Genomic DNA, 72,089 nt, shown 5'->3' with positions numbered 1-72,089 from the left:
AATAGACTCATTAGGGATTCTAAGCATATAAATTTTAACTCATAATAATTTTTTTACAATTTTTAATTATTTTTCAAAGTCAGAACAGGGGATTCCAAAATCAATCTGACCTTGCCTCACTAAAATTAAAATATCTCAAAATGTATAACTCTTTTGCTTTCTCTGTTTCTTTTATGTAAAAATAGACTTCTTAATATTTCATTTCATATCTTATTCACTCTCTAATTCAATTTCCACCATTTTTGGTTATTTTTCAAAGTCACACTATTGTTACTGTCCAAAACTGTTTTGTTGTTAATTCTAGTTTTTCATAATTTCACTTTTTCACTTTTAATCACTATTCAATTCAAAATTCACTTTTCCATTTTCAAGTCAATATTCAATTCAATTCCACACATATATTTCATTATTTAATTACACTTAATCGTTACATGATCTCATGTATTTTCACTTAGTCAATTTCCCGTTGAACACTCGGAATATACACGGATACGTAGAGAATTAGCACATAAGTGCCACACTGATATGTAACCGAAGCTACCACTGAAATGTAGCCGAAGCTACCACTGATATGTAGCCGAAGCAACCACTGAAATGTAGCCGAAGCTACCACTGATCAATAACACTGGAAATGTCCACGGGCCTGCTCACACAAGCTGTCAGGTGTCTGCAACACATGCTAGATCACCCAGCACCCGGGACTCACTGTAACACTGTAACACTGATCTCTAGTGACATGTCACTTGTATCCACTTCTATTCCTAAGTTCAACTGGGAATTTACACTTAACACTTTATTTTCAGCACTTTATCACTTGAATAATTCATGACCAATTTTCCATCCACATTCAATATTGATTCACATATCAAATAAAATTCATAATTTATAAAAGTATATTACTATTATTTACACATAACTTACTTTGATGTAACAATATAAAAAATTAGCAATTTAGTCTTGAATCTTTTCTTTTCTCCGGTCAATGTCGTTTCCACTTCTTTCTTGATCTATAATAACACATTTGACTTATTTAGTACTCACATTTATCAAAACATTCCTTGACTCAAACTTTGGCAAAAACTACAATTTTGCCCCTAAACTTTTGCATATTTACACTTTTGCCCCAAAGCTCGTAAATTAAACTTCATCCCTTATTCTTATGTATTATGACATGCTGAACATTTTCCCCTTCTATGGCAACATCAAATTCTCACTCTAACACTTACTTATGAACATTTAGTATTTTTATCGATTATGTCGTTTTACTCGTTTTTACTCAAAATCGCTTAGCATTTTGAACATATGAACATAATTTCTAGCTTCATATTCTACCATAAAACATCAAAATAAACACATTTCACATATGGGTATTTTTCCAAATATAAACCCTAGATTAAATTATTGCTAGAATAAGCAAAATCAAGTTACCGGGACTCCAAAAACGTAAAGAACATTAAAAACGGGGCTTAGAATCACTTACTATGGAGCTTGGAAGCTTGAAAACCCTAACAATGGCTTCCCCCCTTGCTGATTTCGTCCAAATGAAGAAGATGAGCACAACTTGCCATCTTTTTCCCTTCTAATTCATTTTAATTACTAGATTACCAAATTGCCCCTAACTTAAAATTTTCCTATTTCACTTATCTCATGCCCATTTTTGTTTACCAACTTAACCAATGGTCTAATTACCATATAAGGACCTCCAATTTAAAGTTTCATTACAATTGAACACCTCTAACATGTAGAACTCAACTTTTGTACTTTTTACAATTTAGTCCTTTTGACTAAATTGAGTGCCCAAACGTCGAAATTTTCGAACGAAATTTTCACAAAATCATTCCGTGAAATCGTAGACAATAAAAATATAAGAAAAATAAATTTTTCCTTGTCGAATTTGTGATCCCGAAACTACTGTTCCGACTAGCCCAAAATCGGGCTGTTACAAAATGAGTTTTATATTATGAGATATTTGAATTTTAGTGAGACAGGGATAGAATGATTTTGGAATCCCCTATTCTGAATTTGGAAAATATTTAAAAATTGTACAAAAATAATTATGGGATAAAATTTTTATGTTTAGAATCCTGAATAAGTCTATTTTCAAAAGAAACAAACGAGAACATTATCTGAATTCTGTACTATAAAATAATTAATTTTTAGTGAAGAAAAGTCAGAACTATTGAGCAGTGAAATAGGGGAAATTTTAAAGAATAAACTGTATTTATTGGCTAAGCTAAAAATTCTTAAAATTTTATGGTAATAAGATATGTCAGTCTAGTTTCGGGGAAAATTAACGGATCTTAATTTGGATCTTGGTAGCTCGATATATAAATAAATTAGTGACTCTGACTCAGACAGACAATTTGAATTTTCATACAGGAAAATAGTGAAAGTATGGATAATGTTGTTTAAGTGTGTTATACACATTAAGGATGTGGAATGGAGAGGAGGAGGAGGAAAATTGGGAAATATATGAATGATTTGTGTATAATTGGTAATATGCTCGATTATAATTGATAAACGATAAAATAGAAATGATGCTTATATTTGCGCATTATTGGTCATGATTTAAGCTCATGTGGAAAAATAAAGTTTCATAGTATGTGTGTATGGTATATTTGGAATATGACTTGGCTTGAAGTAATGTATTGAATGGTTTATGAATTAACACATGTTGGTAAGTTTGATACATGAATAAATGTTGTGCTTATTCATGCTTATAATGCTTATGCTATATGTTTATTTGGTTAACATATTTGATGTACATGCGTAGGCTTTGGCCAAGTTGTGGCTGGATTATGCCACGTTAAACTTATAAGTTATGCATTGAAATGGTAAGTGTCTAAATGGAAATATGCTTGTGATCATGAGAGGGGTGGTGAGGTTTAAATTATGTAATCTCTAGTGAAATGGTTTATCATGTGGTTAGTGCCAAAAAGAATTATGTTTAAATGCACTAGCTTGAGACTATGGTTGAATGATATGTTTATGTCTTGTGTGATATGCATAGGAAACGGGTGTGGAAAGGTAATGAAATAATAAGTTCATATTTGAAGTGAAAAATGGCAAAAAAGGGGATGATGAGTTGAATTGATGTTGTTATTTAAGCTAAAGTGATATTTTCATTGAAAAATAGAGAATTTCATAAATGTGTTAATGAATGGTATAATCGATAAACGTTGAGTTATAAGGTAAATACGTATTAGTATTGAACTTACTAATATTTAATTGTACGTGAATTAAATGGAAATTGCTAGTGATATGATTTGAATTGTGAGCATGAGAAATTGTGAAGAATTACAAAAGCATGTTAAAATTTTGAAAGTTTTAATTTAGATGAAATTTTATAATACGATTAAATACGTTTACAAGCATATGTGTTCTAGTAATGCCTCGTACCCTATTTCGATGTCGAATACGGGTAAGGGGTGTTATAGGAATTATGGGTGGTTACCAAGGATTGGAACCCCTGGGAAACCCTCTTTGGATTAGCAACCTCCCTAATCCAGCCTAGACATTATGGCTAGATTGAGAATGCTACATTAGCCACCGAAATGGCTAACGTAACTTACGTTACTTTTGAAGACTTTAAACAAACTCATTTTAAAGAAAAACCGTATTTGCACTTTGAGTTAGTTTAAGAGAGTTCATTTATTAGATAGTCTATACTTAAGGCTCATTTTATTATTAATGATGTTTAAGAAAAAATTCGTTTGCTTGTTACTCTTCTTTGTAAAAACTCTATGTTAAACTAATGCAGTGGAAAAACCATTTTTCAAGTCATTTTGGAAACTTAGTTGCCTTATCGATTTGTTTTTCAAAAACGATTCATTTGCAATGCAGTGGAAATTAGGGAACAATGTCAAATTTTACTTAAGCCCGATATCATGCATTTTTTTGTTATTATACTTGAGTAATCCATGCAAAAATCCCCAAAAGAAAAGTTACCAAGACACAGACTAGAAATAATTAAAAATTACAAATCAAAACCAATAAATACTTAATAATACTTATTAAGAATAGTCCGAGGTCCAAGGTGATTCTCTGAATGCCGAGTCCAGTCCTAATTTTGATGTTTACCTGAAAAGTTAAACACTATTGGGGGTAAGCTTATGAGATCCGAATTGTGAGATCCGAATGGCCAATTGATCAAGAACGTTTTGACCTAATTAAAACATGTTTCAAGGCTGATTAAGAGGATTCAAGAACTCAAATTAATGCTAGAAATAGATGGGCAAGAATTAAGAAATTAAACAGCCCCCTTTCTTGCACATAGGCACACGCACCACAACCCGCAGTAGCCAAATTTGGGGCTAATTTAAAATCGATTTAAAGATCCATTAAAATTCTGGAAAATACCTTTAAAATATTTAAAATTCTCCTAAATCGACAATATTAATCAATAAATTGAAGCAAGAAGAGATCTTACATAAGCTAATTGAGAGAAACGACAATGACACTTTTTTGGCAATGTTTGAGATTGATCTTGGAGTTCAAGATTTCATATGTTGGGCTGATTTTAATGAGGAAAAATACCAACAAGATGGTGAAGAAAATGTTAAAAAATCTAGAGACAAAAAGAAAAAGAAAGATATGGTAAAACTAGGTGTAAGCGGCGACAACTATGGAGAAAGAAAGAAAGAAAAAAAATTGAAGATCAAGGAGGAGATGAGAGGAGAGGAGAGGGGAGGAACGGCTAGGGTGAGTGAAAATAGAATAAAGGTTGATTATTTTGTGTAAAATTAATATTTATACCTAGGGTTACAAGAGTATGGATGGCACATACATTAAAAAAAGGATTTTGAAAAAAAATATAATTATTTTGCATGGGAAAGGATTTGAACTTAATACCTCAATTTAATTTTCATACTTTTGCATTTATCAATTAACCAGTAGACTATTTTCTTATTTTTAAAATAATTTTTTAATATTTATTTTAAAAACAAGGCATGTCACATACGAGAGTTTGAAGCAAAATTAGCAAATAATAAAAAAGGTGAGAGATAAAGGATTTAAATTTGTGTTTCAAGGAACGTTTCACTAATACTTATCCAACAAACCAATACCTCATTTATTTCTAAAAACACATAGATAACCTCAAAAATTAGGACATGACCACTCTCTCTCGATTCCCAAACCCGATTCTAGTAACCCCAATTTTTGGGATGTTACAAGGTGCGCAGATGGATTGGCCAAAATACATCTTGTCAAGTTTGTTATCACAATACAAAAAATATTTTGCATGTCCTTAAAGACTGTCCGACAACTAAAGAAGTTTGGTTAAACCTGGTACCTACAAGCTGGCAGTCTTAGTTCTTTTTAAGCAACATCTTAGATTGGGTTGGAAAAACATAAGGAATTATGGGTGGGTACCAAGGACTAGGACTTCTGGGCAACCCTATTTAGATTTGTAGCATGGCGTCTATGGAAGAATAGGAACTTACTTATCTTCCAAGTTTTTGCATGGAGCTTAACAAAGACTATTAAGATATCAATTTGCTGGGCAAAACAGTTTCCTGCTACTCACGCATGGGATAAATCCAAAGAACCAATTGTAGAGTTTGAACGATCCTTAGGAAAAGCATTCGGCTAAGTTAGTAGGTACAGTATTATAGGTTTTTTTTAGTTTAGCTAGGCTTTTCACCAAAAAATTTAAAAGAAATTCAAAATAATCTTCAAAGTTTAGTTAGATTGTAATCAATGATTCAATTTTACTTCAAAATTTTAAATTCAACTCAAACAAATTTATTTAAATTCAATTGAATTAATTTTCATAGATCCACAAATATTTTGAATTGAGTTTAGTTGATAAATAGGATTTTCAAATTTTTTTACTAGTTTCGATTGAACGTTCACCCCCAAATATATGTTATTCAAAATGAGGTATCAACTACTGCTCCAAATTATATATTTATAGATTAGTTAAAATATATTAAGTCCTTGTATTATAATATGTTTGGAATTTAATCTCCTTATTTTTATGTTAAGTATGTATTTTTCTTTGTCTAGATTTATTTTTAAGTTAATTTTTTACTTTTTAGATTGTTAAATGTAATTTTAATTGATAATATCATTAAATATTTTTATTAAATTTTGGTTCATCATGTCATTATTCTTTCTGCCATATAGCACTAGGTGAGAATTCTTTCGATTTCAAATATGGCACCTAACAGAAAAATTTTAAAGATATTCTATCTTAATTTTGAAATTAAAAAAAATTAAATTCTTGAAAATAAATATAAAGTAACTAAAGGAATTAAATGTATTCAAAAACTTAGATAATATTTTAACTTTATAGATTTGATAAGTTGCTAACCTTGAATAATCTAAAATTTTAATAGAAATCGATATTTATAATAAAAACTCGTTAATACGTTAAATTATTGCAGAGATTATTTCAAGAAAGCAATAACTTCTGAATAATTTTCAACCATATATTCTAAAGCACTTTTATAGAAAAGGTAGGCAAACAAAATCAAAGGATTTGAGGAGTTTTGGACAGGACATGGCGAAGCTTTAGACTTTGGAGAGTAACAATGGTCTCTGGCCTTTTCATGTTTCCAAAAGATGAACAACTTCAAACACATGGCTTTTAAAGTCTCTAAACTCCATGGGAAAGGGATCATCTATGGTCCATTCTTTTGCAATTTGCAATGCTTTGGGCAGTTTTTGACTTTTAGTTCATTGCATTGGATGTTGCTAAATAATTCACGAGATGCTACAGTTTTGACTTCTTCAATATCCATGAGGGACAAGGATATATATAGGAAAGAATATTTAGATTCACAACACACGAGCCCAAATGAACATACCCTGAAACTTTCCTACGCCCTCATCATGTTATCCTTCAAAAACAAGCATGAAAGAATGTCAACTGTTCAACTAATAGATGCCTCTCTTCAGTCGAGTCACGGATGGATGTCATTTGATACTACACATACCAATCTATAACATGTATGCTCTTCTCACAAACGCTTGATCCAAAACTTACTAAATAGAAGATCACAATCAATGACTCCAAGTAAGATGAAGTGAATTTTACCTAACTATATTTTAATTTAAATGTTTTATGGTTTCTGTAAGGATGGCATAAGATTAAAAAAAAAAACATAATGGGGTTCTTATCTATTAGGTCACTTCCATTTTGGTAAATTATTTAGTTAGTCACTCAATTTTTAAGGCACTTTTATATGGTCATTTAAAATATTTTTTTGCAATTTCATCATTCAACTTTTAGAGTGCTTTCATTTTAGTCACTTAATCTTTAAATCTCTAACGGTGGTTGACTGCACATGTCACATCATGTTTACACTTTTATTTTTGTCACCAAAAAAAAAAATCGCTTTCTTAAGTACTGATTGGGGTAAAAAAATTAATGATTAAAGTGAAAAAAGCGGTAGAAACTGAAATAATGTATTAAGATAATATCATATTGTACTTGCTTATCACATTGTCAAAAATCCTAAATTTCTTTTTTTTTCTGTATTGAAATTTTAAATTTCAAAACATCAAAATCAATTAAATAAATTGTTCAAAAATTTTATCTCTTTATAATGTCAACCAATTTCTTATTGTAATATTGAAACTAATTAATTAAATTAAATTAATCTCCTAAAATTTAAAATTTTATTTTATGTTTCCAAATTATTCTTAAGGAAATCAACTCAAATAAATAATATTTAATACTTATCTACAAAATTCAAATTTCTTTTGATTATATAATCTTGAATTTTCCATGTTAAGCTAAAAGGAAATAAAAATAATTGCAATTAATTAAATTAATTGCTTGCTCTTCGATTGGATAAAGAAGTGATGAAAAAATTTTGGGTTTTGTTTGGCATGGAAGATAAAATTAATTAATTAAAATAATTTTAAGGATTTTTGTTTTCTTTTAGCTTAGCTTGGAACACTCAATATCGTATAATCAAAAGAAATTTGGGTTTTATAGACAATTATTAAAGATGAGTTATTTGAATTGATTTTAATTTGAAAATATAAAATAAAATTTTAAATTTAGGAGGTTAAATTAATTAATTAAATTAATTTCATTATTATAGATACAAATCAATTGTCTTGGTATACAAAATTTTCAATATTTTATTTAATTGGTTTTTATGTTTTGAAATTTCAAATTTCAAATATTCCAAAAGATTTAGAACTTTCAAAAGGGGTTAAACAAGTATAATTTGGCAATTTCTTTAATCATTATTTTAGTTTCTATTGCTTTTTCACTTTAATCCTTCATTTTTTTATACCCATAATACTTAAAAATTGTTTTTTTTTTTGGAGTGACCAAAATGAAAGAAACCAAGAAGTTGGATGATAAAAAATGAAAGTGTAAACATGATGTGGTGTGCAGGTAACTGGTGTTAGAAATTTTATGGTTGTGTGAAAAATAAAAGCGTCCTAAAAATTGAGTGACGAAATTAAAAGAATTTCAGTTTTGATGACCAAAATGAAAACACCCTAAAAGTCGGGTAACCAACTAGGCAGTTTACCCTAAAAGAATAAAACAAATCACAGCCAAGCAGCATGATGGACTATATTGTGATATAGACGGACAAACCTACCTTATCAACGAATCTATTCCAACCTATTTCGCACATTTTAAAGCCACCATTGCCAACAAATCCAAGCTAAAACTAAATCTTCACTTTTCAAATTGTACGTACGATTAGAAACGATGCAATGACAGAGACACTAGTGGCCGTTATAGGGTATAAATTAATAATTACAGTAACATGGTTTTAAAAATTTTAGTTTTTAGGTAAAAATAAATTTATGTCACAAATAAAAAAAATTGAGAATAAATTATATTAGAATATATTAAAATACTGTTTTTAAAGCTTTACTTTTCGGGATTAATAAAATAAAATCACATAACCTATTTTTAAACACATAAGAACATCAATATTTTAACATCCATATATAATCTATCTCTAACTTAATTAAACTTTAATTAAAAAAATGGGTATATCAACGAAAAAAGAACAAAGCTATAAATCAATACTCCAAACTAGAATTGCTCCTTTGTAGTACTGAAAGTTGGATGGTGATGATGTTTTCTAATAAACCCTAGAGAATTTTCAATAGTGTTTTCTTATTCAAAATTTTAATTATTATTTTATAAATAATTTAATAAAAGTTAAATTAAGTTGGAGAGAATATTATATATAGATGCGTGTATAATGAAATTTGAGTTTAAATTATATTAAGATGATCCTAAAAAATTATTTTTTAGGCATCCAATAAAAATGTGTTACTATATATATATATTTTTTAAAACTTCTAATTAATATCATATACTTTCTAACAATAGATCAATTCTCCTTAATAATATATTAACCTAATTAGTGTTAATTAATTAAATAAAATTAATGTAAAAAATTAAATAAAATTGATAAATAATAATAGTAATGCAAGGTTTGTAGGTTTTTTTTTGAATAAGATTTATGATTTATGGTATAGTGGGTTAGGATTTAGAATTTTAAGATATATAATTTTAGGGAAAGAGTTTTTTTTTTGAATAAATTCTAGGGAAAGAGTTATATTAAGATTTATGGTCTAAATGAGTCTAAGTTTAGGGTCTTACAATTTCATAAAAAAATAGATTGATTTTATTAATTTTAGAGTTAAAAATAGTAATGCGAGTTAATTTGTGGTCAAAGCAGAAGATATATAAATACCAAAAAATAAAGAAAAGATTAAAATGAATTAGATCTCACTAACTTAGAAGAATAAAAAATTTGAAATCCCTAGGACTAGGAAAATAGTTTAACAATCCATAAAATAAACCAAACACAAAAGCAAATTAATACTAAGAGTGGTTATATGTAGCTACATCAAGGTACTAACTTAATAATGTCTATTTATAGGGAAAAATTATATAATCAAGAAAATAAAAAATTAGTCTTAATTAAATAAAGCAGAAATGTTTAAATATCTTGACAATTTTCATGTCAAATTTTCAGACTATTTTTAGACACATTTCTAACGTTTTTTGGGCTTCAATCATGAAATAACTTTGATTATATCTTTCAATTCTCTTCGAATCAATATATTATGGGCCCAAATTGACACTAATGGAATTTGCTATTAAGTTGCTGATAATTTAGACTTAACCTATAAAAATCTCAACTATTCCAAAAAAAAATGTATCTTTGAACTATCATGTGATTGACACAATAGTTCAAAGATATATGAAAATTTTTAAGGATGACTGAATTTTTATGAGTTAAGGTAGGTCATAAATAAATTAATTAGATATGATATATTTTATTTAAATTATTAGCTAATTAACAAAAAAAATTTAATGGTACCACAATTTGAATAAAACTTTAATCTACAAAGATTAATACAAAACAGTTTTTAATAAAAAAAATTAAATGAATTTTACATCGTATAAAGACTCGGTAAATTTTGACGTTTGGTAACTTCCAAAAGAAGAACGGATTTTGCAAAGAAAAGTGTTTTTTGTCCTTCTAATTATGCTTCTTCTCCCTCATCCTGATTAATATTTGGATGTTTTATGATGGGTAAAATAGGTAGCTATTAATTAGTTGCTTCTATGTCAAGACAAGATTAAATAATTGATAAGAAAAATAATATTAATATATACAGTAACACATGCTTAGAAAACCACATGTTGAAGTACTTCCTTTTCCTCATCTGTTTTCCATTATCTAAGACAAGACCGGAAAATATAATATTTGTTTACTACGTTAATGCTCCTCCTTTTATTAGGAACCTCTCATATATAAGCATGCACATTAGCTTTGTCTTTGCTAATTTAAACAATGAAAGAGATTCCTTTTAATTTCTTAAATGATTTTCTCATCTTTTACAATGTACTACTATATCAATTATAGATCATTATAAGTACTAATTTAAATAACTAGCTCAACTCAAATTAACTTGTCTACACATTATTGCAAAAGTGAGACCATTGTTAGATTTTTTTTAAAAGATTAAACCATAAAAAACAGGTGGAAACAGTCGTCCATTCAATGAGGACACATAGGTTGATTACAAAGGTAAAAAAATGATTTAATCAGCCAGTAGGCAAGCTCAAACGATTAACAAAGGCCCTAACAAATATATGTTACCATAATTGATCGTGCCTCGATGTACATGCACTAAACAGAGAAAATTGCAAACAAAGACTAAATGTGTGGTGTACTTTAAGTGTAATAGATCAAGTTGTAATATTTATAAAGTATACAATACAACACCTTGTAGAGTATTCCAAGGATCGAATCCACAAAAGACAGGAAATGAGATTGAATTGAAAGTAACAAACATACAAATTAGAAATTGTAAATAGCTATTATCTAATAACTTATAGTACAAAAAATAATGAATTGAAGGTTTTATGCTAAAATTATACCTAAGGACTTAATTGTAAAACTTTAAAAATTTATAAAAGAAATAATCAAAGACAAAACTAATAGTTGGTTTATTTTCGTGTTGACAATTAACTTTTGGATTAGGGAATTTAATAGAATAACTTTATAATCAGATTAATTAATACATCTCAATCCATAATTTACTCAATTTTCAATTTAGTCCAATTAATCTTTTGATCTAACTTAAACTAAATGGGTACAATTGAATTTTTACCAGATAAGGTCTCCTTTCGATTTCACTTATCTATATTTTCATCTAGAGTTGTCAATAAGTTTCGATTTCTATTCAATTTAGTCCAGATTATTCCATTTAGTCCCTAATCCTTAAGATAATTATTCAACAATTCAATTAGTCAACTACCCAAGGAAATTAGTTCATTCTCATCTTAATCGATTAATACTCAATCATTCTCATGTTCATTTAAACAATTAAACAATATGAAAATTAAAGGGTTTAGAAATACTAAGAGGTTATTCGATGAAGTCTTTGATTTTGAAGATTACGATGGAGTGTAAACACGAGATCCCTTTGTTTTGATTATTAGATTAAAAATTTTGATTAAAAACTCAGAAATCTATTGAAATTGAAAGTAACAACTTAAAGTTACAATAAGGATCCTTCTACCATTGAGTTAGGTAAGAACAAAGTTGTAGGAAAAAATAAAGGAAAAAAGTTGCAGCAGGCAAAAGTTAAAGTTAACCTAATAATATAAAACTAAGAGCAACCCTAAAAAAATCTTATAAATTGTTATTAATAGTACTTATAAAGTTGACCCAAGATTACCCTTTTTCTTAACAACTAAAATAGCTTGTTTTGACTGAAGAAAGCCATTGCAGATTTTAGCCCGTCGAGCCTCGATTTCGCAACACTCAAATGTTGGTGTCATAACCTTTCCAACAACATCTTGTCATATCTTCCTAGCGCATTGGTGTTGCAACTCTAGTCTTGATGTCACGACTCTAGCTCCTTGAATAGCTAGGATTCTTTAGTAGTGGTGACCACCTTCGATGTCACGACTTCAACAACACAATGTTGTGACATTAACACTTGATGTCTCCACTCTATCTCTCAGCATCGCGACTTTGTCACTAATTGACCTACAGTGTATTAGTTCTTGTAATTCAACTCCCAATGTGATAAACAACTTCGTTGCCGCTACTCCCAAGGTTTGGTGTCGCGACCTCGAGAACAGCATCTAGGTTTCTTCACTTTTTTACCTTAGTCACCTCCGACACAAGCTAGAATTAACCATTAGACCTCAAAAAGCAATAATTTTCCATTTTTTTTTCATAAAACATACTAAAAATACACAAAACTAACTTCTAAGATAGAAATCTAACAAATGTTGAAAATAATAAAATAAGACCATAAAATGCTTAAATACAAGCTTTTCAAGTGTCAAAAAGGACTTAATTTACCATATCAAATTATGGCAGATCAAATTCCTTCTCCTCAAGCAAGCACACAAGATTTCCCTTTTTCTTAACAACTAAAATAGCATGTTTTGACTAAAGAAAGCCATTGCAGATTTTAGCCCGTTGAGCCTCGATTTTGTAACACTTAGACATTGGTGTGATGACCTTTCCAACAATATCTTGCCATATCTTCCTGGCCCATGGTGTTGCGACTCTGGTCTTGATGTCACGAATCTTGCTCCTTTTCAGTAGTAGTGACTGCCCTCAATGTTACAACTTCAACAACACAATGTTGTGACCTTAACGCTTGATGTAGCGACTCTAACTCTCAGCATCGCGACTCTATCATTGGTTCATCTACAGTGTGTTAGTTCTTGAAATTCAACTCCCAAGGTGATGGACAGCTTCGTTGTCGCTACTCCCAAGGTTTTGTGTCGCAACCTCAAGAACAACATCTAGGCTTCTTCACTTTTTAACCTTAATCACCTCCTACACAAGCTAGAATTAATCATTAGACCCCAAAAGGCAAGATTTTTCCATTTTTGTCATAAAACACACTAAAATACATAAAACTAACTACTAAGATAGAAATCTAGAAAATGTTGAAAATCATAAAATAAGACCATAAAATGCTTAAATACAAGCTTTTCAAGTGTAAAAAAGGATTTAATTTGCCGTATCAAATTATGGGATATGAAATTTCTCCACAATTAAGTGTTTGCTTGTCCTTAAGCAAGCACACAAAACACAATAAACATGCACAAAGACGGTACTTGAGCAATAATAATGATAGTGATCAATCAAGAGGTATATACAATATAGATGATTCTTCTAACATGCAACATAAGTATGATATCTAGAGAATTCACAACTTCTAAAGTAAATTAAGAAAGTTCATAAAATTATAAGATGGAAAAGCATAGAGGTAATCATACATAAGCACCGTTATTCATTCAAATCCATTAAAATAGTTATGATGTTTATACAAGAGGGAACTTTTATAACTCCCTATACTCGGCTCGATCGTTGGGTTTGGGTACCTAATGCAAAAAAAACCTGTTTGATTTCACTATACACCCATAATAAATTCAATTACATATAAGATTCGCTTTAACATGTTGGCCTAAATACCATCGACATCAAACACTAAAGAAATTTCATAATGTTTTCCTATGGTCTTGATTTCTATCTATAGTTTCACCGTTTACATATGATCCTGCATCTATTATGTTGCCTTAACCCCCAACACGAGGCCTCTACAAGTACCAATCTATATACACATACAACTTCTACTACGCTACACTGATCGGACGATGGCTGGCTTAGTCCCTCCACTCAAACTTGTTACTCGCTTTGTCCTACGATTAAGCAGTAAATTCTATAAGTTCTGATGAACTTAATACAAATTTGCTAAACAAAAAAATATAACTAACCTGGGAAACAAACGTTAAGAAATAAGTTTTGAGTAGAGATATCAACTCCCTATCTCCTCTTGATCTATCATAGATTTTACCAGAGTTGTAGTGGTCTCTTTATTTCTCTTACAACTTCTAAATTTTAATTCATTCTTCGGTATTCTTGGTGAACTATTTTTTGTTCAGTTTTCAACGGGCTTATTCTTGTAACATCCCATGATTGGGCCTGGAAGCTTTACCCTCACAAGTAAGGATTCGCTAGTGCTTTAGCAAACTGGGGGTTTGCAAAAAGAGTATCAGCAAGAAGCTCACTAGTAGTAATATAGGCCAAAAGACGTAGGAAGGGGTTCACCAAATTCATTGTAGAAGGATTTGCCAGTCTGGCTGGCGAGCTAAGGTTCTCAAGGTAAGTTGCGAACTGGAGTTCGCTATTCTATTTGGTGAACTATGTCCGACAGCTAAGTTACGAACTAGGTGATCGCCAAGACATTTAGGTATATAAATATGACATTTAATTCATGAAAATTCTCTCATTGAATATTCTATTGTTAAGTTTCTATTCTGAATCAAGTTCGTAGAAACCAAGGTAAGTCTCTGTCCTATTAGGTGATCGCCCCGAAAGCTAGGTTTGCTTGTAAGTATGAATTTTGTAAGTATGGTTTGTTTAAGTAATATATGTGTTTGTTTATATTGCGAACCAATAGGATCATCCACCAACAAGGATAAAAACAAAGCCAAGCTTGTTTAGTTTGTCATTTTTTCGATGAGTGATCTGGATTGTAATATGTATGTTTACTATCATTTTTTTAGTATACATGTTTAAGGTTCATATTTTGTATGCAAATTGTGATGGTTTTTAAACTAAAAAATAAGTTTTCGACAAAACCTTATTTTCAAGTCCTAAGACTCTGCTTTGAAAACTTGTTCTTAAGTTGTGTTTCATAAATATGCAAGCTCTTAAGTGAGCCGATGATTTGTAGTATGATTTATAGAAAGGTTTTATAAACTGTGTTTTTACGAGCTTTTGTGGAAGCTTTTTATAAGTGTTTTCAAGCAAGCTTCCAATGCCATCTCTTTATGATATGTCCTTGTACATGCTCTTTTGTGTGCCATGTTGGATATAGTGGTATACCAAAGGATTGTGAGTACTCACCTCTGTGTTTCTGTGATACTAGGTATTGAGGCCGTAAGATATATGAAGAGATAAGGGAATGTCGAGCTATGCTCTATTCACTGGCACAGGTTGATGTATAAGAGAGTGTATTGCCTCACTCTACACTTATTTGACATGTTATAAGGACTCTCTGAGTTATCCTGAGGCGTTATAAGGAGATCCACATATCCAACGAGAATAAATTCTGATAAATGTGTTAAGTACGAGAAAATATTTTATGTTTCTTAGCCATTCTAGAAAGATAAGTATGTGATCATATTTTCAAACTATATATATTCTATTTTCAAGAAAACAGAATGTAACATCCCTTACCCGAGATTGTTGCTGGAGTTGAGCATGAGGCGTTACCTAACTAACTTACTAGTTCAGAGCATAAAAATTTGCTTTTAAAATTAATTCACTCACGTTCAATCAATATGTCCCTAAAAAGGCCCTTGAGACCCTAAAACATGCAACGAAAATAGTTTGAAACATTAAAAATATTTCGAATACTGAAATAAATCAAAATAATTTATTTCACTATTCACAATAAAACTGTCCACTTGCGTGGCAGACACTAATTTAATTATAACTCGAGTTACAAAACTCAAACTTTAGATCTGTAAATTTTCCCTAAAACTAGACTCATATGTCTTCTTATCAAAAAATTTCCAGAATTTTTAGGTTAGCCGAATAATACAATTAATTCGTTAAATTCTCCTTTGTTTCAATGTCTGATGGTTCTGACCTCTATTCACTGGAAATCAATTATCTCATTTTACGGGCTTCATATAGTGCTTCTGCTTTTTTTTTCTATTGAAAATAAACTCACTAATAAATCTAGACATATAAATTATGACTCATAATTATTTTTGTACAATTTTTAATGATTTCCTAAAGTCAGAATAGGGGACTTCAAAAAGCATTCTGATCCTGTCTCACTAAAATTCAAATATTACAAAATATAAAATTCCTTTGCCTACACCGTTTCTTTCATGTGAAAATAGACTCGATAAGATTTAATTCTATATCTCATTCACTCTCTAATTCCATTACTACTATCCTTGTTGTGTTTTTTCAAAATCACGTCAATGCTGCTGTCCAAAAACTGTTCGATTGCAAATTTTTACTCTTTTATAATTTCTTTGTATTAACTATCATTTAGACATACATAACACCAAAACATGTTCTTAAAAATCTATTTCAATAGCTAATCATGATCGAGTATTTACATGCTATTCATTAGCCATATCATAAGGACACACACACAAAATGACTAAGTCCCTATACATGTCATAACTTAAAATGTTTCCAATCACAAAATACCGAGATGGTCTGGTGATAGTGTGAAACGATCTCCGATGTCCTTACGATCCCCGAATTGGCTTGGTGATCTATAAAAAGAAGAAAAATAAACGATGTAAGCATAAAGCTTAGTAAGTTTACAGGTAAATAAATAACAACATTTATCATAAATAATTATACTCATAAATTTTCATCAAGTATCATGATCTTTACTTTCTTCTTTACTTACTCTCTTACTTGTTTACTTACTTGCTTACTTAAATAACTCATGATTATAACTTACTCCTCCCTTACCGAAATTTTCTTTTCAACTGATAACTGAGATATTCTTAACCTTTATAACTCACCTGAATCTATTTATTATGCTTTTACCTGAACTTTCACGTAACATAGTCTATTTACTAGCCTGTTGAATCACTTGGAATACTAAGGATACTCGGGTCTCCTATCTGATAATAAAATGCCAAAGCAATGTCCCAGATATGGTCTTACATGAGAGTTCTCATATCGGTGCCTATGCCATGTCCCAGACATGGTCTTCGGGGGACCTCTCATCTCGGTACCAACTCCATATCCTAGACATGGTCTTATGTGGGACCTTTCATAACCTCAATAATGCCAATGCCATGTCCCAGACATGGTCTTACATGGGGTCTCATCCCCTTAATATCATGACATTTGTATCTGATAAATTCGTAATGTTTCAACGAGACTTTTTAACATTGATTCTCTATCATCTCATACTTGAGTCAACATTAAATAATTTCATTAAATAAGTACACAATTGCTGGAAAATAACAACATTAATAATAATTATTGAAATATTGCATTTATTTACTGTAAACTTACCTCGGTACAAAATACGATCAAATCTAGCAACTTAGTCCTCAACCTTTTTCTTTCCCAGGTCTAACCCCGAATTTCGTTCCTCTTGATCTATAACATCAAATTTAACTTATTTAATACTCACATTCATCAAAATAGTCCTTGACTCAAACTTTGGGAAAATTAAAATTTTTCCCCTAAACTTTTACATATTTACACTTTTGCCCCAAAGCACAGAAATTAAGATTCATCCCTTTATTCTTATGTTTTATGATATGATGAACATCTTTCCCTTCTATGGTAACATTAAATTCCCACTCTAATATTTACTTATGAACATTAGGTATTTTTACCAATTATGTCGTTTTACTCGCTTTCACTTAAAATAATATAACAAAAGTTGTTTAACATAATTTCAAACTTCATATTCTACCATAAAATATCAAAATAAACTCATTTTACTTATGGGTACTTTTCCAAATATGAACCCTGACATGAATTAATGGTAGAATAAGCTAAACTAAGCTACGAGGACTCTAAAAACGTAAAAAAAAACATTAAAAATGGGGCTTGGATGCATTTACTATGAGCTTGAGAAAGTGAATAAACCCTAGCTATGGAGTCCCTTAAAGTTTCGGCCCTTATGGAAGAAGATGAGCATATTTTTCCTTCTTTTTCCCTTTTAATTCTTTTTATTACCAAATGTATAAAATGCCCTTCATTAAAACTATACTTATTTTTATCTATGAATGCCCATTTTTGTCCATTAATCACAATAAAATTTTCTATCTCAGATTCGTGGTTTCACAACCACTATTCTGTTTAGGCCCTATTTCGGGATGTTACATTTCTCCCCTCTTTATAGATTTTCATCCCCGAAAATCTTACTTGTAAAGAGATTTGGGTACTATTTTAGCATAGCCTCTTCAGGCTCCCATGTAGCCTCGTCTACCCCATGCCTATGCCATAATACTTTACAAGTGCAAGACTTTTGTTCCTTAGTTGTTTGGCCTCTTAAGCTAGAATCTTTACCGATTCTTCACCATAAGTCATGGCTGGCTGAATCTCAACCTCTGTCTGAGAAATCACATGTGACAGATCTGAATGATAACAGCGTAACATAGACACATGGAATACATCATGAATCTTCTCTAACTCAGTCGGCCAAGTTAATCGATATGCTAAGGGCCAAACTCTTTTAGTCACCTCGAACGGTCCAATAAAATGTGGACTTAGTTTGCTTTCTTGCCAAATCTGAGAACTTTCTTCCACGGGGATACTTTCAAAAATACCCCGTCACCAACTTGAAAATCAATCTCTTTTCTTTTCAAATCTGCATAGGATTTCTGTCTATCTGAAGCTGCTTCCAAGAAATCTCTAATGAATTTTACTTTCTCTTTTGTTTCGTTGACTAGGTCAACCCCGTAAATCTAATTTTCCTTAAACTCTATCCAATACAAAGGCGTACGACACTCACGTCCATACAAAGCTTCATAAGCTGCCATCTTCAAACTCGATTGATAACTATTATTATTGGAAAACTCTACGAATGACAAACATTTCTCCCAACTACCTGTAAATTCTAAACACAACATCTAAGCATATCCTCAAGTATCTGAATAAATCTCTCTGACTGACCATCGGTCTGAGGATGGAAAGTTGTACTAAAACTGAACTTTGTGTCCAAAGCTTCCTGCAATTTCTTCCAAAATTGCGAAGTAAATCTCGGATCTCTATCTGAGATAATCGATAACGGTACTCATGTAGTCTGACTAACTCTGAAATATACAACTCAGCGAACTTGTCAAGGGAATAATCCATACGAACTGGGATAAAATGAGTCGACTTCGTTAGCTTATTAATCACAACCTATATTGCATCTTTCTTTCTCGGTGTCAATGGCAACCCTGTCACAAAATGCATGGTAACTCAGTTCCATTTCCACTTAGGAACTAACACAGGCTACAATAAACCTGAAGGTACCTGATTTTCGGCCTTTACCTGCTGACAAATCAAGCATCTAGAAACAAATTCTGAAATATCTCTTTTCATTTCTGCCCACCAGTACGTTTTCTTCAAATCAGTATACATCTTTGTACTACCTGGGTGAATAGACAAGAATTGCTATGTGCTTCCTGTAAGATCTTTTTAATAAGCTCATCATTCTTCGGTACACATATCTGATTTTTGAAATTCAACCGATCTAAAAATCAGACTCTACACTGAGTCGCATTGAGCTCTTTTAGCCTGCAACTCACTGTCATCTTTCTGAGCATTACAGATTTCTTCAAGAAACATCGGCTTAGCTCTCAACTAAGCTAAAATAGAACCGTCATTTTATAAAGCCAAACTAGTATTCAAAGAACTCAATGTAAATAAAGACTTTTTACTCAAGGCATTAGCAACAACGTTTGCCTTACCCGGGTGATAGTCGATCACTAGCTCATGATCTTCAATCAACTCTAGCCATCTTCTTTGCTTCAAGTTCAAATCTTTCTGGGTCATCAAGTATTTCAAACTTTTTATAGTCAGTGAATATTCGGCACTTCTCACTATACAAGTGACGTCTTCGGATCTTCAATGCAAATACAATGGCAGCTAGCTCTAAATTGTGCGTCGGGTAGTTTTTCTCAGGTGGCTTTAACTGTCTAGAAGCATATGTTATTACTTTACCTTCTTACATAAGTACACAACCCAATCCATTCAAGGATGCATCACTGTAAATCAAAAATTCTTTACTCGGTTCTGGCTATACTAAAATAAGAGCTTCAGTCAACAATGCCTTTAACTTGTCAAAACTCTACTGACACTTCTCAGTCCATTCAAACTTGACATATTTCTGCAATAACCTTGTCAATGGGGTAGCTATCATGGAAAATCTCTCTACAAATCGTCTGTAATAACTAGCTAATCCAAGAAAACTTCTAACCTCTGACACATTTCTGGGTGGTTTCCACTCAACAATTGCTAAAATTTTACTCGGATCAACTTTAACACCATCACTTGAGACAATGTGTCCACAGAATCTGACTTCTCGAAGCCATAACTCACTTTTGCTAAACTTGGCATACAACTGATTATCTCTCAAAATTTGTAAAACTGTTCTCAAATGTTTGGCATGTTCAATCTCATCAGGAGAATAAATCAAAATATCATCAATAAACACAAATACAAACTTGTCCAAGTACGGTCGAAAGAATCGGTTCATTAAATCCATAAATATGGCAGGACCATTAGTTAAGCCAAATGGCATCACAAGAAACTCATAGTTACCATACCTAGTTCGGAAAGCATTCTTCAGAACATCTGACTCTTTAACCTGCAATTGATAGTAACCGGATCTCAAATCTATCTTGGAGAACACAGTGGCTCCCTTCAATTGGTCAAATAGATCACCTATTCTAGGAAGTGAATATTTATTCTTTATTGTTTCTTTGTTAAGCTGCCAATAATCTATACACAAACTCATCGAACCGTCCTTCTTTTTCACAAAAAGCACTGGTGCGCCCCCATGGAGAAAAACTAGGCCTTACAAAATGTTTATCAGTTAATTCCTGCAACTGAGCTTTCAATTTTTTCAATTCCAATGGGTCCATTCTATAAGGAGCAATAGAAATGGGAGTGGTACCTAGAACCAACTCAATACCAAACTCAACTTCTCTAATAGGAGGCAAACCTAACAATTCTTCCGGAAACACATCGAAAAACTCAAAACTACTGGAACTAATTCAATTTTCAACTCTGGATCTTTAGTATTCAATACAAAAGCAAGATAAGCTTCATACCTTTTTCTCAAACATTTCTGAGTAGACATAACAGAAATCATGGCAAGAGAACTATCTGACTTATCTGAATTAACCCGGATAACATCACGATTTTTTCATTTCAACTCAATGTATTTCTTTCCACAATTCACTATCACATCATGGGCAGTCAACCAACCCATACCAAGAATCACATCAAACTCATCAAATGGCAATAGCATAAGATCGACCAAAAAAAAGTGACCTCTAATCATCAAAAGGCAATTTTTACATACTTTGTCTACTAACACGTACTGGCTAATGGATTTGATACTTTAATCACAAATTTGGTAGATTCTATGGGCATGTTCATATTAGGCATCAATCTCATGCAAACATAGGAATGGGTCAAACCTGGATCAATCAAAGCAATAACACTAGTACCATAGAGAGAAAATGTACCCGTAATCACATCGAGGGAGGATGCCTCTTCGCGAGCATGAATAGCATAAGTCCTTGCGGGTGCTCTAGCATCTGGTCTAGCTGCTAGTCTCTAGGCATATCCCTGTTACTTGCTCCAACTCCCAGATTCCTCTATGGTCTGCCTCCAGTGGGAGCATTTCCCGATCTTGCACTCGGTATTACTTCTCTTTTAACTATTTCAGCGTAATCCCGAATAAAATGATCTAGTGCACCACATCTAAAGCAAGCACTTTCATTTAGTCGGCACTCACTGAGATGATGTCTACCACATTGAGCACACTCTGGTCTAGGTGGTCGAGTACTACCCACACTTACGACTGTAGTAGTCTGAGCTCTTGAACCCACAAATATTCTACCTCTATTTCGGCTAGGATACCCGACTAAAAAAATTTGATCTAATAGAGAACTCTCTAGGCCTCTTGGATGTAGACTGAAATGATCTGCTCATCTACCATTTATTCGTGTCTTGAACCTCAATTTCAGCTTTGCCATTTTCTTTTTTCTTTTAACAACTCCTCTGCCTTACAGGCACTTTCAACTAGAACAACAAACTCTTTTATCTCTAGAACACCAACTAACAGTCGAATATCATCATTAAGCCCATCCTCAAATCTTTTGCACATGATAGCCTCTATAGACACACGCTCTCAAGCATAATTGCTGAGTCTAACAAATTCACGTTCATACTCAGTTACAATCTTCTTACTCTACTTTAACTCAATGAATTCTTTTCTTTTCTGGTCAATAAACCTCTAACTGATATACTTTTTACGGAACTCCTCCTGAAAGAAATCCCAAGTAACTCTCTCGCTCGGTAGAACTGACACAAGAGTCTTCCACCAGTGATTGGTCAAATCTCTAAGGAGTGAGACAACACACTTCATGCATTCCTCAGGTGTACAGGATAACTCATCAAAGACTCTAATAGTATTCTTGAGCCAAAATTCTGCTCTCTCTGCATCATCATCTTTAGTAGTCCGAAACTCTTCAGCCCCTTGTTTCTTGATCTTATCAACTGGTGGCCTTTCTCTTATAACTGTACCTGTGACTGGGGGAGCTACATGGAGGATCAAAGAATCATTAGGGGTTGGAGGTCAAACATCAAAATTTGTACGAGCGAACTCGGAAAACCATTCATTCATAGCTTGGAAGAAGGCTTCTCGAGCCCTTCCTCCCTAACTAACTGTAACGGGCATTTCACTACTATTTGGTGGCACCGTCCCTTCAACGGGAGCAAGCGTATTACTCTCTACATCATTTGCACCAGCTCGTTCGAGATCCATAATTATAAAAGAAAAAACATTTTAAACTCGTTAGGAGTCGTCACAGTATCAAAATACAAGTATGACATGTATAGCTAAACTCTTATTCATACTGAATATTTCAAGAACCGACTAAATTCTCGCTCTAATACTAATAAATGTAACACCCCTTACCCGAGACCGTTGCCGGAGTCGAGCACGAGGCGTTACCTGACTTAACTTACTAGTTTGGAGCATAAAAATTTTCTTTTAAAATTAATTCGCTCACGTTCAATCAATATGTCACTAAAAAGGGCCCTCGAGACCCTAAAACATGCAACAGAAATGGTTCGGGTCCAAACCGGGAAATTAAAAATTTTTCGAACACTGAAATAAATCAAAATAATTTATTTCACTATTTAAAATAAAATTCTCCACTTACGTGACAGTCACTAATTTATTTATAACTCGAGTTATGAAACTCAAAATTTAGATTTGTAATTTTTTTCCTAAAACTATACTCATATATCTTCTTATCAAAAAATTTCCAGAATTTTTGGGTTACCCAAATAGTACAGTTAATTCGTTAAAATCTCCCATGTTTCACTATCTGACGGTTGTGACCTCTATTCACTAGAAATCAATTATCTCATTGGATGGGCTTTATATGGTGCTTCTGCTTCTTTCTATTGAAAATAGGAGCACTGAGGAATCTATAAATATAAATTATGACTCATAATTCTTTCTGTAAAATTTTTAATGATTTCCTAAAGTCAGAACAAGAGACTTCAAAAACAATTCTGCCCTTGTCTCACTAAAATTCAAATATTATAGAATATAAAATTCCTTTGCCTACACCCTTTTCTTTCATGTGAAAATAGACTTGATAAGATTTAATTTTATATCTTATTCACTCTCTAAGTCCATTTCTACTATCCTTGGTGATTTTTCAAAACCAAGTCAATGCTGTTGTCCAAAAACTGTTCCATTGCAAATTTTTACTCTTTTATAATTTCTTTGTATTAACTATCATTTAGGCATACATAACACCAAAACATGTTCTTAAATAGCCATTTCAGTAGCTAATCATTATCAAGTATTTACATGTTATTCATTAGCCATATCATAAGGACACACACATAAAATGACTAAGTCCCTATACATGCCATAACTTAAAACGTTTCCAATCACAAAATACCGAGATGGTCTGTTGATAGTGTGAAATAATCTCTGACATCCTTACGATCCCCGAATTGGCTTGGCGATACTATAAAAAGAAGGAAAATAAAGCGAGTAATCATAAAGCTTAGTAAGTTTACAAGCAAATAAATAACAACATTTATCATAAATAATTATACTCATAAATTATCATCTAGCATCATGATCTTTACTTTCTTCTTTACTGATGCTCTTACTTGTTTACTTACTTGCTTACTTAAATAACTCATGATTATAACTTACTCCTCCCTTGCTGAATTTTTTTTTCAACTGATAACTGAGATATTCTTAACCTTTATAACTCACCTGAATCTATTTATTATGCTTTTACCTGAACTTTCACGTAACATAGTCTATTTACTAGCCCGTTGAATCACTTGGAATACTAAGGATACTCGGGTCTCCTATCTGATAATAACATGCCAAAGCCATGTCCCAGACATGGTCTTACATTGGATGTTTCCTGTACTGCAAATGTCATATCCCAGATACGGTCTTACATGAGAGTTCTCACATCGGTGCCCATGCCATGTCCCAGAGATGGTCTTACGGGGGACCTCTCATCTCGGTACCAATGCCATGTCCTAGACATGGTCTTACATGAGACCTTTCATAACCTCAATAATGCCAATGTCATGTCCCAGACATGGTCTTACATGTGGTCTCATCCCCGTAATGTCATGATATTTCTATCCAATACATTCCTAATGTTTTAGCAGGACTTTTTAACACTGATTCTCTATCATCTCATGCTTGAGTCAACAATAAATAATTTCATGAAATAAGTACACAATTGTTGGAAAATAACAACATTAGTAATAATTATTGAAATATTGCATTTATTTACTGTAAACTTACCTCGCTACAAAATACGATCAAATCTAGCAACTTAGTCCTCAACATTTTTCTTTCCTCGGTCTAACTTTAGATTTCGTTCCTCTTAATCTATAATAGCAAGTTTAGCTTATTTAATACTCACATTCATCAAAACAGTCCTTGACTCGAACTTTGGCAAAATTCTGATTTTGCCCCTAATCTTTTGCATATTTACACTTTTGCCCCAAAGCTCAGAAATTAAACTTTATCCCTTACTCTTATGTTTTATGATATGCTGAACATCTTTCTCTTCTATGGCAACATCAATTTCTCACTCTAACATTTACTTAAGAACATTAGGTATTTTTATCGATTACGTCGTTTTACTCGTTTTCACTTAAAATCGTCTAGCAAAAGTTGTTTCACATAATTTTAAAATTCATACCCTACCATAAAACATCAAAATAAACACATTTCACCTATGGGTATTTTTCCAAATATGAACCTTAACATCAATTAATGGTAGAATAAGCTAAATCAAGCTACGAGGACTCCAAAAACTTAGAAAAACATTAAAAACGAGGCTTGATTGCACTTACTATGAGCTTGAGAAAGTGAAGAAACCCTAGCGATGGAGTCCCTTGAAGTTTTGGCCCTTATGGAAGAAGATGAGCACATTTTGCCATCTTTTTCCCTTGTAGTTCTTTTTATTACCAAATGACTAAAATGCCCTTCATTAAAACTTTAGTTATTTTTATCTATGCATGCTCATTTTGTCCATGAAAATCTAATGGTATAATTACCATGTAAGGGCCTCTACTTTAATTATGCACTTCTATTAAATCCTTTATCATCTAAAGCTCATATTTGCCCACTATTGCAATTAAACCCTAATATGCAATTCAGACATGCAATCGCTGAAATTTGTTATCAGTATTCTAAAACATGCATCCAATCAATCGATAAATCACAAAAATTAATAACAATAAACTTTTCTATCTCAAATTCATGGTTTTGCAACCACTGTTCCGTTTAGACCCTATTTTGAGATGTTACACAGAAGCTAAGTATTATGTATGTTTGTTAGTAACACATGCGAAGCTATTTTACAAACTTATGTTTTCTGACAGGTTCAGCGAACTGGGTCTCATAACTTCTTTCGTGAATCCAACACGTGAAACGCTTTCAAGACTAAGTTATCTTTCTGTTTTAAAGCTTTGTTTTAAAACATACCCTATTGATTCCTATTTATTCACTGAACTCACCCACTCCTCTCTTACTTTACAGGTAAGTAGGTTGAGGATAGTAGGGGCGAGGTAGACGACTTGCAACACTCACTCATGACTAGATATTGTTGAACCTTGGCAAAATAGGCTATGGGGTTTATTTTTATGAGGGCTTTAAACTTATTATATTTTGATTATGTTATCCAAATAGTTACTTTAAAAATTTTGCTATTTTCTTTTACGAACCATGACTTAGAATATTTGATTATATTTTGAATAAAATTGATGTTTTTTGTGCATGAGTATTACATTGAGTTGCTATTAAAATATGCGAGTTAGAATATTACTAAGTATCATTTTCTACGATCCTTGTATGTTTGTGTTTTCAAAAATTACATGTGTACCCCAGATTTAGTGAACCTATGCATGCATACAAACCATATGGGAGTATGAAACCTTTTGCGTGTCAATTCTTTATTGCGAAGCCTGTTAGTATGCAAACCTTTGATGAATGTTTAGTTGTGAACTTTGTAAAAGTATGCGAACCGTTGTAGTATGGACTAAAGTTTTAAATGAATGAATGATCTAACTTATATTGTGAGCTTGGATGAGTGAACCTAATCTAAGTTGTTATTTGCAAATCTATACTAATTTGGGAACTTGTAATCTTATGCGAACTCATTTTCATTATACGAACTTATATTATATCTTATCACGTGTGTGAACCTTAATTTATTCTTAGATGGCATGTGAACCTACCTTTGTGGTTTTGTAAGCTCACATGTTTCCTGTTGTGCATGAATTACTTCCACTCCTATATGTTAACATATTATATGATATTATTAAGAGGTATGTTAGAGGTTAGGTTAGGAGCTAATGGAGAGTCACCTTGGTGGCTAATGTAGCTTGCCAAGTTCAGCTCGAACCTACTTAACTGAGTTAGGGTGTTATATTTGTTGGTATCGGAGCCAAGTTCTTTGGACTAACCATCCGGCATGTAAACTCGCCAAGATGTCAAGGTGTGTCCACCAGAAATGGCGAAGTAAGTTTTCCAAGTTCGATAAGGTAAGTTCGCCAAGTTGGTTAGTAAAATCTTGAAGTGCTATGTGTGTGCAATTGCATGTTTTGCAAATTTTTTCACAAATCTATTTGTTAAGTTGTGTATATGCAATTACGCGTGCTTTAAGTATTACCTAAGTCAGTATTTCATGTACATATAGAATAAGGAAGATTGCCTCCTCGTAGAGTCAATGTGAACTATTTGAGTGAAGCTGCTAACCCCTCAGAAGGTAATCAAGCTTTGGCTACACACGAGCGACCCCACAGGAAGAATATCTTGGAAGAAGGCATGAAGCCTTTGGTTTAGGCAATGATTGGTGCTTTTCAGCGAGTTGTCGATGCCAACCCAATACATGAAAATCATGGTTTGCCACTAGAATGTCTGCGAGCTCTAGGTGGCATAGAACTCATTGTTATTAGAGGAGTTGACCCTACCGAAACTGAATATTGGCTTGAGGGTGTTGAGAAAATCCGTGAGTAGATGGCATGTTCTAACCAAGAAAATTTGGGATGCACTGTGTCCTTACTTACCAATGAAGCACATCGTTGTTGGAATACCATGAAGCAAGGAACTAATACGGACATATTGACATGGGAGTTCTTTTTAGGGAGTTTTATAAATAATTTTATGGGCGAGCATTATATGGTGGATTGCAAGGTTGATTTCATCAATCTTGTGCAAGGTGAACTGTTAATGGTTAAGTACGAGGTAGAATTTGTGCAACTGAGCCGGTAAGCATCGAAAATGGTTTCGCAAGAGAAAGATCGTTGTTAGTAATTTTTGTTTTAGACTGTATCGTGATATCCAAATTTGCCTAGTGACTCATAATAATGTGAACTTCGATGAGATCGTGCACAAGGCCAAAGCTATTGAAAAGATTAAGGCTTTAAGAACTGATGTTGGAACTGGAAAACAAGTGCCTGGGCGAGTGTCCAAAAGGGATCGCAACCCACAAAACTCTGGTAAAATTATTAAGTGAATCTTCAGGTCAGAACATTCGCGTTAGAAGAAAAGCACCCAGGATGGAACAGAGGGTTCGCATAGGGCTGTGAGCTGGCCTTATTCAGAGCATTCTGAGAGAAGACACCCTGGTGAGTGTCGTAAGTTGACTGGAGGTTGTTTCAAGTGTGGTTCAAAGGATCACTTGATTAAATATTATCTAGAATGTTGGGAGGGTTCAGAAGTTCAGACAGTGACCCACTCACAAATGTGAGCTAGTACTTGTGGTCGAGACAAAGGTGGCAAAACAAGGCCAGTTGGGCAACAAACTTCATCTCACACTATTGCGACCCAACAAGAAGAGTTAGGAGGCCTCACATGAGTCTTTTCTATAAGGGAATGCCACGAGAAAGGTCCCATAGATGTAATTATAGGTACCTTTACTCTGCAAACTATTCCTTTGTTTTCCTTAATTGACTCTGGTTCCACACACTTGTATATTTTAAGCGAACTAACTAGTGAACTGGGAATTCTAGTAGAAACAATAAAAAAAAGGTGTGACTGTAACTAGTTCATTTGGGGATAGTGTGTTGGTCAATAGAGTGTACCGTCGATGTCCACTGATGATTCAAGGTCAAGGTTTCTATACTATCTTGATGGAATTGCCATTATAGGTTCAACGTGATTTTAGGAACGGACTGGCTGATTGCCAACACTGCCAGAATAGACTTTGGTTGAAGAGAATTATCTCATGAAACTTTGAAGGCTAGGAAGTTGTGGTGGTTGGTGAGCAAGCTCAGTTTATGTCTAATTTGGTCTTAGCATTGAAGGTAGAGAAGATGTTGGGTAAAGCTACGAAGCCTATCTCGCTTTTGTGATGAGTTCATGGGACGTGGTGAAAGGGGTTCACGAGATGCGAACTGTGCAAGACTTTCCTGCTGTGTTTCTTGACAATTTACCTTGGTTACCTTCAAACCACGAAGTGGAGTTTGCCATTGAGTTGTACTTTGGTAGTTCGCCAGTTTCAAATACACTGTATAACATGACACTCAAGGAGCTTAAAGAGTCGAAGATACATCTTCAAGAGCTACTTGATAAATGCTTCATTCAACCAAGCATATCACCTTAGGGTTTGCTAGTGCTATTTGTGAAGAAGAAAGATGGTAGCATGAGGATGTGAATTGACTATAGACATATAAATAAGCTAATTGTTAAAAACAAGTACCATTTGCCAGGAATCAATTATTTGTTTGATCAACTGTGAGGTGCCACTGTGTTTTCAAAGGTTGATTTGTGATTTGGTTATTACCAACTCAAGGTGAAGGAGTCGAATGTTTTAAAGACATCATTCAGAACGAGGTATGGGCACTGTGAGTTTTTGGTGATGCCTTTTGGGTTGGAAAATGCACTTGCTACTTTCATGGACCTAATGAACCGAGTGTTCCATGAATACCTGGATCACTAAGTGGTAGTGTTTATTGACGACATCCTCGTGTATTCGTAAATCGAGGAAGAGCATGACACCCATCTATGAACTTTGTTATAGATTCGTAAACCGTGAAGTAAAACAAGTGTGAGTTTTGGCTAAAAGAAGTGGAGTTTTGAAGGAACATCATTTCAACAAAAAGGGTTCGCGTGGACCCAAAAAAGATCAAAGCCATTGTGGAGTAGAGATCGCCAATGAGCATAATTGAAGTGTGATGCTTTTTAGGGCTCGTAGGGTACTATCCCAGGTTTGTTAACGAGTTTGCCACAATTGCAATAGCATTAATGTAACACCCTATACCCAGCCCGGTCACCGTGCCTGAGTATTAGGACACTACACCATCGTCACAACATCACACATTACATAACAATTCATTAGTAAGTAAATGTCATTAAGTTTGAACGATTATAGAGATTCCAAGCCACTAACATACATAAAACAAGCCTATAACAAGTTAGAAGCATGCTTTAAGACCACTTAACAATAATTAACAAATGATCACGTAGGTATCGATACTAATTCAATGGTATTGATATTTCTCATAGATGGTATCAATACCGATCAAAAAATCCATACCAAATTAGAATTCTATTTTTCAGCAAAAATGAAAGCCTAACAATTATCAATATAAATCCAAAGCGTATCAGAATTTTTAGCTCAAGTATCGGAACTCAAGAAATGGTATCGATACTTGAGAAATGAGCTACTGACTTCCTATACATTGGAAATATCTTGGAGGTATCGATATTAATACTCGGTTATCGATACCTATGCATCAGATAGCAAAAACAATACCATAACAGGGCATTTAACACAATCATACATATTCTAAAACACCATGTATTTATAACCTCAAATTTAGCATCAAAAGTGGAAGAATTTACAGTTCGATGCACCATCAATAATTTAAGCTAAGCAACACAATGAACTAATATCAAACATCCTAATTCCTAAGAGTAATAACATCGAGCCATCATCTAAAACATCAAGGAAATAAACAACCAAAAATTCTATCACATTGCCTACTCTAATGTTAAATCTACTTTGATCACTCCCTTGGAAATTTTCCGCACTACTCACACTGTAACGCTAATTATTATAAGAACATACTAACAAATTCATGTAATATTGATAAACTCATTTAGCTTATTTATCTCCATGTTCATGCATACATCACATATCATAATATCACATTTTATGAAATCATAATTAAGAATAGTTTGGCACTTAAGGCTATGAAACATAAAAGTGGGCTCTATTACCACACATCGGATATACAGATCTTTGACACATCTAATGACTCAGAGTTGAACATATCCCAATAGTGTAGCATATAGCTAATACTCTCCAACACACAAATATAACCCGGTGATTGGAGCTTAGCTCACATTCCCTTATCTCTCTAAAACTGTCTTGGGACTCAATGACCCAAAAAAATATATAGTTGAATACTCACAAATCCTATGGCATGCCAACTATATCCAACAGTCTCATAAAGTCACAAGGCCAAAGTATCCACAATAAACCCCATAAATTACATACTTCTTTTGCACTTTCTTTCACTACATAATCACATTATAAACAAAACATTATCACTGTCAATCAACATGTACATCATGCCCACAATTAACACTTTCTCAATAGCCATCACAGGCATATTTCACATGTCACAGTATCGCATCATAATTCTCAATTACACAACACACAATCACATGTTTCACAGATTAAACAAGGTTATGAGAAAGGTGACACTGATAACTTAAAGTAGGGATTTAGGCTACTCCTAAGTTCCCAATTAACACTATGAATCGTGCCTATAAGTAGCAATTCCAAACACTCACTGTTCGCTCTTTTTCCTTGTCTCGAAAGCTTAAAGTAGCTTTTCCTTACCTTTCACTTTACTCGTAAAAGGTCTTAACAATTCCGAAGCTTCACCAAAAGTAAATCACACAATATACAATATTATCATTCAGCCAAAGACTCACCAAAATTAACTAAAAATGCAAGCCTAAGCTATTCTCATGAAATTGAAATTTCAACAAGCTTAGCCGAAACACAAAAATTTCAACACATATTCATTCCTATCGCATGAAATTGATTATGATAGACTAATTAAACATCTAAGAAGAATTCTCGACCTTTAAACTACTCAAAACTATGCAGATTCATGGTTTCAAAATTTCAACAAACTATGGCAAATTTCACAAAGAATTCAATAAAACCTTAGAATTCTTTAATGGAATAGAGAGTTTAGAAACCTTCTAATCATATCAAAACAAGTTAAAAAACACTTTAAAACATTGATTTCGTACAAAATTTCAAATTTCACCATTAGCAACCCAAATTTTGACATTTATTCAAAACTCTTGATTCAATAGATAAAAACTCAATTTAAAAGGCTAGAAATCATTAAAAACTGATAGGAAAATGAAACGTTACCTTAGTTGAAGGAGAAATGAATGTTTGATTAAAAACCCAGAAAAGCTTATAAGTTGTGTAATCGCAAAATTAATTGTGTTCTTGATGGTTTTTATGGAATTCTAAAAACATTTAACACTTGGAAGATTATAAGAATAAAAAGAATTGATGTTTTAAAGAGAAAATAAGTGAAAGATGCTTGGGAATGCAAGGGACGATAAAAATAAGGAGAAAGGGAAAAGGTTTCGTGAGTTTGTTATAGGTAAGGAGAAGAAATAGGTTCATTTTTTAACTTTTTTAGATTGACCGTTTTAGTACTCCTAGTTTTAACCATCTTTTCAAAACAGTCCTCTATTCAAAATTCAAGGTTTTTGGAATATCATTTTCAAAAATTAATTTAATTTTCTAAAAGCCATAAATGAAGACATTTTCGATTTACAATGCTACAAAATTTCTTAGCACACTAGAGCTAAAAGCCTTAAATTACCTTCAAAACTACTAGGCCCGATTTTGGGGTGTGACAGAAGAGAGGCAGCAAATCGTTGACAAGGTTAAAGAGATCTTCACTAAAGCACCTGTGTTGATTCAACCAAAATTGGGGAAGGAATTTGTGATTTACAGCGACGCCTCTCACATGGGACTTGGATGCATGTTGATGTAGGAAGGGAAGGTGGTAGCTTATGCTTCTAGACAACCAAAGGTGCATTAATGAAACTACCCGACTCTTAAATTGGAACTAGCACTAGTGATGTTCACACTCAAGATTTGGTGACACTACTTGTATAGAGAAATGTGTACCATCTACACAGACCACAAAAGTTTCAAGTATCTATTGAAGGACTACAATTGTGTGATAGAGTATCACCCTGGATGGGCAAACATGGTAGTTGATGCTCGAAGTAGGAAATCTAGGAATTAGTTGTGAGTCCAATTCGCACAGCTGAGTGTGACAAGTGATGGGGGACTTCTCCTAGAACAACAAGTGAGGCCAACTTTCTCACAACAAATTAAAGAAATGCAAGCTTCAAGTAAAAAGTTGGCAAAGAGGGTTAGCCAAATTGATCAAAGAGTATAAGGTGACTTTGCTCTAAATGATGAAGGAGTACTTTGTTTTCATGGAAAACTTTACGTACCCAATGATGAAGAGCTTCAGTAGATGACCTTAAGCGAAGGCCATAGTAGCCCTTATTTGATGCACCCAGGTAGTAACTAAATATATCGTGACCAACATTTTTCCAGCTCTTCTCTCCATGGTATGACAGTGGTCCAATCATCGACCTAAGGTTCATGATATTAAGCTAGTAGAGGTTTACCCTATACCTACTTTTCCCATAGGATTCACCACTTTTCTGGTGGACTCGATCGTCCTACTTTTGGTCATATTTTTCGTTTCCCTTGGTGAAATCCTTTATTAATCCAAAGATCCACACCACTACGGTGCATCTCACTGATGCATACCTATAGTTTAAAACATCATTCACGCTACTCTTTTAGTATTAGCCCATGTCATACCTTAAGTGTGGTGAACTACCTCGCTGGGGTCCTATGTCTCTCATCTTGGTGAGCCTTCAGCATTTACTGTCCTAACAAACTTTCAGTAATGTCATAATGTCATACCACCATGGTTCTGAGTCAGCACAAAACCCATGTTTAACGTCTTGGTGGACTGAATGCACTTGCAAACCGACACACTCTATTGGTTGCCTTAGTCGAGCATGATTTTACACCCTTCTCGCCCCTTATTCCCTTAGTCCTGACGGATCACCCCGTGTTTACTGTCCTAATGAGATATCTGTTATGTGTTTTGTTGGGGAAAATCCCAATTTGAAAATAATTTTCTTGCATAGCGGTAAATTAAATTTTTGAACATTGACCTACTTTGTGATGTTTATAGTAATCAACCTTAACTGAATTTGTACCTGTGTTTTTGACTTAGTGGACGTTCGTTGTTTCCCACTTTCAACTAAATGATCTTCTCCATTATTCTCGTATCATGAACTACTTCGAGTGTGGGCTCAAACCAATTGAATCAAAACACAAAACTAGAAAAAGTTTTCTACTTTTGGGGTGAAAACGAAAATTGCCTTTTCTTAATAGAAATTGGTAGAATTGTTATTCCAGAAAAATATATATAATAGTACAGAATAAATTCTCTCTATTTTTTGATTGAATAACAATCTCTCAAAATTGTGTTAATAGCTCTACTACTATAATTTATTGATAGGAAAAGAAGGTAGAACTCTTATTCAGTTATAGTGGTTTATTTCAAATAGAACAAACATCCTACTTAGAATAGGACTAGGGTGGATGGCACACCCTAGTATTCCTAGTGAGGTTGCCAGCCCCTTCATGTCCATAAGAGGTTTTTGGGCCTCTCTCACATCGGGCCCAATTATGAGTACTTCCTAGGCCTTTTTGACCTAGTCTTGGTAATGTGATCCAACCCAATTCAATTTTTGTACTTCCCAGAATAAACTTTAATATTTATATATAAAACAATTTTATAATCCTTATTTTAGCCCTGGGAAAATTTTGATAATTTTGCCCCTAGTAAAATTTCGAGAAAATATATTCAATATTTCATAACTCAACATGTTTATTATGATCGAATGGTTTATTTTCATTTTCAGGCTTCAAAATAGTTCAAAATAATAAATTCATACTTCCAATCATTTTTTAAGTAATCCATCTAGGATTGAAAATGGATCATTTCCATTTCCATATTTGGAAACATACATTCATTTCCAAATGGTTTAATTTCTCCATTTCAGAGAAAACCATAGTCATTTTAGAGAAAACTATTATCATTCCTGAATGTTTCTCATTTCTCTTTTCCAATTCATTCAGTTCATTTCTATTCAAATACGCAATTCATTTATGGTTTCAATGTGCTAACGGAGAGATCGATTGGACATATGTAATTAGGGCTCAAATGATTTATAATTAAGTTCTAGCTTTTCGCCTATTAAATAGAAACTCATTTAAATACGAAGTCACTCCATTATAGAATCGTGACTGAACTCTCTAATGACATATCATTACGACAGCCTGAGACCGTGCTATCACTTTGTTCTTTTGATCCCCCAGGACTCAAATACCTAGAACAAAATTAGCTTCTCCAAAGTCTTTCATGCTAAACTATTGGGTTAACCACAATTTAACTGATGAAAATGTCCCTACATTGTTCCTAATGAGTAGAATATCATCAACATATAGAATGAGAAAGACCACATTTCCATCCCCTAAACATTATAAACACAAGGTTCATCTACGTTTTCCTTAAATCCAAAAGTCTTAATTGCTTGATCGAATCTTTGATTCCATGAGCAGGAAGCTTGCTTAGGTCCATATATGTACCTAAGAAGTTTGCAAACTTTATGCTTGTTTCCTTTAGCTATATATCCGGTGGGTTGCATCATGTAGATGGGCTCTTCACGATAGCCATTCAAAAATGTTGTCTTAACATCCATTTGTCAAATCTCGTAATCGAGAGCCACTGCAAGGGGTAGTAATATACAGTAGTAATATATGTAGATGGTTTCTTCGTAATCGATGCCTTCTTTCTAAGTATAACCTTTTTTCTCCAAGTTTAGCCTTATAAGTTTCCAACTTTACATCCGTATTTATTTTCTTCTTGTACATCCATTTACACCCTTTGTGTTTTATCCCTTCCGGTAAGTCTACAAGTTCCCATATTGCGTTGGAATACATAGAGTCTATCTCAGCTTTCATATTTGCTTCCTAGAGCTTGGAATTAACACTCTACATTGCTTCATCATATGTGAGTGGGTCATCATCTTCCTGTTTGGCAGACTTAGTGTTAAAAACACTTCTGCAATATTTGAAGAACTTAGGCCTACGAGAGACCCTCCCACTGCGATGAGGCTCCCTATGTTGCTGTTCGTTTGTAGGTCTACTATTAGGAGTTAGTGTTGGAACCATTTCTGTAGGGTTTTGTATATTTGCCGAATGCTCCTCGAGTACCTTTTTACTTCTAGGTTTGAAGTCATTCATTTAATTTTTTTCCAAGAAAACAGCATGAGTTGAGACTATAATAGTTTGCTCTTTTGAGTTCCTAAACATACCACAATTTGATCCCTATGGATATCCTACAAACATGCACAATTCTGTCCATAAGTACAACTTCCTCACATCTTTATCCAATACGTGGGTCGAACATCCCTAAATCCTAAAATGATTAAGATTCGGCCTCCTACCATACTACAATTTGTATGAAGTTTTTGCTGCTACTTTAGTTGGCACATCATTTAGAATATAGCAAGTCATTTGTATAGTGTATCCCGAAAAAGAGATTGACAACTTTGAATGACTTAACATCAAACGAACCATGTCTAACAACATTTGATTTCTTTTCTCTATCATGCTACTCTATTGTGGAGTGCCTGATGCGATTAATTGGGATAGAATCCCATTCTTTATGAGGTACCTTCGATAAGATGAAATTGCCTTTATGGGTAAACCTAGTTATTTCTCCACTTTCGCACGAAACACTTTGAATTTATCAAAGGGGTCACTCTTGCGGTGCATCAGGTATACATACCCATATCTAGAATAGTCATCCATAAAGGCTACATAATACTTAAAACCACCTCTTGCACTAACGCTTATGGGACCACATATGTCAGTGTACACAAGTTCTAGTGGTTTTCCGGCCCTCATTCCTTTTGCATTAAAAGATCGCTTAGTCATCTTACCTTCCAAGCAAGATTCACATTGTGGAAGATCAACTTCTTTAAGTAAACTCAAGTTGCCATTTATCATAAGTCTAGTGATTTTTTCTCGGTTAATATGATCAAGTCTCAAATGCCAATGGTATGTCTCATTTGAGTGAGAATTTTTAGGTCTTTTATTTGATATTTTAGTCTCAAGTAGTGTGTACATATTTGGTTTTATAAAATAGAGATTATTTGACATCCATCTATTACAAATAAGATTACGATTTCTAAATATTGCAATTCTATTATTAAAAGTCACGATCAAACCGTATTTATACAAACATGCAACAAAAATTAAGTTTCTTTTGAAATTTGGTACATAGAAAATGTCTTTTAAAATAATATTCCTAAGATTATCAAAATAAAAATGTACATCTCCACTACTTCAGCTGCCACACTTATCCCATTCCCGATCTGTAACAATAAGCTCTTATCTCTATGATCTTTCGTCTCCTTGAACCTTTATAGAGAAACACAAACTCGATTAGTGGCTTCTGAATCAATGACCTAGTGGTCTATTGAATCTTCCACTAAACATGCTTCTATCATCAAGAGTTCCACACCTTTGCCTTTGGTAGCTAGGTATTCCTTGCACTTTTTACAGTTATCCTTCAAGTGCCCTTTCTTGCTGTAGAAGAAGCATTTAGACTTACATAAGTCTTTAAGATTTCTGGTTATCTTCCTTTCCACTTGTGGTGGCCCATAGACCGTAGTCTTGCCTTTATTAGCGTGCTTTCTCTTCCCTTTTTGAAGTAGAAGTGACGTGTAACATCACATCCAACGAAGTCTTAGTGATCGAATATTGTTTATAGAAGCAAGGCATATAGAGTAAGTTCAGAAAATGTAGGCATTAAATTCAAATTATTATAAGAATTCTTTGAGTGCGCCTTCTAGCGGAGTCTACATTAGATGAGCTTGATGGTTTGGTGGACTTTTGTGAAGAGTATACGTCACCCAAATTGTTAGATGAAACATTAAGCCCTTAATGTTAAAACCTTATTTTGAAAGAACCATATACTTTATTATTTTATTTATATTGGTTGAACAATTTGGTTACACTACACCAAAACATGCTTTTAGCGGCTTTTTTAGGCCTTTAACGATGCTTTCACTAGCGTCGCAAAAAATGCCGCTATTGACAACGTCGCTAACTTTAGCGGCGTTTATGTGAAAAAACGCCGCTAAAGATCATGACCTTTAGCGGCATTTCTACTACAAACGCTGCTAAAGATCATGGCCTTTAGCGGCGCTTCTACTACAAACGCCGCTAAAGATCATGACCTTTAGCTGTGCTTTTGCCACAAATGCCGCTAAAAATAGTAAGATAATTTATGGTCATGCCTTATATGTATGGATTCCCCTTTGAGTCTAGTTTCATTAGAAACAAACGGTATGAGTATTGAAGCTCTGTACAGGGAGATATCCAAGTCAGAATACATGAAGGTCAGAGTAGTCGAACCCAGAATCCGGGGAGACTTTAACTAATAAAATGTACAAATTTGCCCGACCAAAAATTCTAGAAATAAATCCACAGATGGATATATGAGTCTAATTTCGGGGAAAATTTACGGAATCAGTTTTCGAGTTTTTGAACTCGAGATATGATTTTTAAGGCGACAGTGACGCGGTTAGCCAGCTTGTCTGGAATTTTTTATGGACTGTGAAAACAAAGTAATTAAGTCTGTTAGCACCTCGCGTTCGACTCCGGCAACGGTCTCGAGTACGAGGTGTTACAATTTTATTGGTGAATTTTAGCGGCGCTTCTATTACAAACGCCGCTATAAAGAAATGACTTTTAGCGACGCTTTTTCACAAACGTCGCTAAAAAATTCTTTTAAAAAAGATTTAATTAAATAATATTTATTTCTATGATAAATATTATATTATGTTTTATTTTTAAAATTTAAATTGTAAACTATATACTTTTAAGGATAAAAAAATTAATAAAATTAAATTTTCTATTAAAATTTTAATTGTAAAGCTAAATATAAAAATTAATGAATTTAAATTTAGAATTAAAATATTATGTTTAAATAAATGAGCAATCTACCTCACAGCTCATCTAATCTATATTAACCCAGCCAAATATAAAAGAAGCTACAAAACACGTAATAATTATCAATCATGGTTAAAGAAGCTAGTACACAAGGTAGCTACAAAAATTCAAGTTCTGACTAAGATAAACGACCATGGAAAGCAACATTAAATAACACTCCACTTGAAGAAGTGCTAAGCCTTGGCTTTTCTAGCTTGAAGAGATTGAATCCTCTACTACACCTTCAATTTCTAAAGGATGCAAAACCAAATGATCAGATAAACCAACAAACTTGGTAAACAACAGAGATGTTAAAAATAAAAAATATATATAGCCATTAAGGCTCAAAAAAAAATAACAAACAATTATGTGCAGCTTTAGTAGCAGGTTGAACCATACTAACAAACAATCTCAATCATAGCTCTTCCATGTGTCACAAATAGGCATTCTTTCTAATGATTGTCTAAACTAGTCAATTTTTTAACAAGGAACAATAGTATTAATTTGCAAAAAGTAGAACAGAAACATGCTGCACTACTGTTGTTTAACGTTATATAAAAATGTCTTATATAGCATAAAAGAGAAATAAGGCACAGAAAAAAGAACACGATAATAATTATTTCTGTAGCTTCATTCTCTGACATTTCAAGTGGTCTTAAGATTGACGGAGGCTGAGATCACCAAGGGAAAATATGAAGGAAATGAATTTAGGACAAGCAAGATATGCTACTATAAAGAAAAATAAAGTCATCAACACTTTCTCACACACAAGTGTAAGGCTTTAAAATGTATAGATACCTCTTTCAGTTGGATTGTTGATGACATACCTCTCTTCATGTAGCTGTAGTCCCTCTAGATGATGCCTTGCTCCCAAATATTGAAGAAATGCCCCAACTCCTTATAGATAAACTGCCACATAAATAAAAGTTACCTAAGTTGATGCTTATTAATGAGCAGCCCTAAAAAATTGTCCATGCGAAGGCCTATGGGTATCATCCATATGAATGTCACAAACTCGCTTAGAAGATTCAGAAATAATGGTAAAACTATTCAGAAATGCCTGGTTATATCCTCTGAGCAGAATAAAGTATCCCAACCGATTTATCAAAAACTAATCATCATGGAGCATTCAATTCACATAATTTAACTCATATAATCACACCGGCCTAAAGTGTTTCTTGTAAAAAGTCACGGAATAAAATTTACCTAATATCTAAATTCTTAAAATATCGAGGTAGTGAAATTCGTGCTACTGTTAGATAATAAAAACATGTATGAAAGGCAATAAAAATACAATTCATGCGCAAAGATAAAGCAATTTAATTGTCCTTGACAAAGTTTTGGACAAGACTTTTTCCACAACCAAAAATAGAAAAAAAATCATCAATTTCACAAGAAATTATTTTATAGATCATTTTCACCGCATTATTTTTAATCCCTTCTAACTAAAAGAAGACACATTATATTTGATTTGGAAGTATAGTCCAACTGCACATATGATGTGAAAAAAAATAAGATGACGTGTTCCTTTTTAATTAGACGAGACTATGAATGATGTGGTGAAGATGATCCATAAAATAGTTTCTTCAACTTCATGATAGGAAACAATAGATATTTAAGTTTCAATCTAAAGTCCCCCACTTAATTCCACTTTGTTCCAAATGTGATTACAAATGTAAAAAAATAAAGGAAGGTAAAGAAATACTCCCCATATGATTATTGGATATCGCGGGGTTGTATGAAAGACATATTTAGTAATTTTTTCAAATGGCATTAAACAAAGGACCAACCTCTGTGGAGCAAGAGACAGACACGACCAGGAGTTAACACTCCCTGTTTCATTGGGAATCCCTGCTTGTCACATCCTCCCTTGGTTTTTGAAAACATAGCCCTAGGATTCCTGCCAAAAAAGTAAAGCGTCTTTTATGAAACTAAGAACAAACAATAAGACTCCGTTGAATCCAATTTTGGAAAAAGCATACCTCTCCAAGAGCATCTCCGCTGACCTCTTGTGAGATTCTCTTATCAAAAAATGCTCAGCTGTACAGTATAAAAATAAGAAATCCATGGTGAACAAACAAGGCATAAGTAAACAAATGAGTTATAAGTACTTTAAACACAAATTACACTAGTAACCAAATGAGGCATAAGTACTTTAAACAAGACCAACTGCTTTCCCCATAACCTGCAATGGTCTTAGTCTCACCATATCATTATCCATTACACTACATTAAACACAAATTACAAGTTCATAATAAATTATATTCAAAATGTCATTGCCTAGCTCAAACTCAAACATTGTAATTAACAAATCACGAGTTAAAACTGTTAGCTACGCCACCTACTGAACTTTAGAAAGCATAAAGAAACCCAAATGAGCTTCTTAGGTGAATTGGTTCTGCTGTTCAAGCTAGTTCTCCTCATATAGTAATTAAATCAAATGGAAAAAGAAAAGGGGGTTCTTTTTGTCAGTTACAGAAATAGCCTAACACACTAGTATGCTAAAAAATTGGCTAAAATGCTGATTATTTTGGAATAAAACATTTCAATTATCCAGGAAAGAAATGCCTATGCAAAAAAAGTTTAAGCAATATAAACCATATCAACATGTTACAAAAGGTCTTCATTATATTTATTGGTTCAACACCTACCTTCACCGTGATTCCATCATAACGAAAGCAAACAAGGAAAATAGTGTTGGAAAGTAACAAAATGTACTGAATCACATTAATGAGCTGGATCTAAAAACGGGACAGAGAGGAGAAAAAAAGCATATTCTCTAAACCCAGGTTCTTATCCTGATTCTGCCAATGCCATGCCAACATTAGCAGCATTCCCATTTACCTTTCACCAATTCAATTAAGAAAATGGAAAACTCTATGGGTGGCTGATTCTTTTTCTCCCTCTGGAAACACGAAGTGAGCCAAGAAAAAAAATATATAAACAAGGGGCTACTTTTCTTTTACCTTTGCATTTTCCAAGTTATCCAAACAAATAGAAAATATTAGGTGGCTCAAGTCACTTCGATTTCTTCCTTCTGCTTAGGGTTTCCAAAAACGAGTTCCCTCTTTTGGAAGATGATCAAAATTATAATTAAAAATCTATTTGGAATAAATAACACCCAAAATTAGAAAATAAAGAGGAAGAATGGAACAAAAATAAAAGCGGTAGGGATCTGAGTAATGAACACAACAAGATGGAACACACACACAACTAAACAAACAAAATAATAATATTAAGTCTCGCATATTTTCTAGGGAAAAAAACGGTAGTAGGAATTGCTGATTCGTAAGTAAATTGGAGAGGGTGAGATCCGAAGAGGTCGCTCTTAACGCCGTGGATAATGAATCGCAGCGCGTCGTTTTGGACTCCTCCAATTTTGTGCTGAATCATCTTTGGTGCCTCCATTTTCCTCTTCTTTTTTTCATTTTGTTTGCAAAGTTAGGGGTTTTAGGGGGAAATTTCGGGAAAAATTAGCGCCAATTTTTTTAAGTAAAATGAATTTTGTGGCGTTTTTATAAAAAACGCCATTATTGCTTATTTTTTGCACGTTTTTCATAAAAACGCGGTAAAAAATTATTTTATTTTGAATAAAATGATGTCGTTTTGTTCTATTAAAAATCTTTTATTTTATCTGCTAAAAATTATTAGTTAAGTGATTTTATTTATTTATCAATGTTTTTTTTAAATCTAATATTTAAATATATCATATACTTAGATTAAATATTTTTAAATATAAAAGCATTAATTGATTGTATAAAATTTCATCATTTAACAAATCTCAAGTAATCCTTAAATCCTAAACCATTTAATATATATAAAATTTATCTATTATCTCTTAAATAATTTAAAGTATAATCATGATTTTAATTTATTAAAATTAATATTATCTCTTTTACAATTATATAAGAAATTATTTAATATATAAATTAAAAAATACTAATTAATCTAAACCCTAAACCTTTAACCCCTATCCCCTAAACCTTAAATTAAAAAAACTAACTAATCTAACCTTAAACCCTAATCCCTAACCCTAACCCGACCCCTAAATCCCAAAACCCTAACTCGACCCCTAAATCTCTAAACCCTAAATCCCTAACTCTTAACCCCTAACCTCTATCCTCTAACCCCTAACCCCTAACCCTTAAACCTTAAATCCCAACCCTTAAATCGTAATCCCTAATCCATAATCCCTAAATCCATACTCCCTAAACCTTACACTATTAACTCCTAAACTGGCCTTAAATCTTAAATTAATCATATACCCTAAACCAAAAACCCTAAACTATAGTGATAATTAATTCAATATTTTAAAATTAATACTATCTTTATTACGATTATATAAGAAATTATTTAATATATAAATTAAAAAAAATCAGTAATGTACCCAAAAAAATTTAAAATTATTTAAAATTATAGTATTTTAATTTTTCCATTTTTAACAAATATTTTTCTATGTTTTTTATTTCAAATTATTTCTACGTGTCATAATTTCAAATTTATCCATTTTTAACAAATATTCAATTAAAAATAAATTGAATTTTAATTAATATAAATAAACCGATTAAATAGTAAATAGACAGATAAAATGTTTTTGTGGCGCTTTTTCAAAATCGCCGCTAAACCCCCGAGCATTAGCAGTGCCTTTTCAAAAACGCCGCTAAAGTCCAGAGCATTAGCGGCGCTTTTTCAAAAAAGCCACCAAAGCCCCGAGCATTAGTGGCGCTTCTTCAAAAACGCTGTTAAAGCCCCAAGCATTAGCGGCGCTTCTTCAAAAACGCCGTTAAATCCCCGAGCATTAGCGGCGCTTCTTCACAAACGCCGCTAAAACCCCGAGCATTAGCGGCGCTCCTTGAAAAACGCCGCTAAAGCCCCGAGCATTAGCGGCGCTTTTTCAAAAACATCACTAACACCTCGAAAGCTCAGAAAACGATGTCGTTGGGCTTAGGTTTTTTGTGGCGTTTTTCCAAAAAATGCCGCTAATGCTCATTTTTAGCGGCGCTTTCTTGGAAGCGCCGCTAATGCTTGATCTTTAGCGGCGTTTTATGTAAAGCGCCGCTAATGCTCGATTTGTAGCGGCGTTTTTTGTCCAAATGCCGCTAAAAGCCTGTTTTACTATAGTGTTAGACGAACGAGAATTTGGTTAGTATAGGACTAAATTTTTGTAACCTGTTAGACTCACATTTATGAAGAGAGAGAAGCGCTTAGTCACTAGGAACAAGGGGTTTGGAGGAAAACCAAAATTATCCACTAATTTTTTCCCTCCGTGTATATCTGTATAAAGCAAACTTTGGCTTCTTGACCAAGTGGTATACTTTTTTTGGCAATCATACTTTATTTCTAAACTCTCTGTGAAATTTTCTCCTAGAAAACTCTAGACTTAAGATTTGCTTGAATAGTTGGGTTCACTATACTCAGCCAACTCCACCGTCGTTCTTTCCTGGTAAATATTGATGAAACTTAAGTTATTGTCATGGTTATTTGCAAGGCTCTAGGGTTTTATGCTTTATGGTCAGTTTGAGGTATAAGGGAGGAAACTTCTAGATTCTAGGTTTCTTGTTACTATTCATATTTATCTTATTTAGCTTTCCTGTTAAAATGGTCTGATAAGTTAACTCTTCATATTATAGCTCAAGAAACTCCTAAGAAATCTCGTGATAAGAGCAAGAGTCTTGCTGTCTGATCTTCTTGCATTTTCTGGTGAGTTCTTTATTGCATCAATGTGTGTGCATTAAGTTCTCATTTATGTTTGGTTGAGGTAAGCACTCATATCCCATAACATGATATGTTGTGTATGAGTAATGAAGGTTTGTGGCTATAAATATGAGTTAATTGTCTGTGGAAATGGAGTAAAGGCTTTTCTTCGTGTTTAATCCATCACCCTTTGTTTCTAGAATGAATGATATTGTAACGCTTAGGTTTGTGCAAGTGTACACAGTCGTTATCAAGTAATAAGTAAGTATTGAGTTATTGTCTCCACACGGATTGTATTTGTGCTAAGTCCCTTAATTTGTAAAATTATATTACCAATTTCGTAAATAAAAACACAATATACTTGAGAAGTGGTGATTAAAATATATTAAACTAAATGCAGTGATCCCTAATGCAAATTATCCTAAGTAAGCAAACTATATGAATGAAATAGATTTTAGTAAAATTAAACACAATTTGCAACAATTATAACATAAATAAACTACGACAATTACTTTAATTAAAATCAATTTATTATCAACATGCTTAATAATATTCGGAAAAACATTCCATGGTAACTCGATCTTTCATGAGTTTGGAAACCACATTAGATCCTTTCGGAATCCTTTACTTAGTAAATACGCATTTTACTGATCCTTATTTACTAAGGATTTCTTAGCATTCGTGTGAGGTAACATGGACGTGTTAGGTTTGAAACAATTTAATCACACAAATCTAAAAACTATGCAGATAACAAATCTTGGTTAGAGTTTTTATGCAACCTACAATTTAATTCTGTTAGGATCTAAATTGAGCATGCACATTTCAATTATGCGTCCATTGGCCGTCGTCTGGTTAGGATCGCTCAGCTAATTCAGGTGCATTTCAATCACGTATGAACGAAATATAGACTTGATTTTAATTGTAACCGTGATTGATTGAGGCACAAACATTATAAGCATGAATCAAATAAATATTATTTAATCAAAGCAATCATCCTAGCTTAAATAAAATTAAGCTAACATTGTTGTAAACAAGAAACAAAGAACACATAGCAAACATGTTTATATTAAATTAGAGAAAAGAAAGATTAAAACCAATTCAAAGTGGCTGTCACCTAAGAATTTGACTGACGAGACTCCTTCGTTCCTTTGCTTTGCTTCTTTGTTGATGGTTCTCCAAGGTGGCCGACCAAGGGTTCTTTAAGAGGCTTAATTGCTAAAATCTCTATGAAGAGATGATGCTATGCGTGGGAATGGAAAAGGCTAAAAGAAAAAGAGAGAATGATGCTTGATGGATGCTTGAGGGATGATTGAGGGATGATGAATGAAGGAATGAGATGGTCTTATTTATAGGTGAGGAGAGAGAGATAGTTTGCTAAAAATAGGAGTTTCCATCTTTTGAAGAATCTTCCATGGGTGGCCGGCCATAATTTTAGTAAGTGGAGCTGATTTTTCTTTGTTTTTTGGTCAATTTGAGTGCCACAACAACTCAGGATTGGGACTCGGTCAAGTGCAAATCTTCAGGTAAATCTCTAATTTCTTCAACTCTTCAAGGACCTTGTGCAATTAAACCAAAAAGTGGTTTATGGACAGCCATGTGCAGCTGAATTTTGGGTTGACTTGCTCTCCAATTTGGACGATTTTGTAATCCAGCAAAGCTATCAGACCTGTCCAAAAAAAATCAACAAGTTAGAGGACCAAAGAATTAAATTTATCCAATTTAATTAATTAATTAAACCCAAATTATTAATGAAATATTTCAAAATGAATTATTAAATATAATTTTATATTTTATTATTTAATTTAATCATGCATGACCCACTTTTTATCTTAAAAAATATAATATATTCAAATTAATATAAAATAAGTCATTTATTGCATGAAAACTATATAATAAAGCATAAAATCACATTTTAATAATTCTTATGTCCTAAATTCATATTTTCACATATTTTTTTATTAATTTATTAAACAATTACTTAGTTTTAACAACAGATTTAAGTAAAAGGGTGATAAATTACATAGGAAAAATCCTATATATTTTCCCGTTTACACACCCCCAAACTTAAATTATTGCTTATCCCGAGTAATGTTTATGCGTAGCAAAAGGTCTTGCTAAGGTAAAATTGCTAATTGTGTAAGCAGTATCAATCTTTGTCCCATAATCATGCATTAATAACTTCATGCTTATCGATCTTCTTTATTAACAAGTAATTCATATGCAAACATTCCTTAAGATACTAAGCTTCAAAATATGCCAACATGAATCATAGTTTGCATGTATGTCACAGCCGTAGATAACATTCCTCATTCAACATAATTTTAACAAACAATCACAAGGCTTATTTATAATCTTCATATGTTGAACTTAGGACTTCCTCTCCACTAATGTAGGTGACATAATCATCAAATCAATAGGTCTTTTATAGGGTTGTAATGGGGCTTAGTTAAAGGTAGGGATTTTAAGAGATGAGACATTTCGGTTTTAAAAATCTTAACCTTTAACTTTATCTCGGTTTTCTTGTAATAAACCTTTTTCTTTAAGTGAACCTTTGGAACACCCCTAAACTTATTTTGAGCTCAAACTCATACATTTTTCCTTTTTGCAGACTGAGAAAACTTTTCTTCGCTCATTTTTTTAAAGCATGAGCACATACAATTTTCCTTACCCCCTTTAAAAAGAAGCAATGTCCTTATTGCAAGAACAAAGTAATGAATGAAAACTGAACACCAGGTAGGGTTGTAAAGAAAGAGAGGTGAGTCATTAAAACTGCTTAAGTACCAAGTCTTCCCTAATAACCCAATTCTAGACATGTTCATTCCCATTACCACATCACTTAGTCTTATTCTTTCTAAAGAAGTGCTAAGTTTGTTCATGCTTGCTATGTTCTATTCTACAGAAATTAAATCCTAATTATGAAAGAAATAAATTCCTAAAGACCTAAAAATAATTAAATAAATAACAGGACAAGAATCCCTCATTTTTTTTTTGACTTATTCCCCTTATCTTCTTTAGCTCCATCTCCACTTGCATCGTTAGTATCTTCTGTCCATGTCTCAAAGATAGCATCTGGGAACTCAAGAACAAAAGTATTAGAGATATTCTTAAAACTATTTCGAATTAAATCATTTCTAATTTTTGCATATTTCCAGTAAGTGTGTTGTTGATTGTGCATGAACTTACACATATCCATCAAAATTGACAACTTCTATTTCCTTGAAGTACTTGCAGAAGTCAGCATGGGAGTTGTATATTCAGGTTCAACACTTAGCTTGATTGGTTATTCTTTTGGTTCAACCCTTGGTTCAGGAATGTTCGGTTCCTTATCAGATTCTTCCTCTTCAATGTCTGTGATTGAATTAGCTTCAGTTTCATTTCCATCTGTTGCCTCCTCTATATCCGGTTCAGTTTGCTCTTCTTGCTCGCGTTGATTCAATTCATGCACCATCTCTACTAATCTTTCAAGATAATAATTTGTAATGCATCATTGAACATATCACCCCTTCAAATTTGCTTGTGTTTTCACATAGGCCTTTAAGCAAAGTGAAGTGATTAATGATGAGAAATAAGCACTTCCTGCCTTCTTTTTAGCACAATCGTGAATCTCCATGAGGATAATTTTCCCAATATTAATTGACTTTTCTGTCAAAATTGCATATAACAAAAGCATCCGTTCCATCGAGATGGTGGAACTATGTGAGATAGGCATAAAATTGTAGCGAACAAAATAAAACCATACCTTTGCTATTGGTTTTAAGTATTCTCTTCGACAAGAATGGCTCCCATACTTTCGTATAATCCATTGGGATCCCGGATTTGTCACAACACCAAGCACTTGTTGAAGAAAATCCCAATTGATAGTGTTCATCATAAGGTAGTACTCATCTTCGTCAACATCAGGTAAATTAAACAAATCATTTATGGACTTAGAAGTAAGAGGAAACTTTTTCTTTCGAACGATGACTTCAGTCGCATCTTGCGTAGTCAAACTAGCATAGAATTCTTGAATTAGTTCATCATCGGGAAGTGAACAAGCATCAAAAAATCATTCCAACTTGAGAGCATTGATTTTCTTTCTAATTGGTATAGGAACAACCATCAAATCATTACTCTTCAAGTCAAAACCTTTTCTCAGCATCAGAGGTTGATCCTTGAAGATTGAATCAAATCTCTCTTTCACTTCTTCATCGATCAAAATCGAGTTTTTAGCAGTAGTCTTTGAAGATCTGGTTCTTTTGCGAGACATGGTATCTTTTCCCAAAAAAAGTTGGCAAAGTTTCTGCTCAAAAGAGAAAAGAGAAATTGGCAAAGTGGATAGAACTTGCTATGGCAAAAATATTGTGACAGCAAGGATGGTGCGGCAGCAACGATGACGTGCGACAGCAACAGCGGTGCTTCGACAATCTCTTTACGTTGGCAATAGGAAATTCTGACAAAAGGGAAGAGAACTAGGGTTTCTTTCGGGATTTGAGGTTGACGGCACAAAAGAGAGTTTTAGGGAAGTTTTTTGGGGTGTAAGCAAATAGCTTTGAGGGTTATGAAAATTAGTAGAATGGAAAAGGGTTTATATAGGGAGAAATTAAGGCAACATGTAGCAAAAATTTAGCTACATTAGGGTTGCTTGGGCGACAAGCAATAGGTGTGACGGCAAGGCATGAATTTTTCCTCCTTTTTGCTGTATTGGACCTCAAACTCAGACTGTATCTTACTAAAAAAACTGATTAGTACTTGGGCCAAATTTGACCCTCTTTATTAACATAAAGATTTAAAATTTAAACAGAACAAATGAAATTAAAAAAAATAAGTCTTAATTAGAAATTTTTTTAAGAAATTACATTAAATTAATTCCCAAGAAAGGTTGGAGGGGTCACAGTGGTCTCGCTTAAGTTCCAATCTCCTTAGATAGAATTAATTATGTAACACCCCGTACCCGAGACCGTTGCCGGAGTCGAACGCGAGGTGCTAACAGACTTAATTACTTTGTTTTCACAGTCCATTAAAAAAAGAATTCCAGACAAGCTGGCTAACCGCGTCACTGTCGCCTTAAAAATCATATCTCGAGTTCAAAAACTCAAAAACTGATTCCGTAAATTTTCTCCGAAATTAGACTCATATATCCATCTGTGGATTTATTTCTAGAATTTTTGGTTGGGCCAATTGGTACAGTTTATTAGTTAAAGTCTCCCCTGATTCTGGGTTCGACTACTCTGACCTTCATGTATTCTGACTTGGATATCTCCCTGTACAGAGCTTCAATACTCATGCCGTTTGTTTCTTTAGAAACTAGACTCAGAAAGGAATCCATACATATAAGGCATGACTTCTAAATATCTCTGGATAATTTATGGTGAATTATCAAAGTCGAAACAGGAGATCCAGAAACCGTTCTGGCCCTGTTTCACGAGAACTTTAATATCTCTTAATATACTGTTTATATGATTGTTTCGTTACTTTCATATGAAAATAGATTCATCAAGGTTCGATTACATAATTTATTCACTATTTAATTCCATTCCTACGAATTTTTGTGATTTTTCGAATCCACACCACTGCTGCTGTCAGCAGCTGTTTTCAATGTAAACTTTACCTATTTCGTGGTTACCATGGACCAACTAGGGTTTTGTCATACATAGGTCCACATATGATCATATTTAGCCATTCCAATGGCTGATCATTTGCCCAACACTTCCATTCCAAACCATAGTCACATCATGAAACCATATATACATACATAAACACAAATGGTCTAATGCCATACTCCACTTCTACAAGCCATTTTCGCATGGCTGTACACACGTACATCACAAAAAGTGCTTAAAACAACAAGGGGTAGTCCTATACATGCCATATCCAGAGTTCAACTAAAAGAGTACCAAAAGAGCTTTGATAGTGTGGATGACTTTGACTTCGATGATCCCGAATCCGATAGCTAACGAACAAAATCTATAAAACAGAGAGCCAAAGCAACGGGGTAAGCATTTTAAAGCTTAGTAAGTTTCAAGTAATGAAATCGGCTTTGACTAAAGTATTACATTCACATAGCTAAATGAATCACTTTATTAATTCACATTCTCATAATCATACTTACTTCACACTTCATACAACATATACACACAAGGTATCAACCTATCTAAAAGCCGAAAGTTCGTTAGTCGATTGAACGAATACTATTTAAAACGAATCGACTTTTCCGAAGCACATGCAAACATACCTTATCGTTTGGGTTTGTCGAGCGTATTAATTGAATTTATTACAGCACAAAACGTTCACATTCAAACCCAAGTTTCTTCGGAATTTAGCCGGATATAACCACAAGCACAATTGCCTTCGGGTCTTAACCCGGGTATAGCAACTCGCACGAATGCCTTCAGGTCTTAGCCCGGATATATCAACTTGCACAATTGCCTTCGGGTCTTAGCCCGGATATATCAACTCGCACAAATGCCTTCGGGTCTTAGCCCGGATATATCAACTTGCACAAATGCCTTCGGGTCTTAGCCCGGATGTATTCAAATGCTCATGCACACATATATCAATAATCATAACACATCCATATCTTATTTTCGTTACTAAGGCTCAAACACAAAACATTTATTAAACCTTTCCAATTTCGGCTCAATAGCCACACACAAAGAGCATGATTTCGATTGGCTTTATAACATAGTCTCTATGCACATTCGACTATCCGTCATAGTATGACTAATCATTTCAATATAATTCAAGTAGGATCATTACTCGAAGACTTACCTCGGATGTTGTCGAACGACTTCAATGGCTATTCAATTACTTTTTCCTTCCCTTTATCGGATTTAGTTCCCCTTTGCTCTTGAGCTTAAGTTCAACAAATTTTAAAATAGTCATTAATCGACTATTCAAGTATTACTTTCAGAATAATATATATATTGATTCGACTTTCACACGCATAGATTATAGTAAGCTTTATAAAAATCAATAAATAATTCATTAGCAAATTTTCATTAATGTTTACAACATAATCACATATTCACTACGAGCTGTTTTCCTGAGCAGCAGTCACTAAATTATTTATAACTGGAGGTACAAAACTCTAAATCACTTGCCGTTAATTTTCCCTGAATATAGACTCGTATATCTTCCATCCATAAAATTTTCAGAATTTTAGGCTTGGCCAATCAATACCAGATTTTTCTTAAAGTTTCCCCTATTTCACTGTTTGACTAATCTGAGCACTCTTCACTACGAATCAAATTTCTCATTTTACAGAATTCAAAATGTGTTGTATTTGATTTCATTTGAAACTAGACTCATTAAGGAGTTTAAGCATATAAATTTTATCTTATAATCATTTTTGTACAATTTATAATGATTTTCTAAAAACAGAACAGGGAATCTAGTAGTCATTTTGACTCAGCCCCACAATACTTCAAATATCTCAAGATCGGTAACTCTTTTGTTTTTATAGTTTCTTTTGTAAGAAAATAGACTCTTCAAGCTTTAATGACATAATTTACTCAGCTTCTAATTCAACTCCTACAAATTATGGCGATTTTCCAAAATCACCTTACTGCTGCTGTCCCCAAGCAGATTATTACCAAATCAAATACTAACATTTGCATTTCACCTTAATAGCTAGCTTAGCAAACCTTAATTTAACATATAATTGTTCATAACACAATTAAAGCATCCTCTCCATTCCATCAATTCAAAACACATACATTGCCCAATAGTATCCAAAATCATATTCGGCCTTAGTACACATCTTGTTAGCCGATTTTTCTCCATTTAGCAACTAATGCACATATGTGCTCATTTGTTAGACTCTACTTCACCTAACTACCATTTTCTTTTTCATCCAAATAACATGAACAACAACCATTTCTTGAACATTTTCTCTTCAACAATTCTTCATAAAACATAAAGACTATAACCCAATCTCATCCTTTAATAACTAAAACCGAATGCTCAAGACACCACACCATTTCAAATTTTGGTCATGGGTTAAGCAAGGAACTTGATGACTAACAAAAAAAAAATGCTAAAAATCCAAGAATCATCCTTGAACTTACCTTGATTTAGCTAACCACCATAGCTGAATTTTTCAAAGCTTTTCTCTTCTAGGTACGGCAATGAGGAGCAAGGATGGAGAAACTTTGGTTTCTCCTCCTATTAACTAGTATTTTATTAACCTTATTCCTTATTTTATTTTTTTCTAACATACCTCACTAAGCCAACATGTTTCCAACATGTTTCCACCCATAGCATGGCCAACCACTAGCTCAAATTTTGGGTAATTTGACATGCAAACCCATCATTTTCATAACATGCATTAATAGACCATTTTAAATTAGCCTATCATATTTTCACCATGTCTCATATCGATCCCTATTTAATAATTTCTCATGCAATTGGCAAAATTGGAGAATGAAACTTCCACATACTCATGTACACACATAATAAGCATAGAATATGGAAATTAATTATTTTTATGACTCGGTTTTGTGGTCCCGAAACCACTTCCCGACTAGGGTCAATTTTGGGCTGTCACAAATTAAATGTAATAAGTTAAGAAAATAAGTTCTAATTATTTATTTATTTACAAAATGAGTTCATGAAACATTAAGAGTCTTCACCATCCCAGTAGTGTTTGAGGTGTTGACCATTAACTTTAAACGTACCTCCGTAATTGTCGTATAATTCAATAGCTCTATAAGGATAAACTCGGTAGATGGTATAAGGTCCTTTCCATTAGGATTTAAGCTTCCCAAGAAATAACTTCAACCTTGAATTAAACAACAAAACCTTCTGACCTTCGTTAAACTCACAAGGTTTTATACAACTATCATGCCATCTATTTGATCTTTCATTACACATTTTGGCATTCTCATATGAAAACAACCTCAGCTCTTCCAACTTTTCAAGTTGTAACATCCTTCTCTCACTTAAGATCAAAGTTCAACTGCTTCAAAGCCCATTGAGCTTTATTCTCCAACTCCAATGGCAAATGACATGCCTTTCCAAAGACTAACCGATAATGAGTCATTCCTAACAGAGTCTTAAATGTTGTTCGATAGGCCCACAATGCATCATCGAGCCTTCGAGACCAATCTTTTCTGCTAGGGCATACTACGTTTTCATGCATACATTTGATTTCGCGATTCACTCTTTCAACTTGCCCATTAGACTGGGGGTGATAGACAGTAGCAATCTTGTGCTTCACATCATATTTATCAAGCAACCACTTAAGCCATTTGTTCACAAAGTGAGAACCTTCATCACTAATAATAGCTCTTGGTGTCTCAAATTGTGCAAACACATGCTTATGTAGAAATTGCATGACTACCTTAGCATCATTTGTAGGGTATGCTTCAACTTCAACCCACTTGGATACATAGTCCACAGCAACTAAGATGTATTTGTTCCCATACAAAGAAGGAAACAGGCCTAAGATATCAATGCCTCATACGTCGAACAATTCAATCTCCAAAATGTTTATCAAGGGCATCTCACTCCTCCTTGATATATTTCCAGTCCTTTGGCATTTATCACAGTTCTTCACATAAGCATAAGTATCTTTAAATAGTGTAGTCCAAAAGAAACCTGCTTGCAAAATCTTTGATGTAGTACGTGAACCACGAAAGTGTCCCCCACTTGGAGATGAATGCCAATGATATAAGATCTCAGCAATCTCGCTTTTAGCTACACACTTTCGGATTATATAAGATAATATCGACTATCATGAAGGATTTTTTCCTTTATTGGTATGTCATTTCTCGAGGAATTATTCCACAGGCAAGATAATTGGCAAAATATACAAACCAGGGTATTTCATGAATTTTATTTACCTCATATAAGTGTTCATTTGGGAAATTCTCGTTGATAGGCACACATGATTGAGTTACCTCATTTCACTCCAACCTCGACAGGTGATTAGCTATTTGATTTTCGACACCTTTTCTATCTTGGATCTCAAGGTCAAATTCTTGGGGTAAAAGTATCCAACGAATTAGCCTTGGTTTTGCATATTTCTTCGTGAGCAAGTATTTAATGGCTGCATGGTCAGTAAATACTGTAACTTTGGTACCTATAATATATGAGCGAAATTTGTTAAAAGCAAAAACTATAGTGAAGAGTCCTTTTTCGTTTATCGTATAATTGCATTGGACTCCCGTCAAAGTTCTACTTGCATAGTAAATAGGGTGAAACACTTTATTTCTTCTTTGACCCATCACAGCTCCAACGATATAGTCACTTGTATCGCGTATCAACTCAAAAGGTGGGTTCCAATCAGGTATAACGATTATTGGGGCTGAGATTAACTGCTTCTTTAGCTCTTCAAAAGCTTCCAAACATGTTTTGTTGAAATCAAACACTGTATCTTTCTCTATCTTCAAACACAATAGTTTAGAAATTTTTGAGAAATCTTTGACCGGCATGGCCTAAGAAACTTTTGACTCCTTCCACATTCATTAGGGCTGGTAATCTTTCAATTGCATCCACCTTTGCTTTATCGACTTCAATTCATTTCTTTGAGATCTTATGACCTAAGACAATCCCTTCCTTGACCATAAAATGGCATTTTTCTCAATTAAGGACAAGATCCGTCTCTTTGCATCTCTTCAGTACCTTAGCCAGATTACTCAAACAAATATCATAAGTGTTACCAAAAATAGAAAAATCATCCATGAAAACCTCAACAAAATTTTCAACCATATCAGTAAATATTGCCATCATGATCGTTGAAAAGTTGCAGGTGCATTGTATAAACCAAAAGACATTTGCCTAAAAGAAAACGTACCGTATGGACAAGTAAGGGTTGTTTTATGTTGGTCCTTCGGGGCTACAACTATTTGGTTATATCGCGAATAGCCATCTAAAAAATAATAGAATTCATTACCTGCCAGTCGATCTAACATCTGATCCATAAAAGGCAACGAAAAATGGTCATTCTGAGTGACTTTCTTCAACTTTCTGTAATTAATACAGATTCTCCAACCGATAATAGTTCTTGTTGGAATTAACTCGTTACACTCATTTTCAACAATCGTGATTCCACCTTTCTTTGCCACATATTGCACCGGACTTACCCACGAACTATCTGAAATAGGATAGATGGTTCCTGCATCTAACCATTTGATCACTTCTTTTCTCACAACTTCTTTCATAATAGGATTGAGCCTCTTTTGGCCATCATTTCGAGCTTTTTCAACTTCTTCTAAAATGATTTTATGCATGCAAAATGAAGGGTTTATACCTCAAATATTAGCTATGGTCAAACCAATTACTTTATTAAATTTCTTTAGAATAGCAATTAGTTTCTCCTCTTGATCTTTCGTTAGTTCTGCTGAAATAATCACAGGCAAAGTACAACAATCACCTAAATAAATGTATTTCAAATGAGAAGGAAGTACCTTTAGTTCAAGTTTAGGTGGTTCTTCAATTGACAACTTGGGTTGCACAAATTCTCTAACTTTCAACTCCAACGATTCAATCTTTGTGGATTGAATAAAATTTCCCAGATTGGCTTCCAGCAAAGCCATGTTTTCTTCACCTTCTTCATCTTCCAAAGGGTCAAGATCTAAGGCTTTCTCTAATGGATCTTCTTCAAAATTGCTTTCCATAGAAACCAAGGTTTCTATCTCTTCCATAACGGAACACTCCTCTGCCGGATCAGGAAATTTCATCGCTTTAAGAATGTTAAAGGTTACCTGATCATTTTGAACTCGCATGGTGAGTTTTCCTTTCTACACATCAATTAATGTTCTTCCTGTGGCTAAGAAAGGTCTCCCAAGGATGATCGACACTTCCTTGTCTGCTTCAAAATCTAAGACAATGAAATCAGCAAGAAAAATAAATTTATCGACTCTTACCAAAACATCCTCGATCTTTCCTTCGGGATATGCTAAAGATCAATCCGCTAGCTGAAGCATCACAATTGTAGGTTTTACTTCTCCTATCCCTAACATCTTGAAGATAAACTTAGGCATCAAGTTGATACTTGCTCCTAAGTCACACAAAGCTTTACCACAGTAGGAGTCACCAATGTTACAAGGTATAGTAATGCTTCCTGGGTCTTTTAATTTCGGTGGCAGTTTGTTTTGCAGGAACGCACTGCATCTTTTGTCAAGGCAACAGTCTCATACTCACTCAGTCATTTCTTCTTAGACAGTATATCCTTCATAAACTTCACATAATTCGATATTTGTTCTAAAGCCTCCACCAACGGAATATTCATGTGTAACTGCTTCAGAACATCCAAAAACTTCTAGAATTGCACCTCTTATTTCTACTTGTTTTGCTGCAATCTTTGTGGATATAGAGGTGATGGAACTTTCGGTTGAACCGGACAACTTTTCTGAGTAGGTAAATCTACATCCCAAGAAGATGTTAAAATATCTAAATTCACTAAGTCAGGGTTTACCTTGTCAGACTTTGTAGTTTCTAATTCCTTTTGTGTATGAACTTCAATAGCTGGTTGATTCTTCTCAACGGGCTTATCTTCGACATCAATCAATCGGGGTTCTAGAAATTTACCACTTCGCAATGCCACTACCTTGATATGTTCTTTACCCAAATTTCTTGGATTCCCAGTATCGCTTGGCAAGGTTCTTTGCGGTCTATTACGTAACTCCGTAGCTAACTGACCCATTTGGTTTTCCAAATTTTTCAGTGTTACTGGTTGGATTTGGATCAAAGCGTCATTCTTTACCATGTACGCTTTCAACAAGTTCTCCAAACTATTTGATGCCTCAGCTTGAGGTAGTTATGGAGCTTTCTGATTAAACCCTTGAGATTGGTTGGGTCTTTGCGACAATAAGTTGTTGTTCAGTCTATTTCCTTGGTTGCTCCAAGAAAACTTAGGATGATTACGCCATGAAGGATTCTAGAAGTTGTACTGGGTTCCTTGTCCACTCCTATTTTGATATTGGTTCCCTACATAGTACACTGACTCGGGATTTGATGGACAAATCTCAAAAGAATGACCTTCCCCATAGTACACACAAGAAACTTTTTCAAACGAACTTGGTGGCTGAGCTACAAAATTATTAGTACTATTAGCGGTTAACTATTTTAACATAGAGGAAATAGACGATGCCTGAGCTGATAACAATGTGAGGGAGTCAACTTTATGAACTCCGGCTACGCGTCTTCCTAAAGCTGTTCGATTTCTTGGCCATTGATAGTTATTACTCGCGATCTTCTCGATGATCTCATAAGCCTCATTATAAGACTTAGACAAAATTGCACCATTCGCGAAAGCATCTACCATCAATATTGTATGTGCATTGAGACCATTATAGAATGTGTCCACCTAGATACAGTGAGGAATCCCATGATGATGACACTTACGAAGCAACTCATTGAATCGCTCCCAAGGCTCATACAAAGACTCGTCATCCAATTGTTGGAAAGTTGTGATCTCGTTCCTCAACTTAGCATTTTTGCTAGGTTGGAAATACTTAACCAAAAATCTCTCTACTAATTCATTCCATTTAGATAGGGAACTTGGTGGCAATAAATAGAGCCATGCTCGTGCTCGATCTTGCAATGAGTACAAAAACAACTTCAACCTCAATGTGTCTTGAGTCACACCGGCTATCTTGAATGAATCACTTACCTCCATAAATAATCGAAGGTGGAGATGTTGATCTTCTGTGGGCATACCACTAAATTGGCCCACCATTTGTAGCATTTGAAACATCACCAGTTTCAATTCAAAATGGGTTCCCTAAGTATCTGTCCTTCTAATTCCTGGGTTTAACTCAGTGGAAAGTGGCACAGCATATTATCTGATGCATCGATCCCTATCATTGACAATAAGGATAGGATTTCGTACATAATCAGTTTCATTACCTTGGTCTTGATTCTGATTTCCAAGGTCCATCTCGACTTGTCTTTGAGCAGTTCGTTCATGTCTTCTTTGTCTGAAAGTTCGTTCAATTTTAGGGTCTACAGGGAGTAAATCGATAATTCGATCTATGCTCATAAACACTTGAAAAGAAAATCACAAAAATTAAAAAGAATAAGTTAGTAATGTTAGAAATAAATCAAATTGAAAATAAATAATTTCACGAAAAAAATGACTATGGCAACAATTGACAATCCCTGGCAACAGCACCAAAAACTTCTAACGCTTAGGTTTGTGCAAGTGTACACAGTCGTTATCAAGTAATAAGTAAGTATCGAGTTATCGTCTCCGCATGGATTGTATTTGTGCTAAGTCACTTAATTTGTAAAATTATATTAACAATTTGGAAAATAAAAATACAATATACTTGAGAAGTGGTGATTAAAATATAGTAAACTAAATGCTGATCCCTAATGCAAATTATCCTAAGTATGCAAACTATATGAATGAAATAGATTTTAGTAAAATTAAACACAATTTGCAATAATTATAACATAAATAAACTAGGACAATTACTTTAATTAAACTCAATTTATTATCAACATGCTTAATAACATTCAGAAAAACATTCCATGGCAGCTCGATCATTCATGAGTTTGGAAACCACATTAGGTCCTTTTAGAGTCCTTTTTGTAGTAAATACGCATTTTACTGATCCTTATTTACTAAGGGTTTCTTAGCATTCGTGTGAGGTAATAGGGACGTGTTAGGTTTGAAACAATTTAATCGCACAAATTTAAAAACTATGCAGATAATAAAGCTTGGTTAGAGTTTTTATGCAACCTACAATTTAATCGTGTTAGGATCTAAATTGAGCATGCACATTTCAATTATGCGTCTATTAACCATCGTCTGGTTAGGATCACTCAGCTAATTCAGGTGCATTTCAATCACGTGTGAATGAAATAAAAACTTGATTTTAATTGAAAACATGATCGATTGAGGCATAAACATTATAAGCATGAATCAAATAAATATTATTTAATCAAAGCAATCACCCTAGCTTAAATAAAATTAAGCTAACATTGTTATAAACAAGAACAAAGAACACATGGAAAACATATTTATATTAAGTTAAAGAAAGAAAAGATTAAACCCAATTCAGAGTGGCTGTCACCCAAGACTCTAGCTGACGAGACTCCTTCGTTCCTTTGCTTTGCTCCTTTGCTGATGGTTCTCCAAGGTGGCCGACCAAGGTTCTTTAAGAGGCTTAATTGCTAAAATTTTTATGAAGAGATGATGCTAGGCGTGGGAATGGAAAAGGCTAAGAGAAAAAGAGAGAATAATGCTTGATGATGCTTGAGGGATGATTGAGGGATGATGAATGAAGGAATGAGAGGGTCTTTATTTATAGGTGAGGAGAGAGAGATAGTTTGCTAAAAATAGGAGTTTTCATCTTTTAAAGGATCTTCCATGGGTGGCCGGCCATAATTTTAGTAAGTTGAGCTGATTTTTCCTTGAATTTTTGCCAATTTGAGTGCCACAACAACTCAGGACTGAGACTCAGTCAAGTGCAAATCTTCAGGTAAATCTCTAATTTCTTCAACTCTTCAAGGACCTTGTCCAATTAAACAAAAAAGTGGTTTATGCACAGCCATGTGCAGCTGAATTTTGGGTTGACTTGGTCTCCAATTTTGACGATTTTATAATCCAACAAAGATATTAGACCTGTCCAAAATAAATCAACAAGTTAGAGGACCAAAGAATTAAATTTATCCAATTTAATTAATTAATTAATACCCAAATTACTATTGAAATATTTCAAAATTAATTATTAAATGTAATTTTATATTTTTATTATTTAATTTAATCATGCATGGACCACTTTATGTCTTAAAAAATATAATATATTCAAATTAATATAAAATAAGCCATTTATTGCGTGAAAACTATGTAATAAAGCATAAAATCACATTTTAATAATTTCTATGTCCTAATTTCATATTTTGACATATTTCATTAATTTATTAAACAATTAATTAGTTTTAACAACGGATTTAAGTAAAAGGGTGATAAATTACATAGGAAAAATCCTATATATTTTCCCGTTTACAGATATGAACTGAGTTATTAAGATGAAATCATAGTGATGCCTTCAATGAAATGAGCATTGAGCTGGCAGATAGCGATACATGAAAAGGGATTATTTAGCCTCTAATAAGGCATGAGTAATTGCAAACCAAATTGAAAAATCATGATGAAATGAATGCTAAGGCTTGATCGTGGACTTGTGTATGGCTAACACAAAGGAGGTTGTTTGTATGGTTGCATGGGTGTAGTGTATACGCCAAAGGAATAATGTATGTGAAAAAGTCTGTTGTGAATGGTATTTACCAATGGGCGAACTGTATGGCTTGTTGAGTTGGAAAGGTTTATTGTTATTATATATATAGTTATTGATATGTTTGATTTGGAACTCACAAGTTCTTTGGACTTATTTAGTTACCATTCCTTCTCAGGGTCGCTAATGAAGTAAAGGACCTTTCGAAGACTATGCCAGAGGACATCTATTTTGTGATATTTCTAATTATTTTTTTATTATGCATGACATGGGGGTGGTGTCAAGATGGTGTCATTCAAATATTGAATTTTGTATTTTAAACCTACTATTTTGAAACTGTTATTTCAATGAAACTTCACTAAACTGATTATGTTTTTGTAAAGTATCAAGTTATTTACTTCAAATTATTAATGTTTTCCTAATTATATGTGTATGTGTACAATGCTATAATTAAAGAATACGCAAAATATGGTCTTAAGCGCTTCTATTTTTTCATCTCCATGGGAAATGTATAACCTTATTTATCTTTGATTTCGCAAAGGATTTACAAAACACATTTGCTTGAACTGTATTTTTATGAAGACCACGCCTGTACAAGTTTAAAGGTAAAGGTTTTAATTCAGTGACGCACCAATCTTGGGTCCTCCTTAAGGATCGTGTTTAGGGCATTACACGATGACTATATTCACTTTTTTTATTTGGGTCGGCTGGCCATCGTTCAACATGAACTCATTGGATTGTAACTCCTTTATGAGTTGTGTACGCGTTAGGTTTTTTTTCTAAGGTTATATCTGATCCAAAAACTACCAAAATCTTTGGACAAGTTTTTGAACACCATCTCTATTTTGGTGTTTTGGTCCAAATTGGCCTTATTTTTCGCGGGCTCAGCAGACTAGCCTATAAGAGTGATCATATGGTCTTTGACTTGAGTGTCAGGCTTTTGCTGGGTATTCATTAAGCTAGTTATAGTAGATTGCCAAGCCAAGGGAGCTTGGCCTCCAAACATGTCTTCTTGCTTATCTGTAATTGCTTTAGAAGTCGTACAACTCTCTAGTTGTTTATACAAAGTGCTGGTCATGCTTCCTAGCGTATAGCAACGAGCTATCTCAATATTCTTTTCCCAGCATTTTCTAGCCTCAGCTTGAGTGGTCGAAGGGAACTTAGTATCAATAACTATTTTATGTTTCTCACAGCTTCAGAAAATTACCAGATTCATTTTTCATTCCTCATTGTTGCTTCCATTTAGTTTTTTTAGTGAGTATGTTCAATAAGGGAGTTGGTGCCATTTTCAAATTAAAAATAAAAATATTCATATATTAATATCTTTATAATAAGAAAATGTTTGCAAACTTTTTGCAACATTACGATGTGTATTAAGATGATGCATGTATCTTACATTAAACCTCAAAAAATTTTGTAAGCCGTTGCAATGATAATTCTTACACCCATTGAATCAAGCCACTATGGGATGATAATGATCAACAAATAAGAACATGGATTTCCATTCAATTAGTACATGAACCTAATTCCTTAGGCATTCACATGTAGTAATAATTGTGTAATGTTGGACCATGATTCTAACTTACGTAGAGCTCTATGGGGAGTTACTTAACTAAAAGATCTTTAGTGTATAACAATCAACTCAACACCTATTGCATCATGCACCACAGATGAGTTATCGTGGGACAATCTCACTGAGTGGCAAGCTTTGACTAGTTGTCCTCTTTTGATGATAGAATAATTCCTACCACAAGGGCCAGCCCAATTATCATTTGATCAGAAGAGAAATCTTCTTACTTTCAGGAAATCTCCTTAGTGTAATTCAAATAGCAATCCTACTGTGAGGTAGTGCACTTGTATTGCCATCACAAGAGACCATTGATGGAGGTCGGAGGTCTTGTTGAGGGACCTTCTTATTTTAAAAAACATGCAATGTTTTTATAATTTTCGGTTTCAATCAAATATGATCAATATATGCATGACAAGTAGATGTGGCATTCTTTCCTAAACTATATGGTATGCTTATCCCATATATGCATGACATGCTATGGAAATTTTGTAAAATTTACATTCAATTATTCACAATAGTCAATCAAACAATTTTGATTCTCTATAGTTTTTCTTTTGAGGGAAAAATCGAAGAAGTGAATATGAACAATGCACCAAGTAGGTTCCTAGAAAAGGGAGGTGAGTCGTATTTGTCCACTTAAAAACCAAGCTTTTCCTTACTAGATCCAATCCTAGACATGCACCTTCTCATTACCACATTTCTCACAGTAATCAAATAACCTAAAGAAGTGAATGGAACAATACAACACATGTATTTTCTCATTACCGCACTTTTTATCTTTAATAGAACAACTGTGGATCATCTCATACATAAATATCACAATTATATCATAAAAAATTATTAAATAGATATATAAGTAGATGGGTAATAAAATAAAATTGCCAGCCAAGGTCTTCATGGTTCTATTTTTAGAAAATAAATTAAAAACTGAAAAAAATTACATAGTTTTTCACCACAAGGCATTCACTATGTCTTTGACTGCCATCGCTCCTTCTTCTCCTTGTGATGGAATCCTTTTTAGAAAACTTACATTTATGTCCGATGTCTGTTTCCGGCTCACAAGGATTTAAAAAAAAATCCTATATGGAGATGATAGTTCACAGTCTATTTTCTAAGAACCACAATATTGAAAAAATAATAATTATATAACAAATATAATAATATTGCATTAAATCACATACATTCCCTTAAATATGCGAATAATTGCAAGAATGCGACATCTTATCAAATATTAACTAAATAAGATGAAGAGAGATTCAGTCTCAGTTTACACCATAAACATAGCACAACCTAGTACTTTGATACTAATTCTTTGAAAAAACTCGATTTGAAAAAGTTTTCTTGCACAGCGAAAAATTAAAATTTGAAAATCAATCTGGTTTGTGATATTTATAGTAATAAACCTTAAATGAATTCGTACCTGTGTTTTTGGATTAGCAGACATTAGTTGTTCTCGACTTTTAACCAAATAATCTTCTCCGCTATTCTCGTACCACGAATTGCTTTGAATGTAGGATCAAACCAATTGAATTGAAATACATAACTAGAAAAAGTTCTCTCCTTTTAGGGTGAAAACAAAAATTCTCTCTTCTTAATAGAAACTAGATGAATTGTTATTCCAGAAAAATATATGTAATATTTGAGAATAAATTCTCTCTATTTTTTGATAGAATAACAATGTCACACCCCAAAATAGGGCCTAGAAGTTTTGAGGGTAAAATAGGAATTTTAGCTCTCGTGTGCTCAGGAATTTCATAGCATGGTAAACCAAAAATGTTTTCATTTTTGGCTTTTTGAAAATCAAATCAATTTTTGAAAATGATTTTGACACGACTTTCAATCTTGAAATAAGGAATGATTTGTAAAAAGGGCTAAATTTTGAGTGTTTAAAACGCAATTAAACCAAAACTTTAAAATCAGCCCAATATCTTTCCCCCACCTAAAGATTTCACGATATTTTTCTCCCTTTTCTTTTAATTGTCGTCCCTTACTCTACCGAGATCTTCTTATTCAGATTTTTATTCCTAAGCTCCATTCCCTTGGTTTCTTTCATTCTCAATACATTAAACCTTCATAGAATTTTAAGAAAAACACCCAAGACACTATTGAATTTGTCATCTCTCAAGCTTGTGCGATTTCTGGATTTTCAACTAAACCACTATTTTTCTTGCATCAAAGGTAACAATTCATCTTTCTCTTAGTTTTAGATGTTATCTAGTCTTTTAAATAGTGTTATAGGCATTAAATCGCATGTTTTGAATAAAAACTAAAAATTGGGTTGTTAATGGTGAATTTTGGGATTTTAGATAAAAACATGGCTTCAAACTATTTTTCCATTAGTTTTGATGTGAATAGAAGGTTTCTAAATTGAGTTTACAATTTTGTTAATGATTTCTTGAGTTTTAATGAATATTTGTAAAAATTTCCATAACATGTCGAAAAAATTTGATACCATGAATTGGGTAGTTTTGCATAGTTGAAAGGTTGAGAATTAGTCGTAGGTGAATAATTAGATGAATAGAATTAGTTTTAAGCAAAAATATTAGGTATAGACCAAGATAGTCGAGTTTCAAGTTTGCTATGTCGAAGGTTTAGGTTCTATGAGAATCTAGCATAGTCTAGTATTTTTGTTTAATTTAAGAGAGTCTTTGGCTGCATGTTGATTGTGCTTTTTGTGTGATTTACTTATTGAAGCTTCAGAATCATTAGGACCTTCTATAAGTTAAGAAAAAGTTAGTTTGAGCTTTCGACAATTAGGCGAAAGCATGATCGGTGAGTGTTTGGAATTGCTTCTTGTAGACACGGTTAATTGTGTTCATTGAGAATTTAGAAGTAGCCTAAACCCTTACTCTAAATTTTTAGTGTAAGTTTTATCATAACCATGTTTAATATGTCAAGTATGTGCTTGTTGATTGTGAAAACGAGAACTAAGATGTGATGCTTTGGCATGTTCTATATGCTTGTGATGACTATTATGAAAGTGTAAATGTGGGCATGAAATACATGGCGAATGAAAGTGATAATGTTGTGCTAATGATTCTAATATGCATTGATAGTGAGTGGAAATCCAGTAAGTAAATGTCTGTTATAATGTGGATACTTTGGCCTTGTGACTTTATGTAATAGCATGATTTTAGGCCTAGTCGGAACAGTGGTTTCAAGACCACAAATTCGACGAGGAAAAATTTATTTTTTATTATATTTTTATTTTCTACAATTTCACGAAATGATTTTGTAAAAATTTTGTTCAAAAATTTTGACGTTTGGGCACTCAATTTAGCCAAAAGGACTAAATTGTAAAAAGTATAAAAGTTGAGTTCTACATGTTAGAAGTGTCTAATTGTTATGAAAATTTAAATTGGAGGTCCTTAAATGGTAATTAGACCATTGGTTAACTTTTTGGAGAAAAATGGACAAGAGATAAGTGAAATACGATATTTTTAAGTTGGGGGCATTTTGGTCATTTAGTAATTAAAAGAATTAAAAAGGCCAAAATAGCCAAAAATTTGTCCATCTTCTCCATGATGAACGGAAATAGCAAGGGGGAAGCCATGGTTAGGGTTTTCAAGCTTCCAAGCTCCATAGTAAGTGATTCCAAGCCCCGTTTTTAATGTTATTTACGTTTTTGAAGTCCCGATAGCTTAATTTAGCTTATTCTAGCAATAATTTAACCTAGGGTTTATATTTGGAAAAATACCCATAGGTGAAATGTGTTTATTTTGATGTTTTATGGTAGAATATAAAGCTTGAAATTGTGTTAAACAATTTTTGCTAAGCGATTTTCAGTGAAAATAAGTGAAACGGCATAATCGGTAAAAATTATTATTGTTCATAAGTGCATGTTAGAGCAAGAATTTGATGTTTCTATAGAAGCGAAAAATATTCAACATGTTATAAAACATAAGAAAGAGGAATAAAGTTTAATTTTCGATCCTAGGGGCAAAATCATAATTTTGTGAAACTTTAGGGGAAAAATGTAATTTTTTCAAAATGTGATTTTTGGACTAGATTGAATAATTTGAATTTTATATAAGCTAAATATGTCATTATCGAGAAAGACGAGAAATTGACTTTGGTTGGTAAAAAAAGTGAGAAAAAGTGAAAATTCCCGGTTGAACCTTTGGAACAAAAGATATACGAGTGAAGTTGCTAGGTCACGTGTGTAGTACTATGTGCAGGCTACTAGGTGTATCGGAATGATAGGTTTCATATGTAGTACTATGTGAAGGCTACTATGCGTACCGAATAGCTTCGATCACGTGTGTAGTACTATGTGTAGGCTACTACGTGTATCGGATGAAAATGGTCACATGTGTAGTACTATATGCAGGCTACTATGTGAACCGGGTATCATTTATTATAAGGTGGTTGCTATGTGTTGATTCCACCGTGTATTTGTTATTATTTCGAAGTGTTCATCGAGAAATTGACTAAGTGTAATTGAGTGATGAATATATATGTGGAATTGAATTGAAGATTGACTTGAAATTCGAAATTGGATTGCTTTGAATATAGTGATAAATTGAATGAATTGTATATGAATTGAAATGAACTACTGGAATGAGATGTGAAAAATTCAATGGAATTGAGATGGTGAAAAAGTGAAATTATGAAAGAATACATTTTACAACAAAACAGTTTAGACAGCAACAGTTGTGTGACTTTGACAAATCACCAAAAATGGTTAAACTTTAATTAGAGAGTGAATAAGATATGAAATGAAATCTTAATGAGTCTATTTTTACATAAAAGAAACAAAGCAAGAAAAAGAGTTATATATTTTGAGATATTTGAATTTTAGTGAGGTAGGGTCGAATTGATTTCGGAATCCCCTATTCTGACTTTGGAAAATAATTAAAAATTGTAAAAAAAAATTATAAGTTATAATTTATATGCTTAGAATCCTTAATGAATCTACTTTCAAAGTAAACAAACGAAAACATCATCCGAATTTTGTACAATGATATAATTCATTTTTTGTGAAGAGAGGTCAGATATGTTGACCAGTGAAACAGGGGCGACTTTAAAGAATAAACTGTACTAATTTGCCAAGTCAAAAATTTTGAAAATTTTATGGTAAGAATATATGTGAGTCTAGTTTCAGGAAAATTAACGGATCTCAATTTGGAGCTTTGTAACTCCAGATAAAAATGATTTAGTGACTCTGAGGCAAATAGACAGGTTTGAATTTAAATATAACTGAATAGTGAAATGTATAATGCTATTTGAGCATGTTATATACATAAAGGATGTGGGATGAAGAGGAGAAGGAGGACAATAAAGTATATGAATGAATTTTGTATAATTGGTTATATGCCTGATTATAATTGATAAACGTTGAAATAGGAGTGATGTTTATATTGGTGCATTACTGGTCATGGTAAGCTCATGAGAGAAAATAAAGTTTCATAGCATATGTGTGTGGTATATTTGGCATGAAGTGATGTCATGAGTGACTCATGAATTAACTCATGTTGGTAAGTTGATGCATAATTATAGTATTCAAATATATACATATTTGTAATATTTTGCTATGTGATTCGGAAAAAGGGTAATAAATAGCATAATGAAAATTCGGCCATGGTGCTAGTTTATGTTAAAGGAGTGTTTTATGACATATCTGAAGTAATGGAATGTTATGAATTTTGAGGTGAATTTGCTAGTCAATTAGATGACAAATGAATTGATTGTGTATTCGTAATTTTTACATATGCTTTATATATGAAACGTAATAATATATGCTTGAATAAAATTTAAGTATTCGAATGACATGGATTTGATGGTCATAAGAATCGAATATTGAATTCATGAAGCACAAGTGATGTATTATTGCTGTGTGATAGCTTGGTTCGAGAAATTGATTAGGTAAATGGTAAGTGGAAGCATTTATGGATTTAGAAGGAAACTTGGAATGAACATGAAATTTAGCTCAATTAAATGATTTCATCAATTAAACATTGTATATACCAGAATGTGTTAGTCAATTACATATTTGTAAATTAACATTCGAAGTTCGGTAAGTGACATATGAAATTAACATGAAAAGATTTATGATTGTTATTAATATTGATTCTGACATAAAGTGGATTCTTCAATATTGGATTGATTTAACGAATATATTGAGCATATGAATGGGTATGTATTGGGCCTCGTATACCCTAATTAGCGACTCGAAGATAATAATTTGAAAGTTTTTAATTTGGATGAAATTTTATAACTCGGTTTAATATGTCTATAAGTGTATTTATTCTGGTAATGCCTCGTACCCTATTCCAGCGTTGAATACGGGTAAGAGGTGTTACAATGCGACATCACCAAATTCGGCCCTAATTTTTTAAGAGATGATGAATGAGAGGGAAGAAACATGGGTGGTTTAAAAAGCCAACCAAAACTTGAAAGTTAGGCATTTTCCCATTTGACCACCTATAGTTTTCTTCTTTTTCCAAATTGGTCCTTGTTTTCCTATTAAAGCCCATTTCAAAATTACTTTCAAATCAAGTTAATTCTCGAACACTTAATTCTAATTTCCTAACCTATTTTTTATTATTTTATTCAATTATTCCTAATTATTTAATTATATAGCTTAATTACAGTTTTCGATTCACTAATCCCTAATTTACCGACCTGATTTTACTAACCTAATTTTTGGGATATGACAAATCCAACTTGATTCAGTTTTTCTATTTCCCAAAATATAATTTAATATTTATATATAAAATAATTTTCTCATCCCTATTTTACCTCTAGCAAAATTTTGACGGTTTTACCCCTAATACAATTTTAGCAATTTCGCCGTTGGAAAAATTTTGAGAAAATATGTTCAATATTTCACAACTCAATATGTTCACTATGACTGAATGATTCATTTTCATTTTGGGGCTTCAAAATAGTCCAAAAACATAAACTCATTATTCCCATCATTTTTGAAGTAATCCATATAGAAATGCAAATGAATGATTTTCATTTCCATTTCAATTTTTGGGAACCTACATTCATTTCCAAATGAATCCATTTCTCCATTTCAGAGAAAACCATAATCTTTTTTTAGTGTTTCTCATTTATCTTTTTTCTATTCATTTCTAATCAAACACAATTCATTTCTAGTTTCAACGAGCTAGCGGAGGGACTGATTGGACATATGCAATTAAGTTTCAGCTGTTCTCCTACTAATTATAAATTCATCTAGTTACGAAGTCATTCAACTATAATATCATGACTGAGCTCTCCCTAACAACATATCATTATGAAAGCAACTACTGAATGCTCGTCCAATGAGCTTGTCATAAGTGTGTTACCTTCATAAGATATCCTTGATCTATTTGGATAATATTCGCTCTCCCTCTATAATATTATTTATCTCATAGTAACCATTTCATTTTTCTTCCTGAAAGTCAATCACTATCAAATAGTGATCAAGTCACCCATTACAAAGACGAACGACCCGGGGCAATGTTTACTTTTCATCAACCATGTAATGCCTATGAGAGGATATCATTTACCCATGTCTCGGGTTATAAATTCCACTGTTGTGAATGACGCTACATACTGTAGAAGATGTACACCCAATGCACCAACTTTCGGTTCCTTATCTATTTGAACTCAGGCTTTTACTAACATAAAAGTGTGCGAGTCATGCATACATAATCCATTATTCACTTAAGATTTAGGTATGCTACACTATGAACGTTACAAAGGAAAAAAATCCATAAACAGATTTAGGATCTTTTTTGCTTGGGTCTAGTCTGATGTACTGTCAGTCCAGACAGTCATATATGTCTCTATCTTCTGGGACTCATTCGCTTTGATGCCCAAGACAAGACATCTCCCCAATTGGACTTGATAGACGACATGTTAGTCTTTCAATCTGTTTGCTCATTTTTTATTAGACTAAAGACATATTTATGTTCATTTACTACTATAAGTTGTCCTTTTGTATTATGATCCGACCAGGTAATACCTCTTAATATTAGTTAAGCATTAGACAACCAGTGAGCAACATTTGTTTCCATTTTGCTTTGCATACAAAAACCATGTGAGGATAATATACAAAGTATTAACGTAATTCATGAATGGTCCGGAGCTTCACCTGAGGCAGTAACTAAAGGTTCACTCTCCATTTCCCATCCTAACTTCATCTAACCCATATGGGCTTATCCCCATTTATCATGCAATACATGTATGAAATCATGATCTATCTTATAAGCAATAATAATAAACTTATCATGATTCAACAAAATTGTTCATGCATTTCCTAGCTCATGCAAGCAGCATATCCTCATTTCTTACCCAAAAGAAGGGTGCAGAAACTCACATTTTCCCCTTATTTTTGTCTCTATAGATTTTTCAAATGCTAGTATTTCTTTGGACTTGGTAGCTTTCCCCTGATTATTTTCTTCTTCTAGACATCCATGCTAATGACTACTGCAACATGCAGAGTCTTCCACGGTTATTGCCTCTTCTTCTTCAAGACGACTGAAGAAGAAGATGATAATTTCTTAAGTGAATAATGTCTAAATGGGATTAAGGAATCCCCCCTTTTTCTCTCGTCCCCATATCAATATATATCCTCATGGCACGATCTTCACATACTATCACCACCACACAATCTTGATTATTATGTTTCCCACTATGTAACTAGTTAGTTCCAATCTAACCAAACCAGATTAGGAGTCTAACCTTCCCCTAACTAGCCACTTAATTTTCTAATTTTCTTACTAGTAACCCAACCTTCCATTACTATTTAATCAGCTCCCTGACTCCTCCTTGAGTTCAATTATTTGGAAATTTGGGTGTGACAACTCTAGTCATTCATTTCTCATAAAAACAACAAGTCAAGAATTTATAAGTTGAAAATTTAAGGTCACATAGGACTTCTAGGCTTGTAACATTTTGAGGCTTAAGGATTGTTTGGTTTCAAAGAACGGATAACATCAAAATGGTTCAAGCATTAGAATTGGTTTAGCACATGACATGTTCCCTAATCACCCCCAAATGTAACTAATATCCTCACCACCTTATATCTCATTCTCTTACCAACCTTATTTTTCCAAAAAATCTATGAGGACTTGATTTAGTTACCAAAAGTATAAAAGCTTAGCAAAATTCTGTTGGATCTGATGCCCAAAGTGTAGTATATTCGTTTGTAAACTTATAATTTTTTATCAGGTTGGTTAATAAAATAATTCATGGATTATATTAATATACTTTTTATAACGTCCTCATGTGGTTTTTGTATGCAATGAAAAATAGAAGGAAATATTGACTCTCTTGTTGTCTAATGTTTAAACTAATACTAAGCGGTACTACATGGTTGGATCGTAATATGGAAAGACAACTGATATTAATAGATGAACCAAAACATGTCCTTAGTCTAATAAAAAATAAGCAAATCGATTGAAATACTAATATGTCATCTATCAAGTCCAGTTGGGGAGATTCCTTGTTTAGGCATCAAAGTGGATGACTCCCAAAAGATAGAGATATAGATGTGACTACTGGCCTAACAGTACACCGAGTGGACCCAAGATCAATACATCCTGGATTCATTTATGGATTTATTCACTTGTGGTGTTCAAAGTGTTATATACCTTAATCTTGAGTGGATAACAAACTATGTATGCATGACTCGTATACTTTGATGTAAGTAAAAGTCTGAGTTCAAATAGATAAGGAATCAAAAGTTAGTGCATTTGGTATTCGAATTCTACGATATGTAGTGTGATTCACAACATTGGAATTC

The 72,089-nt window shown here is 33.3% G+C and overlaps 1 long non-coding RNA gene and 1 other non-coding gene across 4 annotated transcripts; one reads left to right on the top strand and one right to left on the bottom strand.

Moving 5' to 3' along the window:
* Positions 1-16,665: 16,665 nt before the first annotated feature.
* Positions 16,666-42,380, bottom strand: LOC121220118 (uncharacterized). 3 transcript variants are annotated; one of them, XR_005917300.1, is made up of 4 exons: positions 40,903-42,375; positions 40,711-40,820; positions 39,719-39,829; positions 16,666-16,783 (listed from the first exon to the last, which is right to left on the bottom strand). It is a non-coding gene; the product is annotated as an uncharacterized lncRNA (long non-coding RNA). The 3 variants fall into 3 exon arrangements; XR_005917298.1 differs by lacking the exon at positions 16,666-16,783 and adding an exon at positions 38,933-39,171 and having other exon boundaries at positions 39,748-39,829; positions 40,903-42,380; XR_005917299.1 differs by lacking the exon at positions 16,666-16,783 and adding an exon at positions 38,933-39,171 and having other exon boundaries at positions 40,903-42,374.
* Positions 42,381-57,918: 15,538 nt separating this feature from the next.
* LOC121220561 (small nucleolar RNA R71) lies at positions 57,919-58,025 on the top strand. The gene has a single exon (XR_005917778.1). It is a non-coding gene; the product is annotated as a small nucleolar RNA R71 (small nucleolar RNA).
* The last annotated feature ends 14,064 nt before the right edge of the window (positions 58,026-72,089 follow it).

The sequence above is a fragment of the Gossypium hirsutum genome, chromosome D08, assembly GCF_007990345.1.
Source record: "Gossypium hirsutum isolate 1008001.06 chromosome D08, Gossypium_hirsutum_v2.1, whole genome shotgun sequence".
Taxonomy (NCBI): Eukaryota; Viridiplantae; Streptophyta; class Magnoliopsida; order Malvales; family Malvaceae; genus Gossypium; species Gossypium hirsutum.
Note: the sequence above shows the minus strand (reverse complement) of the source record. Positions and strands in the feature narration are given on the sequence as shown.